The 72,089-nt window shown below is 44.2% G+C and overlaps 1 protein-coding gene across 3 annotated transcripts; it reads left to right on the forward strand.

Moving 5' to 3' along the window:
• Window positions 1-18,203: 18,203 nt before the first annotated feature.
• Window positions 18,204-44,702, forward strand: LOC132389584 (zinc finger protein 664-like). Of its 3 annotated transcripts, none has more exons than XR_009510599.1 (4): window positions 18,204-18,254; window positions 19,190-19,246; window positions 21,877-22,045; window positions 44,571-44,702. XR_009510599.1 is itself a non-coding variant. In XM_059962065.1 (4 exons), exon 4 carries the CDS (start codon window positions 33,413-33,415, stop codon window positions 33,878-33,880), a length of 468 nt encoding a protein of 155 aa, XP_059818048.1. In that variant the 5' UTR covers window positions 18,204-18,254; window positions 19,190-19,246; window positions 21,877-22,045; window positions 32,855-33,412; the 3' UTR covers window positions 33,881-34,319. The 3 variants fall into 3 exon arrangements, 2 of the variants coding, with proteins under 2 accessions (XP_059818048.1, XP_059818049.1); XM_059962065.1 differs by lacking the exon at window positions 44,571-44,702 and adding an exon at window positions 32,855-34,319; XM_059962066.1 differs by lacking the exons at window positions 19,190-19,246; window positions 44,571-44,702 and adding an exon at window positions 32,855-34,319.
• The last annotated feature ends 27,387 nt before the right edge of the window (window positions 44,703-72,089 follow it).

A 72,089-nucleotide genomic window follows, 5' to 3' on the forward strand; every position in this document is an offset into this window, starting at 1 on the left:
TAAATATCGCATGTTGACTGCCCAGTGGTAAAATGGCTTTGTCAAACCACCTTCTTTCTTAGACTTCTGTAAGTATATTTTACTTAATCTATGATTTTTGTTCTGCCACACATCCAAGGATATTTTGAAATAAATAATATCAAAAAAAGATTTAGGAATAACAATTGGTAGTGCCTGAAATAAATATAAATATTTAGGTAAAACTGTCATCTTAATAGCATTGATTCGATTAACCAATGAGAAAGACAATGTTGACCATCTACTAACAAGTTGCTTGATTTGGTCAATTAAAGGTGAAAAGTTAAGTTTAAATAAGCTTTTATGTTTCTTGGTGATTTTAATACCAAATAAGTAAAGATATCTGTAACTACTTTAAATGGTAGATTGTTATATATTAGAACTTGCATATTTAATAGGAATAATTCACTTATTAAAATTCACTTTATAGACAGAAAAGCTAAAATAACAGGAATAAATCTCTCAGGATCAGAGATGTATAATAACAAATCATCAACATATAGTGATAGCTTATATGTCCCTTTCCCATGGGTAATATCAATAACTGTTGCACTTCTCTTCCTGACGAACTTAACGTATTCCACACAAGTTTCGAACAGAATAGGAGCGTCCCGCCCCCTCTGGATGAACCAGATCTGGTGGCTTCAAGATTCATCGTCACCGGGGAAGACGTTAGAAGAACCTTCATGAAAATAAATCCAAGGAAGGCGATGGGCCGAATGGCGTCCCGGGACGGGTTCTCCGGGCCTGTGCAAGCGAGCTCGCTGGAGTGTTTTCTGACATCTTCAACTTCCCCTGCTTCAGTCCAAGTTTCCCTCGTGTTTGAAGAATGCAACGGTAATCCCGCTGCCGAAGAAAAGCAAGGTAGCATGCCTAATTGACTAACGACCTGTGGCTCTAGCATCAATTGCTATGAAGTGCTTCCCGCGATTGGTTAAGTTACACATCAACCATAACCGAACTGTCAACATGGACACTTTGCAATTCGCCTACCGGACCAACAGGACAACGGCAGATGCCATTTCTCTGGCACGGTATTCCTGGAGAATAAAGACGCAAATGTAAGGCTCATTTTCATTGACTAAACCTCTGCCTTTAATACCATCATTCCAAATAAACTGATTCTTAGACTCCGGAACCTGTGTCTTAGCAATCAGATCTGCAGCTGTATCCACAACTTCCTCACGGACAGGACCCAGGCTGTAAAATTAGGGGACAAGGTCTCCTCTACAATAAATGTGAGCACCAGTGCCCCACAAGGCTGTGTACTCAGCCCCCTGCTGTACTCACTGTACACCCAGGATTGTATCGCCATGTTTCCATCAAACTCAATATACAGGTTTTCCGGTGACTCCACAATTGTAGGCCGTGTCTTGGGTAATGATGATTCTGAGTACCGAAAAGAAATTAAGAACCTGGTGGCATGGTGCGAAGACAATAATCTATTCCTCAACGTCAGCAAGACGAAAGAATTGATTGTTGACCAGAAGGTGTAGCGGACCGCAAGACCCCATCTACATCGGTGGTGCGCAGGTGGAACAAATCGAAAGCTTTAAGTTCCTCGGGGTGAATATCACAAATTACGTGACTTGGTCTAACCAGGCAAAGTCCACTGCCAAGAAGGCCCGTCAGCACCTTTACTTCCTGAGAAAGCTGAAGAAATTTGGCCTGTCCCCTAAAATCCTCACCATTTTTATAGGTGCACAGTAGAAAATATTCTTCTAGGGTGATTCACAACCTGGTACGGAGATTGTGCAGTCCAAGACCGGAAGAAGCCGCAGAAGATCGTGAACATAGCCCAGCACATCACACAAACCAATCTGCCATCCTTGGACTTACTTTACACCACACTCTGTCGGAGCAGTGCTACCAGGATAATCAAGGACACGACCCACCCAGCCAACACGCTTTTTATCCATCTTCCCTCCGGGAGAAGGTTCTGCAGCATGAAGATTCGTACGGTCAGATTTGGGAACAGCTTCTTTCTAACTGTGATAAGACTGCTGAAGAGATCCTGACACGGATCTGGGCCCGACCTTCCAAATATCCGGACCTGACTTGCACTACCTTACGTTCCCTTTTCTATTTTGTAATTATGACATATAATTTAATTTTTTATTATATTTAATTCGATTTGTCCTTCAGGGAGCGCAAATCGCAGAATCAAATATCGTTGTGATAATTGTACGCTCTACTATCAATTATTTGGTGACAATAAAGTGAAGTAAAGTAAAGTACCAAAAATGTTGAATGAGTAGAAATGGCTAGGGGTTCTAAAGCAATATCAAATAGTAGAGGACTAAAAGAAAAGTCTTGACTCGTGCCACGAAACATCTGAAAAATGGGAGATATTTGTTTGTCGGTAAGAACCGAAGACAAAGGTTTATTATATATTAATTTAATCCATGATATACATGTCGGGCTGAAGTTAAAATTCTGCGGAGTATGGAATAAATATTGCCATTCAACTCTGTCAAACGCTTTTTAAGCATCTAAGGAAATGACGCATTCTGGGTTTCTAGATGTAGGAGTCTGAGTTATATTAATTAATTTTCTAAAAGTTGAATAACGATTTTTAATAAATCCCATTTGGTCCTCAGATATACTTTGAGGTAATATGTTTTCCAATCTACTGGCCAAATGTTTGGTAAAAATCTTGGAATCCATATTCAACAAGGATATTGGCCGATATGATGCACATTCAGTAGGGTCTATTTTTTTTAAAGAAGTAAAGACATGGAGGCGTCATAAAAAGATTGCGGTGGTTTACCTGCAGTTAACGCATCCTTAAAAATCCATTATGAAAGAATCATCGGAAAATTCTGATTGATATAGAGAGTTATAAATCTTGAAATGCTTTATTTATCTCTTTATAATCAATCGTCAAAGTGCCATCTCGTTAACGAATCTTAATGATCTGCCGTTTAACTGAAAGAGTTTTCAATTGATTAGCCAATAATTTATCAGATATTTCCCCATGATTACAAATTGAGTCCTAGATTTAACTAACTGATTTTCAGTCGAAGAGGATGTCAGCAAACTGTGCTCCATTTGAAGTTCAACTCTCTTTTTACAGAGTTCTTTACTAGGGGTCACAGAGTAAGTCTTATTAATTTCTTTAATTTTATCAACCAACATATGTATTTCAGTGTTAATTCGTTTTCTGACTCCAGCAGAGTATGAAATAATTTGTCAAAGGATAAAAGCTTTAAAAGTATTCCATAATATTCCCCTAGAAGTTTGTTCTGTAAAGTTTGTTGAAAAAAAAACAAATCAATTTGTTGTTTAATAAAGTTTAGAAAGTCTCATCACTGATGTGGAGTTGAACCTCCATGATTTAACAATTGAGGATGAATCCGTTGTCTTAATAGATTGCTTCAAAGGTGTATGATCAGAGATAGTAATAGAGTCGTAGTTACAATCAATAACGTCCGCAAGGAAACGATGATCAATAAAGAAATAGTCAATTCCGGAGTAATTATTATAAACATGCGAAAACATTGAATTTTTTTATCCTTGGGATGTAGAAATTGCCAAATTTCAGAGATTCCAGAAATAACCATAAAGGAGTGGATGAGAGAGGCCGATTTATTCGGAAGAACATGAATGGACATAGATCTGTCCATCGAGGGATTAAACATTTTAAAAATTTGGGACAGTCAATATTCGAAGCATAAACATTAACTAAAACAATTTTTTGGATGAAAAGTAAATCAGTAAGGAGCAAAAATCTACCTTGTGGATCTGAAATTGTTTCATAACGTTTAAAAGAGGTTGAGAAATCTATAAAAATAAAAACGCCTCTTACTTTAGCTTGAGAATTCGAAAGATACTGTTGTCACTTCAAAAACCTAAATAATGCTGACAATCCTCCTTCCTCACATGAATATCTTGTGCAAAGATAATATTAGCATTCATTCCGTGGAATACTTCAAATACTTTATCCGTTTAATCGGATGATTTTAAACCATTTGTTTTCCAAGAAACAAAGTTAATAATCTTATCCATGTTGCTCATATATATCGTAGTAAATGCACAAGTTTAAGCAGAAAATAAACTCATTAATGTGGAAGAGGGGAGCAGGTTCAAAGAGGAACCGAAGTTACGATACGTCTGCCATTTTGGTAGTATCAAGTTAGCCCATGAAGGTAAAATAAAGCGAAAAGCAAAAGCAAAATAGAACCCACTCCCCCACCCACGAAAACACAAATAAAGGCCAGAGAGAGGCGAGCAGGCAAACTAACACTAATTTTCCTCACATCTCACAGAAAAAAAAGATATAAAAAAGACATAAACCACCCATATTCAAAAAAGGTAAAGGGTTAGTATAACAGTAATAAGACGATAAAATTAATATTACTAAAAAAAATAAACGATTAAGAAAGATAGAAGGGAAAAAAAAACTAAACCGTTGAATCCTAAAACAGGATAGCTTTTTACTAATATTTCGAAAGAAGACCAGCAATCTTGTTCAGACACAACTGAACGGATGTGAAGTGTTCAAGAACTGAGGTCTTATGGGAAGAAGAAACGACATCTTGGAAAAAGAAATTAAAAAAGACTAAATACTTCAGCACACAAGGGAGAAGCGTATTCAAACTTAAATAACATTTAATTAGCAGCTTTGAACATCAAAAGAATAATAGTCAATATTTATTTTTAATTCTTTGTTGTTACTTTGTTCTCCTTTTTTTTATTTGCACAATTTGTTGTCTTTTCCACATTGGTTGTTTGTCCGACTGTATTGGTAAACAATTTTCCATTGATTGTATGTTATTTCTTTGTATTTACTGTGATAGGTCTGAAAAAAAATCTCAGAGCTGTTTCGGTGACGTGTACTTTGATAATAAATTTACTTTGAAATTTGAACTTGGTAGGTTTTAGACAGAACTAATTTTCCCACAGACGACGGACTGTCCGTGTGTCGGGGTGCCCTTCTGGGGGAAGCTGCACAAACACTGGCGTTCAGAGTCCTATTGCTTGTGACAGCTTAAACAGATTTGGACAAAAATTGAGTTTGGCTCATGGGTAAATTTGAGATGACATTTACAAATTAAATAAAGAATCGGTGTCACTGAATTGTTGCGAATATTGTCAATATTGTCACGGGATTCACCAGAATATAAATGAATTGAAAATATTAGCATGAAAATTGTTATGAGGTTCATCCAGTTCAGTGTCCTGTGTCTGTTGGGTCAAATATCTGACATGTGCACCCTTAAAAAGGACCAGAATTTCGACGTGGGGTTTCGATGGTTGTGTACCTCAAAGGCCCAAAGAACTATGTTGGATTGTGTTAGGCCTCAACGCTTTGGGTGAAGACACTATAGCTTGATAGGGTAGAGACTTTCTGGATGTGAAGTTCGAAGAAGCTCAATTAGAAGAAGCTGAGCTGTTGGCATCAGGAAATAAAACTTTACTCAGAGAGATGTGACGAAACAACCATTTCCTTTTATTTTTGAGAAGTAAAGTAGATAAGGAGGCCACGTGGTTAATTTCGGAAGTTAACCCCATCCGGTACATGGGATTTATCTACGTTCAGACCTTTGACATTCCACGCACTTCATGCTAGTGTCTTGCACAATTAACATTAATGCAAAATACTTGTTCAGGTGCTCCGTCGTTTCCACATTAGGATCTCTCCAGCACATTTTTACAGCGGTCCAATACTCCCTCTCTCGCTTCGACCTAGCACCTTATGTCTCTCAAGAAACATTTAGTATCCTCTTTTATATTATTGGCTAGCTTACCTTCCTATTCCATTTTGAGGATTTTAATGGCTTTTTTGTTTTTCCAATTAGTTTTTAAAACCTTGCTGATCCCCTAAAATCTAGCAATTCTTGTTGCACTATATAGCCAGTGTTTGGGTGTATGTTGGCTCTAACTTCTCTTCTTGGCCAATTTGCCTTTAGAATAGTTCTTCCTGTTTGCGATTTATAAATGTTGTGCCTTCAGAAATGCTTCCAGAAATTCCAGCCATTGCTGCTCTGCCATCGTCCCTTCCAGTGTTCTTTTCCAATCAGTACTCGCCAACTCCTTTCTCATGACTCCAAGTCCTTTTTCTCTGCTGTAATACTGATACAACTGCGTTTAGCGTCTTCTCCGAGTAAATTATTTTATATTATGATTACTTCCGGTATGGAGTCTTTTACCTTAAGCTTTCCAGACAATTCGCCAATTACTGCAACCAGTACTTATTGCACTTGCAGTTCCATAGTTCTATCCGCAATTATTTCATTCCATTTATTTTTTTACCAACAGAGTAACGCCTCCTGTCTGCTTCCCTGCCTGACCTTTCAACATATTGTGTATTCATGGACCTTAAGCTCCGAGCTACAATCTTCATTCAGCTATGATTCAGTAATGTCAACACGATTAAACATGCCAATCTGTAACTGTGCTACAGTGCAGGTTTATCTACCTGATTCCCTATGCTGTGTGAATTAAAATATTATAACTTCAGTCCTCTGTTCAACATTTTCGATTTTGTCCACCTTTTACTTCGTGACTCATAGTGTTGTCTGATATATTTCCTGTCGTTAGCCTTTCCTTGCCAGGTGCCTCAATATACATTAGCTCTATTTGTAAACGAACTGCCTCATATTGAGCACTAACTCTCTTGTTCCCACTGCCCTGCCAAAAATATTCTCGAACAGCTTCAGCGAAGCCGCGAACATTGATATTCAGGTGTAATCCGCCCCTTATGTAACCCGCCACACGTTCTCCAGAGGAGATTTCGATGATCTCTAAAACTGAATCCTTGCCTGCTCCCTACAACAACTCATCAGCCACACACTTACCTGGCAATTCTTCCTGTTCTCACCATCACTGGCACATGCCAGAGCCAGCAAAGCAGCGATTACTACCCGGGTGGTCGCGATTCTGAGCTATCTACGGAGCTCCCTAAAATCTATTCGTTGTCTCATTAGATCAGCCGGCAGCATTCATCAACAGGGACCCTTGCCATCCAGGCCATGCTCTCTTCTCTCTGCAGCCATCGGACAGGAGGCATCAGAGCCTTCAGCAGCGTACCACCGGGTTCAGGAACAGTTATGACCCGTCGACCATCCCAGGCTGCTGAAACAGAGAAGCTAACTTCTCTCACCCCAACACTGTACAGATCTCACAAACTAGAGACTCGCTTTCAAGAACTCGATACTCAAGTTGTCAATATTTATTTTTTAAATCTTTTTATCAGTTTTCAAACAAACATAAGAAGAAAAACATTGAGTGCAGAGAGTTTGAGAGTACATAATAGTTAGGGTAGAATACAGATACGAACAGTTAATAATTCAAATATAATAACCATCCAAAGTCATAGTATGTTACAAAAAAATAGCAAAATAGACAAAACCCGCCCAAAAATAATTTTAAAAACTAAATTAACTGGCATGTGATATTTACTGCTATTTATAGTCTTATTTTGGTAGTTAGAACCTTTACGTTTCATGAGGCCACTTTATAAGGTAAGCCTGTATACTTGCTCTTTAATATAAACATCTAATCAGCCAATCATATGGTGGCAACGCAATGTATAGAAAGAGGCAGACATGGTCAAGCAATTCAGTTGTTGTTCAGAGCAAACATCAGAAATGGGGAACAAACGTGAGCTAAGTGGCTTTGGCGACAGTTGACAGTTCACGCCAGACGGATTGTTTAGAGTATTTCAGAAACTGATGATTTAATGTTTTTTTTACGCACGACAGTCTGTAGAGTTTACAGAGAAGGGTGGGATACAAATCATCCTGTTCTGTGGGTGAAAATGACTTGTAAGTAGAGAGGACAGAGGAACGTGGAGACTACTTGGTGAAAGGTGTGCACAGTTCTGGTCTTCCATTGCAGGAAAGATGTCGAGAGGTTGCAGCGTGTGCAGATATACTAGAATGCTGCCCGTATTAGAGAGCATTGTCTTCTACGAGAGGTTGAACACATTTAGTTTATTTTCACTGGGGTGACGGGATGAGGTTTAGAAAATTATGAAAGGCATGGACGTTCAGTATGGTTCCCAGGGTTGAAATGTCTGACACCAGAGGACGCGCATTTACAGTGAGAGGTTATCATTCCAAAGGAGATGAGAAAGGCATGTTCGTGTTTGTGTGCCTGGTATACGCTGCCTGGAATTGTGGTATGTGTAGATACGTTAGAGACCTTTGAAATATGATTAGACAGGTATAATCAGCATAAAGGAAGGATATCTCCATTGTGCAGGCGGAAGGTATTTATTTAATTGGCCATTTATTGACAGATTGATTTGATACGGTACATTGTAGGCCGAGTGGTCTATGTTCTATGTTCTGAGAGATTAAAATATGAATGTAGCAAAGCCTCCACTGCCGGTCATCACTGCAACCGACTGTCCACTGTGTCTGTAGTCAGGGGATATCGCTCGGACGGCTGGCCGTGAAGAACTCCCTCAGACATTTATATTTGAGGTGAGGTTGGGCGTTTGGGACTGGGTCTTCAATTCTGGCCTCTGCTCGACAAAGTCCAGATGGAGCGAGGCGAAGAGGGAGCGCCTGAAGACCTGGCAGAATTCACGGACAGCAAAGACATAGAGAAGGGGGTTGAGGGCGCTGTTGAAGGAGGCCAGGGCGACAGTGAATAATGACCAGTCCTGGGAAATCGGTGTGGTGAAAGTCGATAGGAGGTCGCACACAGCGTTGGGGATCCAACAGATCATAAAGACCACGACCACGGTGATGATGAGGCGGACAGGTTTCTTCGATTTGGCGAACCTGTTCCCTTGCAGTCTCCAACCTATCAGGAAGTAGCAGATGATCATAATTAGAAAGGGGAGGCCGAAGGTGAAAACAAATCAAACTGGCTCCAAGACGGTCGATTCCTTCTTCAAATCCCGAAGCAGGAGGACAGGCAGGCACATGACGAAGGCTAGGATCCGGACTCCGAAGGAGGACGCACGAATCCACGTGAGGCTCAGATGTTGCAGGAACCACGTGGGCCGAGTAATAGCCAGGCAGCGGCAGCTGCTGATCAGACATAACAGACTCGTGCTGGCGGATGCGTCGAGGAAAATCAAGATTCCAATAAACTTACAGGAAAACTAGGCGTTGGCCATGCGGAAGGGAAGGGTCAGGCAATCGATCAGGTCAGTCAGAGCCAGAGTCAGGAAACACTCCATGTGGACATTACTCTTCATCTTGAAGCCAATCACCCAGATGACTGTGCCGTTACCCGAGACCACAAGTAGGAATGTGAGGGCGAAGATGACCATTGACGTGATGGAAGGTGCTCCCCACTGCATGTTTCCAACTGCCGTGAAATTTCCAGCGAGCGTCAAATTGCAGACTTCCTCGGATAAGAACATTGTGTGATCTGGTGGGGAAGATATTGTGGAAGTGAGAATGATACAGAATGGAGGGGCGGCGAATTCAGGAGGCAAGCCGAGAGCGAAGAGGGTACGAGAGGAAGTGGAGTAGAGATGGGGCGTAACACGGTACAGAAACCTAACACAACGCAACGGCAGTGAAGGCGGCGGAAGTCTGCTGAGAGACCAGAGTCGTCTCTCATTCCAAGCCACTGGACCCTGACCGTCACGTCCCCGATCTGTTAAGGACCATCTGATGTATGACCATGCATTAGCTTCCCCAAATTAGACAGTCACGCGCGGCCGATCTCCATTAAGGGAATAAACCCTAATACTGCCGTTATGTGAATCCTGGATCGGCCTCTTCAACCAGCCGAGGACCCACGGATGACAATCCCTTAGAAGAACATTCTACTGGACTCGATTGATCAAACTACTGCGAGCACTAATTCTAGCTCCCGTGAAATTGCGGGATTCCTGCGGGTACTTCGCTTTCCTCCCACATTCCAAAAACGCTCTGTCTCTTATGTTAATTGACCTGCGTAAACTTTTCTGTGGTTTGGCTCGGGTTACCTAGGTGCGTGGATGGGCAGTGCGGATCGTTGGGTACTTTAGTAACTTGATGTATGGCATTATCGCCAAAAGATAAACTTATTTTAGTGATATATACGAGTGACTATACAGCTGATTCTGATATGGGTCTTTGTTGTGCACTGAGACAGGTAAAGGGGCTGAGAGAAGGGAATCATGATTGGGAAAAGGGGAATGGAGATGGGAGGAAGCGGGAAGCACCATTCTGCAATAATGAATAAACTAATTGTTTGGAATCAAATGACCTTCCCTGGTGTCTCAGGTCCGCGCATATTTGCATCAGCGCCAGCATCCGCTCCCAACACCCACCCTGGCACTCCTTCTCTGGTACCTGTCCCACATCCCTCCCGTGGCGCTTCACCTTCGCCATTCCCAGCATCCCTTGCTGCCGCGCGACGCTTTCCGGTCTATGCTGATAAATACAGTACAGTGGAAAGGTCGAAGCCACCGTCTCTACCGAAATGGGCCCAGGACGTTTGCAAAGTCCTGCAAGAACGCAGAAGAATCCAGCACAGGAATACTCCACAATTTTGTACCGAAACAATCAAATCGGTCATCACATGCCTGCGTAACTTATGGCGTCTGCTGACACAATGTCAATTTCCCTCACATTCATGTTCCCATCCAAGAGGCTCTCAAAAGCCTCAATGTATCTGCCTCCACCACCACTCTTTCAGCGCATTCCAGGCACCCAACGCTCTCTGTGAAAAAAGGCGGATAAGAAGTTCAATGAAAAAATAACTGATTTTAAATTATTTGAGGATATAGACATTTATACTACATTCCCCAGGTGCCTCCAGACAGTGCGCAAGCGTACTTCACGACATTCGAAGCAGCTGCTCCCGTCGTGTTTTTGTCTGCCGATTGTTTTCCCGGCGTGTGGATCCGCCTTTGTCCCACCCTGCGCGCAGCTTTTTTATGTCCTCCCCCGCCCCGAGGCAGGCGGTCGAGGTTAGAAACGCAAACGGTTGTCGCCGTCGGTCATCCTCTTCTCCCGCCATCATATTTGGGTTGGAAGGGCGGGCGCGGTCTTTGAGGGAAGGGGCGGTGGGTTTGGGTGGGAGCGGTGACGGTAGATATCGTTGGTCAGAAGGGTGCTCTTCGGACTTGCCACGGAGGAGAGAAGGTACAGACTGGCGGAAGAAGAAATTACTTTCTAGAGGGAGCTCGGTTGGATTGTGGCGTCAGATGTTCGTGGACCCACGTCTTTGCCCTGTGCTCCCCCTAGAACAGACGGCAGAGATCGCCTCTGCGTGAAATTGTCACGTGACTTGCTGAGTGTGGATCTTTATGCTACTGTACCGCCTCTCCCGGAGGAACTCAGTGGGTCGGGCAGGATCTGTGGAGGGAAATGGACCGTCAACATTTCGGACCGAGACCCTCCCTCTGGACTGAGAGTGGACGGGAAATAGTCAGAGAAACGAGGTGAGGGGTGGGGATGGGGCAAGAGCTGGGGAGTGAGAGGTGGATCCAGGTGAGGGGGAGGTGGGAAGGTGGAGATAGTGACGAGGGTGGGAGGTGAGGGGTTGGGGCAACACGGGGCTGCAGAAGATGGAAATTAATTCAGTAGAAGGTTAACAAAGTGGTTAGAGAGTATTTGTTATAGAGAGTGCAAGGAAATGGAAGCTGCCAACTTGTTGATGGTTAGAGGGGCTGAATGGCCACAGAACGAAAAGATCGGAGAGAGGGAATAGAGCTGCGAGGTAATCTCAATACACAGAGGCAGTGAGTACCTGGAATGAGCTGTTCAGTGTTTGCATCGTTGGTTATCTACCTCGGGTTCAGTGTCCTCACCGTGTTTGGAAATTCCCACTCACTGTCGTCTGTCTGTGAACAGCTGGAAACTAAACAAACACTCAAGATGCTGGAGACCTGAAATCACATCAAAAATTGTTTGAAGCCATTCAAGCACAGGGTGTTGGCGCTGAAACATTAACTTTTCTACGAGTCTGTGGTGGCCAGTGTTGTTGAGTGCTGGGGCAGCAGGCTGAGGGTAGCAGACACCAACAGAATCAACAAATTCATTCGTAAGGCCAGTGATGTTGTGGGGGTGGAACTGGACTCTCTGACGGTGGAGTCTGAAAAGAGGGTGCTGTCCAAGTTGCATGCCATCTTGGACAATGTCTCCCATCCACTCCATAATGTACTGGTTAGGCACAGGAGTACATTCAGTCAGAGACTCATTCCACCGAGATGTAACACTGAGCATCATAGGAAGTCATTCCTACCTGTGGCCATCAAACTGTACAACTCCTCCCTCGGAGTGTCAGACACCCTGAGTCAATAGGCTGGTCCTGGACTTATTTCCACATGGCATGATTAACATTATTATTTAATTATTCATGGTTTTCTATTGCTAAATTTCTTCACTATTCTTGATCGGCACGGCTGTAACGAAAAGTTTCCCTCGGGATCAGTAAAGTATGTCTGTCTGTCTGCCTGTCTTTGTTCCTCTCCACAGATATTCTTCATCTATTGAGTGTTTCTTGATTTTGCAGATTTTTAGGACATTTCGTTCGAATGATTTAAGTCTCCTGGGAAATTGGCTTGTACAGGACGCACAATGTATTTCATTCTCTTGCAGCACAGAAACACGGCTTTCGGCCCCGTCTAGTCTGTGCAATTCTCTGCATGAACCAATCCACGTGCACCCAGACTCTAGATGTCAATACTTTCCCCATCCATGTACCCAGACAAACTTCACTTAAATGCTGCAATTGAACCCGCATCCACGTTTGCATCACCTTTTGACTGAAGTAAAAATCACAACGAACAGGGTTGTTGGAACAGATCTGTTCAGAACAGTCCTGGGTACCGGCTTCCAGACAGAATACGCTTCTCACTCTGCCAGCACCCTCTGCCTCTGTGGTCAGGTCATCTCAGTATCCACAAAGCCAAGTTCCCCTGGATATCTGCTTCCTGCCACCCTGACCCGGCCTAATCTGGGGAACATTTTCAAAATTCTCACTAAAATCCATTTGGCGCTTCTGCATGAATTTCTAGCCGGTACAGCCATTCACTGTGATCATGGTTGATCATACTCAATAAGTACCCCGTTCCTACCCTCTCCTCATATCCCTTGACCACGCTATCTATAAGCTAATATAATATACAATTTCAATAAATACTCCCGAGTACCTTAAGTTCTGTGAACAGTGAAAAGATAAGAGCAGAATATATGAAAAAGACCGAAAAAATGAAGTTCCATTGGGGCAAAGAAATTGAAATTCCGTGAAATTGAAACTCTAGTTGTGTGTGTGTGTGTGTGTGTGTGTGTGTGTGTGTGTGTGTGTGTGTGTGTGTGTGTGTGTGTGTGTCTGTGTGTGTGTGTGTGAGAGTGTCTGTGTGTGTGTTTGTGTGTGTGTGTGTGTCTGTGAGTGTTTGTCTGTGAATGTGTCTCTGTGTGTTTCTTCTGTCTGTGTGTCTGTCTGTGTGTGTGAGAGAGAGTGCGTGTGTGTGTGTGAGTGTGTGTGTGTTTGTGTGTGTGTGTGTGTGAGTGTGTGTGTGTGTGTGTGTGTGTGTTTGTGTGTGTGAGTGTGTGTCTCTGTGTGTGGGTCTCTGTGAATGTGTTTGTGTGTGTGTGTGTGTGTGTATTTTGTGTGGGAGAAATGAACAGAAACTTAAATGGAAGATAGAAAAATAGATAGCTAGACAGAAGCACAGATAGACAGAGATATTTCCCCATCACAGGAAAATTCATTACTGCAACATGAGAGAATTAAAGAGATTGGCGTGGGCAGAAACACCAGAATGGACTTTGTAGACCTCACTACACACATCGATGCTGTGAAACTCCATGGACAAGGTGGAGCGAACTGCCCGCTTGCATGAGCAGAATATGTTGGTTACAGAGGGGCAGTGTGTGGTAGGCAGTGCAAGAGGAACTCTATCACTATTAGGGCAGCCAGAAGATCAGGTGAGCGTGGCTGGCCTGTATCCATTTTAAATGGACGCTACAAACAAACATATCACTGCCTCCCATACCCATCACTCCGCAGGGAACGCTCCCTCCGTGATTCCTCTTTTCATCTGTCCCTCACTGCTGATCTTCCACCCGGCACTTTTCCCTGCAAGTGGACAAAGTACTCCACCTGCCCACTCAGCTCTCCTCAGGGGCCCAGTCATTTCTCCCAGGTGAGGCATCACTTCAGCTGCCAAACTGCTGTGGAAGTCTGTTGTGTTTCCTGTCATCCCCACTCCCCTGGTTTCACACCATACCCTTTCATGCCCTCTGACTGAAGTAATTTCTCCTCACCTCAGTTCTAATCAGACGCCTTTCAATTCTGAATGTTTCTATGAACTCCAGGGAATCCAGCCCAAGAGCTGCTGGACGTTCCTCATACGGATTACCTTTCATTCCTGGAATCATTCTCATGAATCTTCTCTGAAACCTCTCCGACATCAGTATATCCTTTCTAAAATAAGCCCAAACTGCACACAATACTCAAAGTGTGGTCCCCCGACAGCCTCACCATCGTGTCCCTGCTCTTGTATTCTGTACCTCTAAATATGAATGCCAACATTGCATTTGCCTTCTTCACCACCGACTCAACCTGGAAGTTAACATTTCGGGTATCCTGCATAAGGACTCCCAAGACCACTTGCAACTCTGCATTTTGAATTCTCTCCCCATCTAAATAATAGTCTGCCCGTTTATTTCTTCCACCGAAGTGCATGGTCATACACTTTCCAACTTGATACTTCATTTGCCACCTCTTTGCCCATTCCCATAAACTATCTAAGTCTCTCTGTCGGGTCTCTGTTTCCTCAACACTACCCGCTCCTCCACCTATCTTTGTATCATTGGCAAACTTAGCCACAAATCCATTAATACCATTGTCCGTATCATTGACATACATCGTAAAAAGCAGCGGTCCGGACACCGACCCCTGTGGAGCTCATAACTGGCAGCCAGCCAGAATAGAACCCATGCTAGTAACTTCCCTGTAATTCCATGGCCTATTATCGTGCTAAGCAGCATCATGTGTGGCACCTTGTCAAAGGACTTCTGAAGATCCAAGTACACTATATCTACTGCATCTCCTTTGTGTGCCCTGCTGATAATTTCCTCAAAGATTCACAGTGGCTTTCTCAGGCAGGATTTTCCTTTCAGGAATCCATGCTGGCTTTGGCATCTCTTGTCATGTGTCTCAGGTACTCCGTAATCTCATCCCTAACAATCGATTCCAACAACTTCCCAAACTACTGATGCCAGGCTAACACGTCTATAGTTTCCTTTCTGCTGCCGCCCACCATTCTTAAATAGCGGGGTAACATTTCCAATTTTCCAGTCACCTGGTGCAATGCCACAAATCTAACAATTCTTGAAAGATAATGCCTCTGCAATCTCTCCGGCTGCTCCCTTCAGACTACAAGGAAACATTCCATAAGGTCCATGAGATTTATCCAACCTCAGACCATTGAGCTTCCTGAGCACCTTCTCAGTCATAATTTTCACTGCACAAACTTCACTTCCGTGACACTCTTGAACGTCCGATATACTGCAGACGTCTTCCACTCATTCAGTTCCACTGCCCTCTCTGCATCTCTCATTACAATATCTCCAGCATTAATTTTCATTGGTTCTATACCTACACTTGTCTCTAATTTACACTTTATATTCTTAACAAAAAAGCTTTTAATAACTTCTTTGATATTAGTTGCCAGCTTCCTCCCATAATTCCTCTTTTCCTTTTCATCTGTGCCTGCGAGGATATTCGACCCCTTTGGGTTCAGAAAAACCTGTCCTTTTCGTACTGGTCGTACCTCCCTCGGAAGAGGCCCCAGTGATCCAGGAGTTTGAAGCCCTGCCCCCTAGACAAGTCTCTCAGCCACACATTAATACGCCTGACAATGATATTCTTTCATCGCTAGCAGGAGCACAGGCACCAATTCTGAGATTATTACCCCAGATGTCCACAGGGGTCTGGTTAGCAACGTTTCTTTTTCTGTTCTATGTCAATGCACCGGATAACAGTATTGATGGCCCTGTGGTCAAATTTACGGATAAAGTCGGATATTGAAAGGACAGGATAGAGCTCGTGGAGGGCTATAGTGTCCGGTTACCACAATGCCATACATACAACTTAAATATACAAACCATAGGCTTGTTCCGTGGATTGAGATTCTAAATTGGAGAATGGTGCTTTATTCACAAAATCCTCATCGCCCACAGTGACTGTGCGCTGATCCCAGCAATGGAACCCGTCACTGCAGCCCCACAGTGCACTATGTACTGATTGCAAAGCTACGAAATTGCATGTGAATAGCCTCCCCTTCCCCAACTCCAGTCTTTCTGCGTCACCGGCAGACTGGGGCATCTCACATCTCGCTGCCTCCGCCAGGACATTAAGCTGTGAATGACTGTGGTCAGGGACTGATCTCTGGGGTACTCCAAGCGCTACCTCCTTCCAGTCTGAAAACGACCCACTCATCCAGCTGCAGTTTATTGATCTCCAACGAAAAAGCCTAATCACCTACTGCTGAGGATCAAGAGCATTGCTGACTCTGAGTTTACCACCGACAGATGCCAGGAGGGACACGATAATCAGAAAGTCTCTCGTCGCGTCCGTGTAAATAAAATGTGGTCTTAGTGGGTGTCTGGCGCATGCTCAGAATGCGAAGGAGATAGACAAACTGAGCAAAGTCACAGACTGATGAAGGGAAGGAATGATCCATTTTGATGCAGAGAGGGAAGCAGAGAGTTTGATATTCTGCCTGATGCCGGAACTGTAGCCAGTTAGAAGATGAAATCTTGTTCCTCCAAATTGTTTTGTGCTGCAGACGTGGTGTGAAAACTTTTAACAGTGTAGATATGTCAAAAGATCTGTTTGTGGTAATCACAAACACAACAGAACGATAGCTCCGCTGTTTCTGTCAGTTCACCAGCGTTTGAATGCCACTGATCCTTGAATGTAGAGGCCGAGATGCTGGAGAAGACAGCGTCCCACTCGCTGCCAGGAGAGACCGAACACGTGTCCATGTCTGTGATCTGATTGGATACAATGCCATGACTCTGACAGCAGTGTGACTTCATTCACTGGCTCTCGTTTTGGAAGGGATTCAGTCAGCCATCGCAGATACACCAACAGCTTCGCACTCGGAAGCGGCCGTTCACCTGTTCCGTGTGTGTGAAGAGACTCATTCAGTTAACCCACCTTGTGATGCTCCGGTGACTTTACAATAAGTAGAGGCCACATTTCTGTCCGGAGTGAGCAAAGTGTTTCACTCGATCATCCCAGCTGCTGCAGCACCAGCAACTTAACGTCAGTGTGGAAGTTCAAATCAGCTCCGTGTTAAATATTCAACCACTACGGTGACTGAAGGCCGCTGCAGGTTCATGAGGGACTGTTACTGTCAGATTCTGCAGTTCTTGTGGCTACTCATCGCACCCAGGACTGAACCCTGGTCACTGGGCATTGGAGGAGTCTGTTCTGCTGATGTTAGCCTTAAACTAGACTGATGTTTATTACTGTGGATCCGTGAAAGATAAATCAGTTCTGTATCAAAACCCCTGTCTCTACCACACTCACAAATCACTAATTTCAAAGGACTGTGACAGACAGCTGGGTTGTTGCAATGCGCCTCTAAAGCCTGACAGCAGACTAGCGAGTGAATCTTCGGTGGAGCAAAGTCAGAATCCAAAGAGTTGCCAGCACCAATCTGGGCTCTAGGTCTCCGGAAAGAGATGGGGTCTGGAGGTTACAAGGAAGAGGAGGAAGAGGAACCAGACCAGCAGGGTGTGGCTATCAATGAAAGATGAGTAACATTTGGAAACTGGTCAATTGAAAACCAAAATGGTTAATGTCTACAAAACATTGCAGGTAATCAGCACATCAGGCAGTAAATGTGGAGAGGAATAAATGGACAGCATTTAGGCCAAGACCTTTCAGCATGTCTGGACTGTGTACTCCTCTGCTTAGTTGCTGCCTGAACTGCTGAGCTCCTTCAGCATTGTGTGTGTGTGCGTCGCTGTTTTCCAGCAACTGCAGAATCTCTTCTGTTTCATATCTGCATTTGTAAGACGATTGTACTTTGTCATTAAATAAACGAAATGCCTGTTGATATTTAGTGTATCGTTTATAGGAACCGCTTTCTGGGTAAAAAAAAACTGCTGATTTTTCTACACACAAAACAAACTCAGGTATGGGCATGAAACCGGTGCTTGCAGAAACTTTTCATGGCTCCGTAAATACCCATAAAGCCCCGCGTTTAAAATTTCGCTGTCGCTTGAAGCACCGATCAAATGCGCAGGCGTCAAGCTTGTCTTGGATAACTCCGCATGCGCGCAGTACACAAAATGTCGAGAGGACCGGCAGAGGTAAGAGCGGGTGCTGGGTGGGCTTTAATTGAGTGACAATTTCTGTGAACACTGAACACAGTGACTCACAAACTCGGCACAGGCCAGGTCTTTTTCCTCTCTCTCAGCCCCACGAACCGTACTCGGGCCCCGGGGAGCTTCCGGCTGATCAGGGAATGGGAGCAAATAGATCTCACAGACAGAGCCGAGCTCCAGAAAACTAAATGCAGGGATCAGAAACTCGGAGAAAGGGAACAAAATCTTTCTATCAGCTGTTGAGACAGTCACCTTTGTTCTACCTCCAACCGCAGCTGCCACCAATCCAGGCAACACACACAAAATGCCGGAGGAACTCAGTATTAGTACTCTTTTCTATCGATGCTGCCTGGCCTGCTGAGTTCCTCCAGCATTTTGTGTGTGTTGCTTGTTCTGCCTGCTCTTGTTCTGGCGTTTTCTACCGGTGAGGACATGCTTTGATCCATTCTGTCTGGGTACGTACTGATATCAAACACCTTTGCCCTGGGCAGCAAGTAGCTTTCACATCACAAATGTGCCAGACTCCAGTGAGACAGACGACTGCCCTTCCCTTCATATTCTTTGGCATTGCCATCACCGAGTTCACCACTGACAGCCACCTGGAGTGGGGTGGGGGTTCAGGGGAAATATTTATGTACGATACACAATACCTGTGTGTATTGTGGCGACGCAATAGTTGCTGGATAATTTGCAAGTGGGGAGTGATATTTGGAAATCTGACTTTTTAAAGTATCATTTAGCAGGAAAATCACATACAGTGACATGCAAAAGTTTGGTCATCGCTGGTCAAAATTTCTGTTGTTGTGAATAACAATATAGTGAATAAAAGATGACCTGAGTTCCAAAAGGCATAAAGTTAAAGATGACACATTTTTTTAATATTTTAAGCTCAATTACTTTTTCTTTTCCATCTTTTACAGTTTCAAAATAACAAAAAAGGAAAAGGGTCTGAAGCAAAAGTTTGGGCACCTTGCATGGTCAGTACTTAGTAACAACCCTTTGGCAAGTATCACAGCTTGTAAATGCTTTCTGTAGCCAGCTAAGAACCTTTCATTTCTTGTTTGGGGAGTGTTGCCCATTCTTCCTTGCAAAAGGCTTCTGGTTCTGTGAGATTCTTGAGCCGTCTTGCATGCACTGCTCTTCTGAGGTCTATCCATAGTTTTTCGATGATGTTTAGATCGGGGGAATGTGAGAGCCATGGCAAAACCTTCAGCTTGCCACCTATTGAGGTAGTCCATTGTGAATTTTGAGGTGTGTTTAGGATCATCATCCTTTTGTTGAAACCATCCCGTTTTCACCTTTAGCTTTTTTTACAGATGATGTGATGTTTATTTCCAGAATTTGTGGTATTTATTTGAATTAATTCTTTCCTCTACCAGTGAAATGTTTCCTGTGCCACTGGCTGCAACACAAGCCCAAAGCATGGCTGATCCATCCCCGTGCTTAACAGTTGAAGAGGTGTTCTTTTCATGAAATTCTGCACCCTCTTTTCTCCAAACACACCTTTGCTCATTGCAGCCAAAAAGATCTATTTTAACTTCAGTCCACAGGACTTGTTTCCAAAATGCATCAGGCTTGTTTAGATGTTCCTTTGCAAACTTCTGATGCTGAATTTTGTGGTGAAGATGGAGGAAAGGTTTTCTTCTGATGACTCTTCCATGAAGGTCATATTTGTGCTGGTATTGCTGCACAGTAGAACAGTGCACTACCACGCCAGACCGTAATCTTCGTTAAGGTTTTTTGCAGTCAAATGGGGGTTTTGATTTGCCTTTCTAGCAATCCTACGAGCAGTTCTGTGGTAAAGATGTCTTGGACGACTTCCGCCATTCCTGTTAACTGCCATTTCTTAATTATGTTACGAACTGAGGAAGCGGCTACATGAAAATGCTTTGCTATCTTCTTATAGCCTCCTCCTGCTTTGTGGCCATCAATTATTTTAATTTTCAGAGTGCTAGGCAGCTCCTTAGAGGAGCCCATGGCTGCTGATTGCTGGGAGAAGGTTTGAGGTGTCAGGGTATTTATAAAGCTTTGAAATTTTCATCACCTGGACTTTCCTGACAAAGATTATGAACAAGCCATAGCACTAACAATCTCATAAAGGTCTGAGACCTTGGTAAAAGTTATCTGAGAGCTTAAATCTCTTAGGGTCCCCAAACTTTTGCATGCTGTTCCTTTATTTTTTTTTTCACTCTAAAATTACACAAAACAAAAATGTTGCTTAAAATGTTGAATAGGGTGTTTCATCTTTAACTTTGACTTTTGGAGATCAGTTCATCTTCTACTCACTTCACTATTCACAGTTCTTGATCCAGGTAAAATGGACCTGGGGATCGAGCTGCTTGGGCTTATGAGTTGTTGAGTGAGTATTTCTGGTCTGGGATCAGCAGTTTGTTTCTGGAGTTCCTTTGGAAGCAATGACTGCTAATCTGAGGAGAGGATGATTTCCCATTCCATCCCTCACAGGGAGAGGCGATGAGTAAATGGGCAGTTCCGTGTTTACAACAGTAGAAATAGACCCTTGAGTTTGGTGTTGAACTATGTTTGGAAATCACCCCCCCCCCCCCCCCCCCACTGTCACCTGTCTGTCACTCGGCAGAAATCAAGCAGAATCTCAAGTTGCTGGAGATCTGCACTAAAAACTGTAAATGTTTGAAGTCATTCTGATGAAATATATTAACCTGAATTGTAAAGTTTGTTCCTCTCAACACAGCTATTCCTTACCTGCTGAGTGTTTCTGGTAATTCCAGTTTCTGTTTATTACATTCACCCTGGAATGGTTTATATTTCCTGAAATGGACCTGTTTTAACCTGGAAATGGAAATGGGTCATTCTGTGATAGTAGAGCAGTAAAGAAAGCTCAACTTTTCTCTGTAAATTATCCTGGTACCTGTTTGTGTTCAGTACCGTTGTTGCTGACAAGATTTACAAGAATAATCTCAGGAAAGATTGGCTTTATGTGTGAGGAGCATTTGGTGGTTCCGGACCTGTGCTCAATGGAGTTCAGAGGGACGGTGGAGGTGGTGGGGGAGATGTATGGTTAAGTAAACCTACCGAATGCTGACAAACCTGGATACAGTGGACATGGAGAGGATGTTTCCATTAGACGGAGAGTCTGCGATCTAACAGCACAGTCTCAGAATAAAGATGCTTCCCTTTAAAACTGAGATGAGGAAAAAAAAAGTGGCCAAAAGATGTCTGATCTGTGGAATTTGCTGCCGCAGAGGTTGGTTGAGGCTGCCATTTGGGTATATTTATGACAGAGATTAACATATTGATGATTGCTAAGTAGCTTCCGGGTTGGAGGAGGAAGGCAGGAATATGGTGTTGGAATAAAAATCAGCCATGGTTGAGTGGTGGGGCAGACCAGATGGATTGAATCACCTAATTCTGTTCCTGTGTCTTATGTCTTACCATGACTGAATGATGGCTCCTTCTTATCCCATATCGTTTTGTGACATGTGAGGGACAACAAATGCTTGTTCACTGAGATAATTGTATTTGCCTTCAACATTTAAATTTCAGTCAGTTTTGTTCTTAGTAACATTAAGCAGAAATGTGTGGTTCTCCTTTTTAATATTAATGTGCTTCTTTATGTTTCATGTTAAAGTTAGACCTGCGGTGAGAGATTTATTGGAAGAAAAACCCCAACTGGAAGGAAACCACGACTGTAGACGAGGGAACAGCAACAAAGTGAACCTGCCCGAGGATTGAGAGCATCAACTGGAGAGAACCCATCTGACTCGGAGATTCCAGTGAGTCAGGCAGGAGAAAGTTTGGTGAGTCTCGCTTACTCAAACACTGGTCCTTTAGACATTACATACCTGTAAAATGAAGGTAGGGAATAGTTGGAGTGAGACTGAATGTGCCCAGAAGAACCAGTTATGCCTCTGTCAGACCAAGTTGCAATCACTCCAGGTCTGGTAATGTGCTTGCAGCAGCCCAGCCCTTTAAAAGCTATCCCATTCTGTCAAAGTCACTCAGAGACCGTATAAGCACAAACTCTTTATTCCAAGCACCCGGGGCTTACTCAGTTAGTCACTCAAACAGGAAGAGTCTATGACTGTTCCCGCCCAATCCACTAACTGACTAACAATTCCCCTTACACCACAGATATATCTGTTCAGATAACCACCACATAAGACAGGCTGGAGCCAAAGTTATTTACTACATGACAGCCCCTAAGGACAAACTACAAAATAGTCATAATGCCTTAGAACAGACTGAAGCTGTCCTATCTCTACACGTGAGTCCACAAGGAGATGAGCTTCCTGGAACTCGAGCTAGCTTCTTTCAAGAAGAAATATGGCTCAGCTTGGCTTAGCACATCTGGTGCTCATCAGCAGTTTATTTCAGAAAAACAGGCTGCTATTGGTTAACCAAGTGTTAACCATTTTGCATACTTTATCACTCCCTCCTTTTGATCATTAAATGATCAACAAAGCAGTAGTTATTTACAGAGAGAGCAACTGAGTACAGCATTGACATCAGTGAGTAAAAACAGTGTTCAACAGTAATTATACCAATGATATGCACAACTATAATGCAATATCATGCCCCACATATTAACAAACAGGCCGTCAAAGACCACCATTTCGAACCTTCAGTGAACCCGTGGTTCCTGGTTCCTGCCCTACTTTCTTGATGCTGTCAATATCCTTGGCAGTGTGCTCGGAAAGGGAGTAATGTTAGTAGACTCATTAGGGATATAGGTTCAGCATTCTGTGTCAATATTAGCACAGGTTCCCCCTTTCTCAGCTAGGATAAAATTTAAAGCCATATAATTCTGTAGGATTGTTTACCAGATTGCAATCATTTCAGTGGATATTTCTGTTACTTGGGCCTATGTTTCTGTCAGGGCCCCTGCAGTATTGTGGCCAGTCCTCAAGTGCTATAGCCAAATTGATTATCTTTGGTGAATTCCTGGCTACCCCATAGGAGAGAAAAGTGATCATCCAGAATCGCTCAGTTGTTCCTCTCTGCTGCCGGGCACCTGTGAGTATGGCCAGGATGCATGTTTCCCAGTCTAGGAAGTTGCATTTGGTGGGAGCCTGAGATACCATCCGTCAAAACACTGACAGCCACAGTCATCTCTGATAATACCACATTTCCTCACCTCACTTTCCCGGGTGTTGTTTGAGAAAGCCCAGGCTGAGAGTTCCTCACTCTGGTTGAGCGGGATTACTGACATTGGAATCATAGTTTTACTATGCTGCGGAATTTCAGCACAATCCCAGCAGGCCCCTAGATCTACCTGTTTGGCATCGGTGTGACCGAGAGACACAAAGGTGTTAACATGAGGGCTCCCGGATGCTGGGGTGAGCCCTGTCAAAGACACAAGCATGAACACCACTATCAGAAAATACATTTTCCTTTAGTCTGAGCAAGTCCTTCTACTCAGTTCCTTCAGTAACACGTTTGTCGTCTGTTCAATGTATCCAACGAAATTGCCCCTTCAGCTTTGCAGCCGTGGGAGTGGTCAGTAACACCTGATATGCTCCTCTCCACCGAGATCTGAGTTTCCCACAATCCCAGTTCTTGATCAGGACAATATTCCCCGGTTCTGTGGTGGGATAATCACTCCTCTGTGCGGAGGAGTGAAAATCCTCTTCCTTGTAAACCTGTTGTACTTGTGTATGTAATGCTTGGAGAATATTGGTTATTTCCCATCTCTTCCCCAAGGGTATGAATTTTGAATTTTGCTGGTAGAATTTCTGGGAGCAATGGACACAAGGTGGTCCCCAGGGTGTCCTCATGGACCGTCCCTACATCACTTCAGCTGGTGATGACCCTGTTTTCCCCCGTCGGGTAACCTTCATGTGGAATAGGGCTTACGGTAGGTCCTTCAACCAAGTGAGGTCAGTCTCCACCGTTACTTTGGCCAATTTAATCTTCAGAGTGCCATTGGCTCTTTCCACAATGGCAGCAACCCGTGGGTGGTGTACGGTAGAATTATTGCCTGATAGCTGGTTTGTTACATACCTCTTTGTTCACTTTCACCACAAAGTGTGGGCCATTGTCAGAGCTCAGCATCTCTGGCAGGCTGTACCTGGGAATTATTTCCTGTAATAATACCTTCACAATAGTCATAACAGTATTATTTGTAGTAGGAATAGCTTCAATCCATCTACTAAACACATGTATAATAACTAAGCAGTATCTATTGCAATGTACTCTATGCAATTGAATAAAATCAACTTGCAGACACGATAAAGGTCCACCTGTCAAGGGAGTCATACCCGGTGTGCTGGTTACACGTTACCAACCATTCCCTCCTTTCCCAGGTGTGTACACTTCTGTATATAATCAACCAATATTGGTAAGAACTGTGCAGGAACACAAACCTGTCCCACTGGCGTGATCCAAAATCCTTGTTCGGGGTCTTTCTGGCACCCCATCTGGGACCACAGCTTGCACTCCTCCTCAGAGGCGTCCCCCTGAAAAATACGTACCTCCCACATGTCTGGCAAACCCGTTCTGCTTGAGTCACGGAGGATTGCTTGACGGGAACCTGAGAGGACTACAACTATTGAGGATTGTGCAGCAATTTTCGCTGTGTAATCTGCTAAAGGATTGCGTTTAGTGACCCAGTCTGACTGGCGGGTGTGGGCCGCACATTTAATAATAGTCAAATCTCGAGGTAGCTGTAGAGCGGTGAGTAAGTTGTTTACAAAGGTAACATTACTAATGGGGTAGCCAGAGGAAGTCAGGAATCCCCATGTTCCCGAAGTCATGTACAATTCCAAATGCATAACGGGAGTCTGTGTGAACGTTCACACTTTAGTCTGTTGCTAGGATACAGGCAGGAGTCCGAGCAAACAGCTCAGCCTTCTGGGTGGAGTCAGCTGCTTCAAAAGAAGCCTGCTCAGTTATTTCACTGTCCGTCACTATCGCATAGTCAAAATATTGTTTCCCGGCTGGATCCACAAAAGAGCTTCCATCCTCACAAAACGTTGCCTCAGGGTAGAGGGCGTATTGAGGTATGGATGGGAGAATCTATCACCGTGATCCAGACGGGGCAGTTGGTGCGGCCAACTTCATGGCCTGAGGTTGCCCAGAGACGGGGTAAAATGTCTAGGGTTCGGTCAATATTAATAGAGTGTCTTACCAGATATCCCGTCTTCACCTCAGACTCCTTCCAGTATTGGAGTTGTCCCACGACCAAGTTTTGCCAGTCTCCCTCGTTGCTGGAGGCTTGTTACATCAAAATGTAGGCAAGGAACCCTAGGGTCTTTGGTTTGAACCCAAGGCAAACCCTAAAGGTGGCGTGGGGAACAACCAGTCCTGTGTGTCACCAAAGGAAATCTGGAACTTCGGCCAGAAATACACTGCCCTCATTTCCTTTAACCTCCCCAATCACCGTGACTGGGAAATTCTGTCCCTCGAGGGGAGCATAACACTGGCTTTGCTCAGTTGAGCACCCCGGAGGGTCACAGCACAGAGTCACATGAGAGCCAGCCGGGGGCAGAAGGGGTTCAAACACATTGGAATCCAGATTAAGTGCCACCACTGGGAGTTCAGAAACTGGGGAAGCTGTTCGATAGTCCCAGGGTGATACCCTTGTCCATGCATAGAATCTCAACTTCCAATGGACAGAGCAAGTCTCTCTCTGCAAAACTACACCCCCGACTGGTGGTGACTGTAACTGAAACCTCACACTGGTTCCCCGGGAATTCCAACTGCAGTGGCTGGGTAAGTGGATACGTACAATCCATTCATTCAAACCCAAACAGAGTGATTGTCGCGTCTGATAGCTGAAATCCCTTTTCTGATACTATTTCCTGATTGAGAGTGGTTGTGGTTGCCCCCATATCAATCTTAAACGGAACAGGAATTCCAGCAACTTGCAATATTACATTGGGCTCTTCCTGAGGGGTGGTACTCATGGTAGGAAGCATCTTTGATTGTCAATTTCTAAACAGGTTGTTGTCCCCACCTGTCCCTTGGTAGGTGTTTGTTCCCATTTCTTATCCCCAGATACAGCACACAATGTCAGGTCCCAATAATATGTCAAAGCTCACCGCATTCGATTTCGATCATTGTCAGGCCAATCCATATTATTTGTTTTAATCACGTTGGCTATCTCAGTTTGTAAGCATTGGAGCAGTAAGGTGTTAAACTGGGGAACAGATTCCCATCATTAAAGACTCGGTCTCCTGCGAAAGTGCCGTAGCAGGCCACAAATCACTCCCAATAGTCTATTCCCGATTCCCCAGGCTTAGGTTTGCATTCAAGAACTTCAGTGATGTTTACAGGTTGCTAGAGAGCCCTTTCCAAGGCTTGAATAATCCAGTCTGTCTGTTCATTCTCATTATGGTTTCCTGCCTGTAACTCCTGATAGGTTTGTATCTCAATTCTGCCTTCCATTTCCGCCCCTCATCAGCTGAAAGAGTCACCCATCAGAGTCCGAATAAATCTTGCAGAGTCACATTAAACATTTGGATAGTACTGCGGACACACTGAGCAAACTCTGCTGGTTTTTCTTTTCTACCTGGGACCTGCTTCATGATCATTATCATTTCTTGCGGCTTCCAGGGTGCATACACAGGAATCACTGAGGACAGTCCCTCCTCCAGCTGGTGGACTGGGCAGCATTCGGGTGGGCAATTGCCTTCAGAACCATAGAACATTACAGCACAGAAACAGGCCTTTTAGCCCTTCTTGGCAGTGCCGAACCATTTTAGTCACACTGACCTGCACCTGGGCCATATCCCTCCGTACCCCTCTCATCCATGTACCTGTCCAAGTTTCTCTTAAATGTCAAAAGTGAGCCCACATTCACCACTTCATCTGGCAGCTCATTCCACACTCGCCCCACTCCCTGCCTGTAGAAGACCCCCATTGATGTTCCCTTTAAACTTTTTCCCCCTTCACCCTTAATCCATGACCTCTAGTTTTTTTTTCCCGCCTGGCCTCAGTGGAAAAAGCCTGCCAGCATTCACTCTATCTATACCCATCATAATTTTATACACTTCTATCAAATCACCCCTAATTCCAGTATGCTCCAGGGAATAAACTCCTAACCTATTCAACCTTTCACAATAACTTGGTTTCTCAAGTCCCGGAAACATCCTTGCAAACCTTCTGTGCACTATTTCAATCTTATTAATACACCTCCTGTAATTAGGTGACCAAAACTGCACTGAATACTCCAAATTCTGTCTCACCAATGTCTTATACAACCTCACCATTACATTCCAACTCTTATACTCAATACTTTGATTTATAAAGGCCAATGTACCAAAAGCTCTCTTTACAGCTTGTGACGCCACTTTTAGGGAATTATGTATCAAATAACAAATAACAATGGACCCAGCACTGATCCCTGTGGCACACCACTAGTCACAGACCTCCACTCAGAGTAGCAATCCTCCACTACCACTCTCTGGCTTCTTCCATTGAGCCAATGTCTTTGTGGAGCCATTAACTCTGGGGTTCTATTGGATCCTTCCCTCCCCGTCTCGGAATAGTTATCGGTATTCCCTTTCTGAATCTCAGGGTATAGGGACCTCCCCCTTCCCTGCCGCCACTGTTTTACCCGAGCAGCCACCGTATCTGAGTACTGGGAGGATTGGGGTTCGGGAGCACCGGGTGCACTCGGCTCCTGGTAGGGTGTTGGGGCGGGGTGTACGGTGGGTGCCCACACCTCAGTCACTGTCATCAAACAGGGTAAGTATGCCAGACATGGGTTCAGGATCTCTTGTTTCCCTATCAGTTCGAACTTCAGACTGACATTCCTGCCATTCTGTCCTATCTAGGCTGGGCTCGCTTTGCTTATGTTGTTTTCCCTGCTCTTGTTTTCTGCGTCTATCCACCCATTCACGCTCTGCTTTTAGCGTCTCCAAACCTTTGGCGTTCCTCCTGCTGTACGTACCTCTACCCTTTGTCACATGCATTATTCCTCCAACTTGCTAATAATGTACCATTCACCTCTGCATCTGCCTTATCCTTCCATTCCCTTTCCAACAATTTCCACTTCTTTCCACTGTTCTTATTCCATATCAAATTTACTGCTTGTTCTCATGAGGTAATATCCCAGGTTCCCCCCCAGTGGCCAGATTTTGTTCCCCAATTTCTTATTCAATGGTGCAATCTTTTTCCTTGTCTGGAAAACTCTCACACATTGTGTAGGGCTGCTCCTGGCCCACTCGTATCAATCGACTGCAACTGACCCATGTTCTCTAAGTAATTTACCCGGCACAAAGCCTCCTGCTTAAGTAACAAACAGATAAATTTACCCGGCTGGCACCTCCTGTCCACTTAATAAATTTACCCGGCTGGCACTTCATGCTCATTTAATAAATTTACCCGGCTGGCACTTCATGCTCATTTAATTAATTTACCCGGCTGGCACTTCATGCTCATTTAATTAATTTACCTGGCACGTCTGCCTCCTGCCCACTTAGTAATATTTAGCCTCCCTTAGAAGCATCTCCCAACAGATTCTTTCCCAATCCCTTCAAGGTATGTGATCACCTTGGGCGAGGGTCCGTACCAGGAACTAATGGAGAGCGACGAAAGGTAAAATACCTATTAGCTGCCCGGTCGATCTCCACATTCCCCAGAGTGGTCCAGCCACTTACTCAGCCTCTCTGCTTGGCACTCCCTATATTCGGATCCTGTTCATGATGCCAAATGTTAAAGTTGAATCTGAATAAAACTTGGGAGACTAGGTTCTTATCGTCACCATGGTTTATTGCGCATTCTCCTGCAAGAGTTTGAGACGCACGTCGAAGGGAAGGCACGTAAGCACTGCCACCATCTGGCAAGTGGACTGACTTAGTCAGGTTACAGCCGTGTATTTATACATGAACCCAGACATTTATACATAGTAAGCCCTAAACATTACTTTTGCAAGATGTTATTTGAACTGGTATGCCCACCAGGTCTGTTGGCGCAAAACTTAATTACGTAGATAAGAGAGTTCGCTAAATGAAGGTTTTAATTACAGATGGATATACTGTCCAGACCTTATCAGTTATTCCCTTTGCAAGGCCCTGACTTAATTACAGACAGATGTTCATTCCTGTCCTTTTCAGCCAGTCCTCCTTCCTTGACTCAAACGAGGGTACAATGTATAATGTTATCAGCTAACGTGGATACAATGCATAATATTATCAGCTCTCAGTGAGTCTCTCTGCATGCCACAGAGAACTGGTAATGAGCCTGTCTTAGCAAACCACTAAACACAGAGTTTACTTCAGTTCAAAAATTCCTATTCAGTCCCTAATATTCTTTTAGCCAGAGGTTACATAGGTTCAATTTTTTTTAATATATATATATCCTTAATTCCTCAGGAGGGTTCACGGGAAATATTTATGTCCATTTTAGAAACTGGTGTTCCCTGTGTGTATTGTGGTGATGCAAAAGTTGCTGGAGAATTTACAAGAGGGAAGAAGTGGAGTGATATTTGGAACTCCGACTTTTTAAACTGTAATTTAGCAAACAATCCACTTATGGACAATATGCAAGAGCTTTGGTGAGAAAACGCTTCATTACCCATTACAGGCCTGCTATAGAGTGTGAGAGAGCAGATGAACTCAGTCGAACCTGTTACGTATCCCGTTACTGGATAACTTACCAGCAAAGATAGAGAGGTCCGTTGAAGTCTGATGTCACTATTTTCAAACGTTTTTATTTATAAAGCGGCACAAAATTAAGGTTAATACAAACATTCAGATAATGCACGTCATCAATACTCAATCTAAAGCGTGGGTGTAGTAATAATCATCATTAAAAAGTAATCTAGACTGTTGTCTAGGGGATAATATATTGTCTGTTGCAAATATAAAAGTCACTCAGAAGTCTGCAGACTTTAGCCTTTCGGGGTTTCACATGTTTTAGAGGGATCGGTGGAAAACGAAAAAAAACTTGCCCGGGTCTTTATGAAGTCACTCCGTAAAATCAGGGGAACGTGGTTTCCCCGTTGTTAGTTCAAAGTCCTTCTCGGTATTATCAGCCGCCCGCTCTCCAGGCAAAGGAGTTAGGAGCGCACATGGCGTTGAGTAACTTCCAGCTATTACGGGAGCCTTGAGCGAGGGTGTCCTTCTGGTGCGTCGCTGGGGTACTGCCTCCTGCAGTCCCCTTTTATCTTGACTTGCAGAGTTGTAGATGTCCATCAAAGTAGGGTGATGCAATCCCCACCCCCACATTGCCCGAGGGTGTCCATATCCATGGTAGCTGTCACGTAGCAGGGACATGCACGTCACACAGGTGCCTCTGAGAACAATGGCCAAAACCGTTGCATTGTCTCTCACTTCCTGGGTCCGAGACCCTAATTAATAGCAATCTTGCGATTCTCCGGAAGGAAGGGGCTGCTCCCGCCCCTTCGGCCCCTCAGAGCTGTGGTACATTCATAACAAACCCAGAGGAGATCAAAGTTCTTATTGACAGTGATTTGCTAGCTGTTAAAATGAATACCTCAGTACATAATAATGACGATGCACATTATGCAGGAACAGTTTGTGGTTGTGATAAATTGGGTCCCCAATATCCTTTGGGCCCCTTTTAAACACCTGTCACTGTAAATGCCCTGACTCATGGGAAGTTCACATCTACAGATGCACTGGGCTGTCTGCATCACTCTCTGCAGGTTCCTGAGATTGAAGGAAGTACAGTTCACATATCAGGCAGTGATGCAGTCAGTCAGGATGCTCTCAATTGTCTCCCTGTAGAAAGCACTTAGGATTTGGGGCCCATAACAAACTTCTTCAACCATCTGAGGTGTAAAAGGGGCTCCTGTGCGCTTTTCACAACACAGCCGGTATGAACAGACCATGTGAGATCCTTGTTGATGTTTGTACTCAGGAACTTAAAGCTGTTCACCCTCTCAACCCCAGATCCATTGATGTCAATAGGGGCTAGCCTTTTTCCATTCCTTCTGTAATCCACAATCAGCTCCTTTGATTTTGTGACAATCAGGGAAAGGTTGTTTTCTTGACACCAGTCAGATATTGTTCAGACCTCAGATAAGAGTCAGCAATCAAATGGTCAAGCATGGTATGAATGTGCTGAGCTGCATTTATCACAATTCAAGAAGCATCGTAGGAAAGCCAGATGAGCTGAGGACAGGGAATTATGATATTGTAGCCATTATTGGGACTTGGTTGCACCCAACAGTCTGAGGGATTTAGAGGAACAAATTTCCAGATTAGAGGAACAAATTTTGCTGTTTTCTGGCCAAGGAGTACTTGGTAAGTGGGAGGCCTTCAGAAGTGTAACTTTGAGGGTGTAGAGTTTGTACGTGCCTTACAAAATAAAAGTTGAAAGGTGACTGGGGCAGGAAACCTTGGTTTTCAAGAGGTATTGAGGCCCCGGATAATTTGTTCCTCTAAATGCCTCAGACTGTTGGGTGCTGCCAAGACTCATTAATGACTAAAATATCATGATTCCACGCACTGAACTCATCTGAATTTCCTAACTTGTCTTCAGTTGGTTTCTAAAAGCTTCCCAATAGTTTTTGCTCTTTCGTTTGCCCTTTGTTTTGCTTTTATGTTGGCTTTGGCTTCTCATTTCAGCCATGGTTGCGTCCTCCTGCCTTTCCAATGCTTTCACTTCTTTGGGATGTATCGATCACTCAGCTCCCAAATTGCTCCCAGACACTCCAGCCATTGCTGCTCCGTTGTCACTCCTACCTTTTGCCTTCCAAACAAGTTTGGCCAGCTTCTCTGTCACAGAAATGTGGAGAAGTTCAGTACGGAAACAGGCTATTTGGCCCATCTAGTCAATGCTGAAAAAACATTTAAGCTGTCAAATGCAACTATCTGCACCGGGACAATCACTCTCCATACCCCTACCATCCAGGCTCCCATCCAAACTTCTTTTAAATGCTGAAAACGAGCTCATATTCACCGATTGTGCTGACATCTCATTCCAGTCTCACACAACCATTTCAGTGAAGTCTATTTCCAAACGCTCCCATTAAATTTTTACCTTCACCACTTACATCACCGCACCCAACCTCAGTGGAAAATGCTGCTCACGTTTACCCTATCTGTACACAAATAATTTTGTATACTTTGAACAAAACCTGAAAGCAATGTATGGTTCCCTTGTTTATGTTCAGAGCATATTTCAGATTAAAAGATGATGAGGGGCATTGATTGCATGGATAGTCAGAGGCTATTTCCCAGGTTTAAAATGGCTAACATGAGGGGCATAGTTTTAAGGTGCTTGGAAATGGATGCTGCGGGGCTGTCAGGGGTAATTTTTTTTACACAGAGGGTGATGGGTGCGTGGAATGCACTGCCAGATGTTTGTGTGAGAGTGTTTCAGTTACTGTGGGGTCGGGTACCCATGCAGCTCAGTGGGAACAGGGAATAATATCAATGGAGAGAGTCAGACTGAGCCAGGTCACAGATTGGAGATGGCAGAAATGCCCCATTCTCGCTGAGACAGGAAAAGCATCAGAGAGTTTGCTGGTCATTCCAGATACCAGCTCTGTGCCCAGTTAGAAGATGACTTCTCTCTCCAACTTGGGTTGAACTTCACTGTAACAGTGTGATGCCAGATCACACCTTGACAAATCGGTGATCTCATCTGAAATGTTGTACTTCACCCATTGATGGATTTTGTAAATTTTTTTACAGGTTAAAAATGACAAGGAATTTGTCTACGGGAATCTCAAACAGATCACGTCAGGTTTGCTGTCTGTATCCAGATATTTAAGACGAGGAGCAAGGGATTCATTCAACCTTCCTTCCTGCTCAGACTGTGTGGAGGGATTCATTTGCTCATCTGGCCGATGGCACACCCGTTATTTTACACAAGAGAGAGTCCGTTCATATTCTCAGACTGTGGGAAGGGATTCACTCGGTCATCTCAACTGAAGGAACATCAGCGGGTTCACACTGGGCAAGGCCATTCATCTGTTCTGTGGGTGAGAAGGGATTCAGTCACTCTTCCCAGCTGTTCACACTGGGCAGAGGCTGGTCAACTGCTGAATTTGTGGGGAAGGATTCACTCGGTCATCTGATCTAATGGCTCATCAGCGAGTTCGCACTGGGGAGAGGCCATTCACCTGCTCGGACTGTGGGAAGGGATTCAAATACTCATCTAAACTGAAGGAACACCAGTGAGTTCACACTGGTTAGAAGCCGTTCACCTGCTCAGTCTGCGGGAAGAGATTCACTCGTTCATCCACCCTAATGGCACACCGGCGAGTTCACACCGGGGAGCGGCCGTTCATCTGCTCAGACTGTGGGAAGGGATTCACTTGCTCATCTAAACTGAAGGAACATCAGCGAGTTCACACTGGAGAGAAGCTGTTCAGCTGCTCGGACAGTGGGAAGGGATTCACTTGGTCATCGGACCTACTGGTACACCAGCGAGTTCACACTGGAGAGAGGCCGTTCACCTGCTCAGACTGCGGGAAGGGATTCACTTGCTCATCCCAACTGAAGGTACATCAGAGAGTTCACACTGGGGAGAGGCCGTTCACCTGCTCAGAGTGTGGGAAGAGATTCACTCGGTCATCTGAACTACTGGTACACCAGTCAGTTCACACTGGAGAGAGGCCGTTCACCTGCTCAGACTGCGGGAGGAGATTCACTCGGTCATCCCACCTACTAAGTCATCAGCGAGTTCACACGGGAGAGACTGTTCACCTGCTGTGAATGTGGGAAAGAATTCATATGGTCATCTTGACTACAGAGACACCAGCAAGTTCACACCAGTGGTAGAGGCTGTTCACCTGCTCAGACACTGGGAGGAGTTTCTCTCAGCCTTCTCAATCAAATGTGCATGATTGAGTTCAGGCTGGGTACAGGCCGTTCACCTGCTGTGAATGTGGGAAGGGATTCACTCAGTAACCTAACCTTGTGACACACTACTGGGTTCACACTGGGGAGAAAGTTTCAGTAAGCTTCATGCTGGAGATTTGTCCGTCACCATTGCTGAATGCAATTTCAAGAGTGACTATCGGTGCTGAACTCTGCAATTATTGCTGCTGCTCACCACATCCAGTTCTTCACACTGGTCACTGGGTGACTGGGAGGAGTTTCTTCTGGATATTCACCTTTAATGGGACTAGAGTTTACATTCTGGATCTGGGAAAAATAAATCAGTTCAATTTTAAACTCTGTCTCTGGTACTTAGTGAATGTGTAGCACACCTAGTGTACAGTAGAGAAGTTATAACAGTGTACAGTAGAGAGTCAACTCAGGCCAGCTGTGCCCTGCCAGTGATTCTATTCCATGACAGTTTGTTTCAATCCTCCCCTGTTGTTCATCTCTCGCTCTCCCTGTGGTAATGGGTTTCAAACAGTCACCACTCCGTGGGTGAAGATGTTCCCCTTGAATTCTCTGTAGACCGAAGAAGTCGAGTTGACTGCAGTTCTATCTGACAATTTCCTCATCCTTCAAATCTCTGGGCTGAGGAGGAATGATATTGGTAGTTAACCCCCTTATTCATGCCTCATTTCCACATTATGGGTTATTTTTCCTGCTTCTAAAGGGTTAAGGTAGAAACATTGAAAACTTACAGCACAATACAAGCCCTTTGATCCACAAAGTTGTGCCGAACATGTTCCTACCCAAGAAATTACTAGGGTTACCCATAGCCCTCTATTTTTCCAAGCTCCATGTACCTATCCAGGAGTCTCCTAAAAGACCCTATTGTATCCACCTCCACCACCGTTGCCAGCATGCACTATGCACTCACTGTGTTTAAAAAAAAAAATTACCCCTGACATCTCCTCTGTACATACTTCCAAGCATCTTAAACCTGTGCTATCTTGTGGCAGCCATTTCATGCCCTGGGAAAAAGCCTCTGATTATCTGCATGATCAATGCCTCTCATCATCTTATACACCTCCATTAGGTTACCTCTCATCCTCCGTCTCTCCAATGAGAAAAGGCCAAGTTCCCTCAACCTGTTTTCACAAGGCATGCTCCCCACTCCAGGCAACATCCTTGTAAATCTCCTCGGCACTTTCTATGGTTTCTACATCCTCCCTGTAGTGAGGCAACTAGAACTGAGCACAGTACTCGTGTGGTCTGACCAGGGTCCTATATAGCTGCAACATTACCTCTCGGCTCCTAAACTCAATCCCATGATTGATGAAGGCCAATACACTGTATGCCTTCTTAACCACAAAGTCAACCTGCACAGCTGCTTTGAGCTTCCCATGGACTCGGACCCCATGATCCTTCTGATCCTCCACACAGCCAAGAGTGTTACCATTAGTACTATATTCTGTCATCGTGTTTGACTTACCAAAATGAACCATCACACTTCACCACTCCGCCTGCCACTTCTCAGCCCAGTTTTGCATCCTATCAATGTCCCGGAGCCCTCCGTGCTATGCCCCCAACCTTTGTCATCAGCAAACTTACTACCTATCCCTCCACTTCACCATATAGATAATTTCTAAAAATCACCAAGAGTAAGGGTCTGAACAGATTCCTGAGTCACTCCACTGGTCAACGACCTCCTGGTTGTGTCCAACTGGGCATCAGCATTTCTGGATTTGGTATGGTGCAATGAACCAAATTACAGCACTTAAGGTAAAAGAACCCTGAGGGACAAGTGACCTTACTATAATGGAATTCACCCTGAAATTTGAGAAGCAGAAGCCAAAGTGAGATGTATCAGTATAACCGTGGAATAAGGACAATTGCAGAGGCATGAGAGAGGAACTGGCCAAATCTGATAGGGAAAAAACACTGGCAGGGAGGATGGCAAAGCATCTATAGCTGTAATTACGGGAAACAATTCGGAAGAGACAGGCTATATACATTCCAAAAAGGATGAGCTATTCGAACGACAACATCATACAACCACAGCGAATGAGAAGGCCATGCCAACTAAAAGCCAAAGGGAGAGCAGAAAACAGTGCAAAAATTGGTGGGAAGTTAGATTATTGAGAAGCTTTTTCGAAACAATCAAGAGGCAACTAAAAAACTAATTAAGAAAGAAAAGATGGAATATGAAGCTAACTAATTACATTAAAGATGGCACCAAATGTTTCTTCAGATTCATAAAGTGTTAAAGAGAGGCAAGAGTGGACATCAGGCCAGAGGAAAACGATGCCAGGGGAGGGTGGGGTGCGTAGGAATAGCGAACAAGGAGATAGCGGGTGAACTGAATAATTATTTCATATGTCTTCATTGTGGAAACAACCAGCAGGATGCTGGAAGTCCAGATGTCAGTGGTCAGATTGTGAGTGAAGTTGCCGTTACTCAAGAGAAGGATCCTGGGAAACAGAATGGTGTGAAGGTAAATAGATCACCTGGACCAGATGGTGTACATCCCAGAGTTCTGGAAGAGGTGGCTGAACAGATTGTGGAGGTATTAGTAATGATATTTTAAGAGTCTGTGCAGTCTCGTATGGTTGCAGAAGACTGCAAATTTGGAAATGCCACTCTGCTATTCAAGAAGGGAGAGAGAAGAATGGAAATTTTAGGACAGTTAGTTTGACCTCACAGGTTGTGGAGATATTGGAGTCGGTTGTTGCGGGTGTGTTTTTCAGGGCACTTGGAGGCACATGATAAAATCGGCCTGAAGAAAGTTTGCCTCAAAGGAAAATCTTGCCTGAAAAAGTGTGTTGAAATTCCTTCAATTCATTGGCGTGATAATAAGCAAGATAGACAAAGGAGAATCGGTTGATAATGTGCACCTGGACTTTCAGAAGACCTTTGACAACGTGTCAGTCATGAGGCTGGTTAACAAGTTATGAGCCCATGATATTACAGGAAAGGTAAAACAGCGGCTGATTGGCAGGACGCAAAGGACAGTAATAAAGGGGACGTTTTCTGGTTGGCTGCCGGTGACTAGTGATGCTCCACAGGACTTGGATGGCAGAATCGATAGCTCTATTGCAAAGTTTGCCGAATACATCAAGTTAGCTGGAGGGCCAGGTAGTTTTGAGGAAGCAGAGAGGCTATAAAAGGACCGACGATCAGAGGAATGGGTGTAAATGAAGCAGGTGGAATTCCGTGCAGGGAAGTGTGTAGCCTTGCATATTGAGAAGAAAATACCGTGTGTAACCCCCTGGGTCGCCTCAGGCTCGCTCAGCTCGTTCCCGTCAGGGGGGAGCAGCCTTCGGCCCCGCCAAACTGGGTAATCAGCTGGTGTGGATGCTGTGTGATGTCCCCGCCTCGCCCAAAACCAGATAGTACACCATATGCGATTAAATGAGTACAATTTATAAAGGTTACTATAACTAATTGATTAATAACGATACATAACTAATTGATTAATAACGATACAGTATATATGAAGAAAAAAAAGAACAGGCGCCAAACTTATCAAACTCCAAACCACTTCGTGCACAACCGTTGAAGCTCAATTACTGAAGTCTTCTGGCCACCATTCGATCCCCTCCGAACTCCTCGACTCGCAGCTCAGGACCATCCGAAGTGGTCAACCAAGCACATCTAGCTTCATCTCCTCTCCTCGGAGTAATTCCTGGCCTCGGACCCCGCTCGGGGCCCGTTCCTCGTCCAGCTTACAGCTTCGCGTCCTCTCTCTCTCACCCCTCGCGCGGATCTGCACAAAAGCCCGTCAACAATAGCTTACAGACTCAGAAGAAAAAAACAACATTAATCCCATTTGGTTTACAAAGGAGTACACTTCTCGTTATCAGTAAATTTTAACCCAAACAAGTTTCAGCACTCTCTCGCAACAAAGAAGCATTCCTGCTTTCAACAAAACAAAGAAGACATTTTGATTACAGACACAGTAACAAAGAAAAAAGAAGAAATCCCCGTTACACTCTCCCCCCGCCAAATAAAAGTCATGTCCTCATGACTATTAAATAACTCGCCACCTTTCCTGCCAGCACACTGTAACCCAAGCACAAGCAGTGACATCTCCTCCCCACACAGTAAACCTCACGCCCTGTTCCTCAGGCGCTACATAGGCCAACTATCTGGGAGTTCCCTAACCCTTCCGAGACCTCCCTACCCCCTCATCCAAACCCTTCAGGCTAGGACACAACTGGGGATACCTTGGGCCCTCTACCAACTCCTCTCTCACCCTCTCACTCATACCCCCCACTGCACACAGCTACCTTCCCCGCTACACTTGACTCAGTGGGAGAAGGGCCAAAGGTCTCTTCCTCAATCGAGGGAAAGTCAGCAAAAGGCAGCATGTACCACACATCCAGCACATCATCCATCGAATCTGTATTCTTCCTCATTTCTGCGATCGGTAGCTGCTGTTTGAACTTCTCCAAAAGGAAAAACGTGGCCTGCACTGCTCCTGCAATCTCTTCAGCCTCCTGCAATTGAGATATCAGCTTCCTCTCTGGCCCCTGCAACTCTCGCCACAGGCTCAGCAGTTCTGAGTCACGCATCCCGGCCATCTCAGTCTGGGACGCAGTTACTCCAACAGCTTTTTCCACCCCGACCTGAAAAGCAGCAGTGAAAGATTGGTCAGCCTCAGTTCAGTATTCACAGCACTTCTCTCCAGTTTTTTCTTCCTCGTGACTTCTTCCAGATCAGCTTTCAGGTTTTGCACTTCATTTGAACTGTCGATGGTCATCTTCAGGTTCCCTTCAAGCTTCCGCTTCCCTCTTCCGAGATTTGTCTGTAATTTCTTCACCTCAGCAAACTCCCCTCTCCAGGTTCTCAGTTTGCTGTTGCCTTCAGTCAGACAACTTTCTTCGTTCTCTCCAACTTGTAAGTCTTCCGAATGGTTCCAGATCACTTTCTCCAGTCTCTCCGACTTCATTTCAAACTTGATACCGTAGAGACAGTCACTCAGGAGCTGCGACCTTCGCCAGCCCTGGCACGTGTCCAGAAAACACTTTAACTCTGTAGTTCTCAGCCGCTCCTGACGTCCTCAGCCTCACATCATATTCTCCCGAAGCAAATCCAAATACCAAGAGATCATCCACATACACCAAAACTCCAAACGCCTCCACATCCCCGATGGTCTTCCACCTGCCCCGCAGGAAGTTTGCAAGGGCTCCAGATATGCCCTGTGGCATCTTTTCGGACTGGAAGACTCCTAGGGAATTTATAACGGCCGTCTTCTCTTTGTCGGCCCCACTCATCGGGATCTGGCAACATCCACTCCTCAGATCCAGCACCTTAAACCACTTCACACCACTCAGACTGGCCATCGCCTCTTCGGCCCTCAGGGCCATATTCTGGTCACTGTATATCCAGGTATCAATCTATGTTCTAAGCTCATCCACCCTTCTTACAAAGTTCCTAGCATTGTAAATAATTGCATTTACGAAATCTTCCACCTCTTAGTGTTTGTTTATCCCTATTGGTGCAAACAACTTTACTATCTTCTTTTACCTCCTCTACATCTTCGGTCTCAGCGCTCCCCTTCTCTATCACCTGCCTATCCCCTTTCACACACGGTCTACAAGCTTTCTCTATTTGTGAACTAACCTCCTCTCTCTGTGTCTCTTCAATTTGATTCCCACCCCACCCCCAACCATTCAAGTTTAAAGTCTCCGCAGCAGCCTTAGAAAATATCCCCGACAGGATATGGATCCACTTAGGATTCAAGTGCAACCCATCCTTTTTGTACAGGTCACACCTGGCCAAAAAGAGGTCCCAATGTTCTTGAAACTTGAAAAATCTTGGACGCGATTAGAATCATCCCGGCCCCTTGCACCAGGGATGCAAAGTACCATCCGTGTCCCCTGGCTGCGTTTACAGAGTCGCCTATCTGAATACCCCTAACTATCGAGTCCCCTATTAGTACTGTCTTCTTCTTCCTTTCCCTATTTTAAAGGACTACGAAGAGATAATTTCTACAAGTATTTTAAAAGACTACTAAGAGATAAGATCTACAAGTATTTGGATAGACAGGGACTTATTAGGAAAAGTCAACATGGCTCTATTCGTGGTAGGTCATGTTTAACAAATCTATTATTTTTTTTGTGGATTTTACCAGGAAAGTGGATGAAGGCAATGCCGTGGATGTTGTCTAAATGGACTTCAGTAAGGCCTTTGACAAGGTCTAGCATGGGAGGTTAGTTAGGTAGATTCAGTCGCTAGTATACATGTTGAGTTAGTAAATTGGATTAGATATTGGCTGAATGGGAGAAGCCAGAGAGTGGTAGTTGATGATTGCCTCACTGAGTGGAGGCCTGTGACTAGTGGTGTGCCACAGGGATCAGTGCTGAGTCCATTGTTATTTGTCATCTATATCAATGATCTCGATGATAATGTGGCAAATTGGATGATGATACAGAGATTGGAGGTGTAGTAGACAGAGAGGAAGGATTTTAAAGCTTGCAAAGGGAATTGGACCAGCTGGGAAAAAGGGCTGACAAATGGCAGATGGAGTTTAATGCAGCCAAGCGTGAGGTATTGCACTTTGGAAGGACAAACCAAGGTAGAACATACAAGGTAAATGGTAGGACACTGACGAGTGCAGTAGAACAGAGGGATCTGGGAATGCAGATACATACTTCACTAAAAGTGGCATCACAAGTAGATAGGGCTGTAAAGAGAGCTTTTGGTACAATGTCCTTTTTAAATCAAAGTATTGAGTATAAGAGTTGGAATGTAATGATGAGGTTGTATAAGATATTGGTGAGACCAAATTTGGAGTATTGTGTGCAGTTTTGGTCACCTAATTACAGGAAAGATATTAATAAGGTTGAAAGAGTGCAGAGAAGGTTTACAAAGCTGCTGCCGGGACGGGAGAAACTGAGTTACAGAGAAAGTTTGAATAGGTTAGGACTTTATTCCCTGGAGTGTAGAGGAATGAGGGGAGATTTGATAGAGGTATAGAAAAGTATGATGGGTATAGTTAGAGTGAATGCAAGCAGGCTTTTCCCATTGAGGCTCGTGGAGAAAAAGCACAGAGGACATGGGTTAAGGCTGAAGGGGGAAAAGTTTAAAGGGAACATGGGGGTTCTTCTTCACACAGAGTGGTAGGAGGGTGGAATGAGCTAACAGATGAAGTTGTAAATGCAGGCTCACTTTTAACATTTAAGAGAAAGTTCGAGAGGTACGTCGATGAGAGGGGTATGGAGGGATATGGTCCAGGTGCTGGTCAGTGGGACTAGGCAGACAAATAGTTCGGCTCAGCCAAGAAGGGCTGAAGGGCCTCTTCGTGTGTTGTGATGTTCTATGATTCCATGGAATCTTTTACGTGGCCATTTATAACTTCGTGAAACATGGATCAGACATCAGCTGGAGTTCTGTGTGCAGCCTTGGTCATCTGCTTCAAGGAAGGATGTTTTAACAGTTTAGAGGGGATTCATTGGCATGCGATCCATGTCAGGGTGATGACGGTCATGCAGAGTTGAGTGAAGAGACAACATGGGACATTTTATCGAGAGTGAGGACATATAGAAATGGGGTGAATAGGATGCAGGTAGGGGTATGAGGTGGAAGGGATCTGTGGGTCTTTGGGTCTCACTGCATCTGGGATGAGTCAGGCAGGGATACTCAGTACATAGAGCAGCACTTGCATCGCTGTGAAAAGAAAGTTTACACATCAGGGGCTGACGAAGAGTTTTGAATTGTAAAGCAGAGAAGGGACGTGGGAGACTGAAGGAAAGAGAATAAAGCCATTTGGAAAATAAAGCATGACTTTGGTGGAGAGGAAAATGTAGAAGGCAGGAGTTTGAGAGGGAGATGTGGAGAGTGAGAAATTAGCACGGTCTGAGTGAAGGAAGATGAAGTATGTTAACTTCACAGAGACAACACTGGAGGTTGGAATGGAACTGGCTCTTGAATGAGGGATAGAATGAAAGAATGGGACTGAGATGCAGTGTGAGAGAGAAAAATTAATTAGGGGTAATCTGAGATAAAGTGAATGGGAGGCATGAAGAGAGAGAGAAAAAAATGAGACCGAGATGGAGAGGGAAGGATAGAGTGAACGTTTGAGAGGGGAATGTGGGAGGGATAAAAAGAGAGTTGGAGGAAGAGAGAGGGAATGGGAGAGATGGAGGAAGGCTGACAGTGTGCAGGTATACTCTCCCCAAGAAATGGATAAAGCAGGAATCGGTACCCCTGAGGAGAGCAAGAAATGTGCTTACAAGAAGGGAGATGTCAGCGTTCTTTTTTTTACGCAGAGAGTTGTGTGAGTGTGTGGAATGTGCTGCCGGCAATGATGGTGGAGTCAGATACGTTAGGGTCTTTTAAGAGACTTATGGATAAGTAAATGGAGCTTAGAAAAAATAGAGGGCTATGGGTAAGCCGAGTAATTTCTAAGGGAGGGACATATTTGACACAGCTTTGTGAGCCGAAGGGCCTGTATTGTGCTATAGCTTCTCTTTGTTGAACAAAAAGGAGCCAGAATGTGTAAGGTTCTAGTTCCTCTCTCCACTTCCTGCTCCCCACAAAATTCCCATCAGTCAGGATATATGTTGCAAACTCCCCTTTGTCTATTAAGGGACTTGCACCACCCACCCAACTGATCTGTGCACACAGACTCCTACCCTAACTCAACCCATTGTTTCTGTCCAGCTCAGAGGCTACCAATGTTCAGTTCTCTACATTTATCTGGAATTATAGATGAAATAAAATGTTCTTGTGTTCAGCCAGTTCCATTTTAATGAGCACGCACAAGCAATAGCAATTCAAATCATCAGCTTCAGTACCAAATAATATTCAGAAATTACAAAGATCATTTTGTTATTCAGGCCTTCAAACCAATGTAGCCAGAGCTCCTGTCACCATCTGACACGTTATACAGTCTTTACACTCTGTTCTCCGAGGCCGTGCCCCTCTCTTGCTCTCTCAGTTTGTGTGTAGAGATCGACTTTACATGCTCAGTGTGAGAGGGATGGAGACCAAGAATGTGTCCGAAGGGCAGGAAGATGATGAGAGCATGTCAGAGGGAGAGATGGAGTAGAGGAGAGCCTCAGTGGGAGAGATGGAAAATGAGAGTGCGTCAGAGAGATGGAGAATGAAAGCATGTCAGTGGGAGAATGGGAGTTTGTCAGTGGGAGAGCTGGAGAGAGTTTATCAGAGAGAGAGATGGAGAATGAGAGTGTGTCAGACTGAGAGCTGGAGAAAAAGTGTGTCAAATGGAGCGATGAAGAATGGGACTGCATCAGACACAGATGTGTAAAGGTGTGGTGGTGAGTGGGTGGATATGTGCAGGGGTGTCGATGTGATTGGGTGGATGGGTGCAGGAGTGCTCTGTGGTGTGCGACTGTACATAGATTCCTGTGCAAGGGTGGACTGGTTTCTTTCCTCAGACATCCGTAGATACCAAGACATTCCTCATTATATCCACAGTCCATGACAATTTCACTGGTCAGCATTTTATCAAAAAAGCTATTCATTATTTCACACATAATTTCAGTTCAGTCAAACAGTTAACAGCAAAATTGGTGATCAATTAAAGCAATGACGCCCGGTATCAGCTAGTTTTCTAATTCTATTGTAATCCCAGATGTGTGTCTCACGTTGATCCAGTGCTGCAGTGAGGGGTGTTAATGTTTACAGGGACCAGACACTGTGGAAGGTGTGTGTCATCTCACACAGACACAGCCAAGTTAGTGAGGGTTGGCACTGTTTACATTGTCCATACACTGTGGAAGGTGTGTGACGTCTCACGCTGAGTCCAGTATTGAGAGGTGTTGATGTGTATAGGGACCATTCTCTATGGAAGGTGTGTGACGTCTCACACTGACCCGGTCCTATAGTGAGGGGTGTTGGTGTTTACAGAGATCTATGCAATGTGGAATGTGTGTGACGTCTCACACTGACCCTGTCCTTTAGTGAGGGGTGTTGGTGGTTACAGAGATCTATGCAATGTGGAATGTGTGTGATGTCTCACACTGACCCTGTCCTGTAGTGAGGGGTGTTGGTGTTTACAGGGATCTATGCAATGTGGAAGGTGTGTGATGTATCACACTGACCCTGTCCTGTAGTGAAGGGTGTTGGTGTTTACAGGGATCTATGCAATGTGGAATGTGTGTGATGTATCACACTGACCCTGTCCCGTAGTGAGGGGTGTTGGTGTTTACAGGGATCTATGCAATGTGGAAGGTGTGTGACATATCACACTGACCCACTCTTGTAAGGAGGGGTTTCGGTGTTTACATGGATCATGCCCAGGATGTTCTGTGATTAAAATCATTAGGGTGATCTACTCCTCCTGGAAGCATCCGGGTCTGTGTGGTCACATTCAGTTCTCGACTTCTGCTCTAACTACTCAATGGGACTGCACTTCACAATGTGGCCAGCTGAAAACTTGCAGGCTACAGCACGCTGGGTAATCAGCAGAATATAGCAACATCTTTAGGCTCAGCTAGGATTAACATGCTGTGGCTTAAGGCAGGCTAAAGAAAGGAAGTGCATGCAATGCATCAAGGAGCGGCAACGGCAGAGGTCGCATTCATTGATGGGTCGCTTCCTCATTTCTCTGCAGGCTCTGACGTGACCTGCACAAGCTCGATCTGAGGATCTGGATCCCCGAACTTCTCCTGGAGCTGCAACCCAGAGAGAGAGAAAGATAAGTGACTGCTGAGGTGTGAGTCGAACGGGGCGAGTTGTGAGGGCAAGCAGGGATATTAGAGGCAGCGATGGGACAGAGAGTGCAGCAGCTAATTGCAAAGAAGGATGGGAGGAGAAAAATTGAGAGAGAGAGAGAGAGAGAGAGAGAGAGAGAGAGAGAGAAATGAGAGATGGGGAGGAAATGGAATAAAGAGAGTGGTAAGTAGCACGAGGATTAGGAGGATATTGGTTCCCATGTTCCTCCCCTACCTCACTCCACCCCATCCCGTTCAGATTTCTCTCTCACCTTGCGTCGAGTGGCTTCCCGCACTTCTTCTTCACTCATGTCTCCGCTCACTGCCACCCGCACCTCAATCCACTCGTCCTCTTGATCTGAACAAAACAGCCCATTGTCAACATGGTATCACTATGAGGATGTGTTCCCTCATCTCTCTACCTTTGATTGTGCAATCTCTTCTTCCCCCATCACTACTCTTTAACACCTTGATCCTCCATGCCCCCCCCCAATCTCATCGAATATGTAATATATATTGATCTTACTGAAGACAGGGGCAGCGGGAGTTTCAGAAAGAGGCCGAGAGATGGGGAGGGTGAAGCCGTGGCCACAGAGTTGGAGAGCAAGGGAAAGAGCAAGAGCAGTTCGTGATCAGAAGCAGTGAATGAGGGAAATTCAAACTGAATGGGGTGAAAGATGGTAGCGAAAGAGAATGTGAGTGAGAAAAGGGACTGAACTGTGAATAAAAGATGGATGAAAAAGAATTTAACTATTCTTGGGCTTCCGGCCGGGTACAGGCATCAATTCTAACCATTGCTTCAATGATATACTATGCCATCTTCATCCTGGATGAATCCTGGCCATATCTAGTCCGGTGGTATTTATACCTCATGGTGATTCTGTCCTGAGTGATTTGTCCTCATCTGATCAGGTTTCTATTGTCCCACATCATTTAGTATTGAATTCCAGATCCTACATTGAGCAGAACCTTCATCATGATTAAAATTATTTTCCTCTAGTTTTACTTCAATGGCTTCCTTCACCATGCAGTCCCAAAAGCCACTGGTGTGGCACTGTAGTTTTGTGCCATTGAAGTCAATCCTACAGCCTATGTGAATGCAGAGTTCACCTATGCCAATTTCTCTGGGTAACCCTGTAACTCCTCCTGTGTTCCTTGATGCCAGTTTCCAGTGTGCATCCCATCTGGCCGACATAAGTTGCTCTACATTCACTGGGAATAGTGTAAACGCCAGCCAACTTGAGTACCAGCTCATCTTTGACCCGCATGAAACGTATAAAATTCTAAAGGCATTGGACAGGCCAGATGCAGGAAGATTGTTCCCGATGTTGGGGAAGTCCAGAATGAGGGGTCACAGTTTAAGGATAAAGGGGAAGTTTTTTTAGGACCGAGGTGAGGAAAAGCTTCTTCACACAGAGAGAGGTGAATCTGTGGAATTCTCTGCCACAGGAAACAGTTGCTATATTTAAGAGGGAGTTAGATATGGCCATTGTGGCTAAAGGGATCAGGAGGTATGGAGATAAAGCAGGTACAGGGTTCTGAATTAGATGATCAGCCATGATCCATTTGGCCCTTCGCACCTGCACCTGTTTTCTATGTTTCTATAAACAGTAACTTCAGCTTTCCTACAGGATTGTGGATGGTATTAATCTGATATTCCTTCAGGATCCTGGCAATCCTTCCCGAAATATAGTGAAGACAGGCAGTAGTGAAGACACCTTCTCACTGTTAGGTTTCTTGGTTTTTCTGTGAATCCTTTGAAGGGCCTGGTTGATTTTCTTCATTTTGTAGACATTCTTGTAGGAACGCCACACATAATTGTCTTATTTCCTCGGAGAGACCCTCTAGTTGCAAAATAGCTTTTTGCAAAATTAATCAAAGTAGAAAGTACTTGGGAGGTGTGATGGCAATTGTTATTGTGGAGTTCCAAGTCCATTTGAGTGGGTTTCTGATAGATGCCATGTCTGAGGCTACCGTCCAATTCCCAGGGATAGGAGGCAACCATCCATCTCCATCATAAATTCAATGTTTAGACATTCCAATGGCTGTGGAATTGTTGGAATGCCTGCTGTCCATGAGGCTACACTTTGAAGATCAATATCCCCAGAGTGGGAGAGGTAGAGGCATGGAGTGTGAAACCTCCCAATTGCCTTGATTGGATGATTTTATGGGCATGTGAAATTATGTCAGCAACATTTCAGTGGTACACCATAATTACTGCAGAATTTAGAGTTCTGGTATTGGGCGTAATGTGTTAATGAGGAATGACAACTTATCATCACATGGAGAACACACCCATGGAGTAACTCATCAAGGCAACAGGCCCTTTCACCCTACCAGTCAATGCTTACAAGCTATCAACTTGAACTAGTCTCATTTTCTTGTGTTTGGCCCACATCCCTCTAACCCTAACAATATACATATTCATACAAATGTCGTTTAAAAGTTCTTATTGTGCCTGCCTGAACTACATTCTCTGGCTACATGTCCACGATATGCATCATTCTCTGTGTGAAGAACTTGCACCTTAGATCCCCTTTACACCTTTCCCTGGAGTATTTACAACACTTAAAGGACATTGGAGCAGGACAATAAGAGATTCAAACAGAATTAGGCCATTTAGCCCATTGAGTGCACTCTGCTATCTCCTCATGGCTGATCCAATTTCAGCTCCAATCTCCCACCTTTTCCCCATATCCCTTCATGTCTGCCCAATCAGTATTCTATCAACCTCTGTCTTAAATATGTATAAAGACTTGGCCTCCACAACTGCCCGCGGCAAAGAGTTCCACAAATTCACCACTCACTGGCTAAGGAAATTCCTCCTCATGTCCATTTTAAAAGGAAGCCACTCTATTCGGAGGTTGCGTCCCCAGATCATGGACTCCACCATCGTAGGAATCAATCTCTCCATATCCACTCTATCAAGGCTTTCACCATATAGAAGGTTTAAATGAGGTCATCTAACATACTTTTGAATTCAAGTGAATAAGTTCCAGAGCCAAATGTGTTTCATATTCAAACGCATTTCGTATGAGAGGCCATTTAATCCTGGAATAATTTTTGTGTACCTCCTTTGAAGCCTCTCCAGTTTCTACACATCCTTTGAAAGATAAGGGGCTCAGCCGTGCTCCCAATATTCCAAGTGAACCCTCACCAGTCCTTCATAAAGCCTCAACAGTACTTCCTTGCTTCAATATTGTTTCATATCCTTCCTTGCTTTAATAACCAATTTGCCATTGTCTATCCTGCTTGTTATTTCTTCAACATATTCCAACAGATTTGGTAGGCAAGCTTTTCCCTTGAGGAACCCATGCTGACTATGGTTTATTTTATCAAGTGCCTTAAAATACCCTGAGACCTAATCCTTAATAATCAACTCCAACATCTTCTCAACCATTGAGGTCACACTAACAGGCCTATAGTTTTATTTCTACTGTCTCTCTCTTCTTGAAGTGGAGCGACATTTGCAATGTTGCAGTTTTCCAGAGCAATTACAAAATCAGGTGATTCTTGAAAAAAAAACACTGGAGGCCTCCATAGTCTCTTCAGCAACCACTTTCAGAACCCTGGTGTGTACACCATCTGGTCCAGGTGAATTATCTACCTTCAGCCCTCACAGTTTCTCAAGAACCTTCTCTTTAGTTACATTAATTTCACAGCCTTCACAAGGAACTTCCACCATACTGCCAGAGAATTCCATAGTCGACTGATGCAAAATACTTATTCAGTTGTTCACCATTTTGTTGTCCCACATTACTACCTCTCCGGCATAGTGTTCCAGTGGTCTGATACCCACACCACACTCAACTCCCTTTTACACTTTATGTATCTGAAGAAACATTTGGTATCCTCTTTGATATTATTGGCTAGCTTACTTTGTTTTTAAATCTTCACATTCTTAATGATCTTTTCAGTTGTCTTCTGTTGGTTTTTAAAAGCTTCCCAATCCTCTAACTTCCCAATAATTTGTGCTCTATTCTATGCCCTCTCTGTGGCATTTGCATTAGCTTTGTATTCTCTTGTTAGCCATGTGTGTGGTATTTTTTTTTAGAATATTTCTTCCTGTTTGGGAAGTTTATGTCCTGTTGCTTGAAAATTGCTTCCAGAAATTCCAGCCATTGCTGCTCTGCCATCATTCTTACCAGTGCCTTTGTCCAATCAATTCTGCAAACCCTCCTCAAAAGCCTCTGTAATTCTGTTTACACCACAGCAATAATGATATATTTGACTTCATCTTCTCCTCAGATTTCATGGTGAATTCAATTACCTTATTAGATTAGATTAGATAAAACTTTAATGTCATTGTGCAGAGTACAGGTACAAAACCAAAGAAATGCAATGAGCATCTTACCAGAGGTGCAAAAGATTAGTATTATTTACCCAGAAGGGTTTTTTTTTACCTTAAGATAGCCAATCAATTCCAGTTCTTTGCACAACACCCATCTAGAATAGCTGATGCCCAAGTACGCTCAAACATGAACTGCTCTAAAAAGTCATCTTGTAAGCACTCTAAAAATCCCTCCTCCTGTAACAAAGCATCAAATGCATTTTTTCCTAATCTACCTGCATATTGAAAACCCCCATGGCTATTGAAACATTGCACTTTTGACATGCATTTCTAAATCCCATTGTAACTTGTAGACCACATCCTTATTACTGCTTGGGGGGGGGGGGGTTCTTCTTACCCCTGCAGTTCCACAATGATTCGGCACTTTCCAATCTTATGTCACCTCTTTCTAATGATTTGATTAAACTTCCTGCCTGTTTCTTCAATGCAATGTGTATGTTTGGGCATTAAACTCTTTGTTAAACTCTTCTTTCAGCCAAGATTCTGGGATGCCTAGAACTACAAATGTGCTACAAGTTCATCAACCTTATTCCATATATTGTGCATATTCAAATAAAACATCTTCAGTCCTGTATTCACCCTTTTCAATTTCGGCCACATTTTGTGTTGCAACTCATCCCGTTGACTGCAATTTTGCCTTATCAACAGGCTCTCCTCACCACACATTGCCTCTGTTTGTAAACCAACAAACTCATGTTCAGAATTATTAACTGCCTTTCCTACAATATCTCTTGCATTGAAATGCTCACAAATCAGGACTCTAGTCATACCATGCTCAAACTTTTGCCTGAGGTCTGAGGTCAAATTTGATCTGCGATCTTACCAACATCTGACTCCATAGCCTCACCAAAATCTGTTCTGTCACTCTGGTTCCCATCCACCATCAACTCCAGTTTAAACTCCACATACAGTAATAATAAACCTTTCTGCTAGAGTAATAGTCACCCTCCAGTTCAGGTGCAAGCCATCCCCTTCTGTGTACATCCCACCTTTGCTGGAAGAGAGCCCAATGATCGAAAAATCTTATGATCTCTCTTCCATACCACCCTCTTAGTCACATATTAAATGTATAATCATTTCAGTTTTGAACTCTTTAGTACATGGCGTGGGTACAGCCCTGAGATCACAACACTGGAGGTCCTACCCTTTAATATAGCACGTAATTCCCAGGACTCCCTATGCATAACCTCACTGTGGACCACGAATTCTGGCTGTTCTGCTTCACACTTCAGAATGCTGAGGGCTCAATCCGTGATATTGACTCTGGTGCCCAGGAGGCCTCATACCACCTGGGAAACTCGTTCTCACCCACAGAAGCTCCTGCCCAATCCTTATTACCACTGCATGCCTCTTCTCTTCCCTATCCTTCTCAGTGGCAGAGACGTGAATGCCAGACTCATTGTGACTTTCCTCTGTTAGATATTCTCTCTCCAGAATGAGACAAAGTGGTACAACTGTCGTTGAGGGTGATGGTCAAAGCGGTACTCTGTACTGGCTGCTTAATAACTGGCCCTTCCTGAATGGCACCAAGTTTCCTGTGTCCTACACCTTGAGAGTAAGTACCTCTCTATACATCATATCTATCACACCCTCAGCCTCCCAAACGATCCAGAGTTCATCCAGTTCCAGCTCCAACTACATAACCTGGATTGGAAAAAGCTGCAGCTGGATGCACTTCCTGCTGTCCGGGAATCTAGAGGACTCCCTGTCTTCCCACATCCCACAAGAGTCGCATTCTGCTATCCTGTCTGGCATCTCCACTGCCCTAGCCGAGGAATTCTAAAGGTAAAATGAAAAAGAAAAGCTTAAGCTTGAAGCTTTTCATTCATTTGCTTTCTCTTTTTAACGTTTTCCTTCACTGAAACCTCGAAGAGCTGAAGCCTCAAGATCACCACTAGGACTCTGCTCACCCAGATGAGGACCACTGTGTTTGCCCTTGCCTTCCTTTAATTTGCACTTTTTAATCAAACCGGAATGCCGATTGGTCACTGGTCAAAGCTATTTTTCATTGCAGTAACCCGTTGATGCTTTCTGTAATTGGGCAATGTATCTGATTTAAATCCTCTCCTCTTAAAACTTGTGACATCCAGATTGGCCACTGGTCAAGCTCTTTTCATGTATGGGAAAAGTTTGGAGGAGTATGGACAGACACATTTGGATCTAACTCAGTCAGACACCATTATCAGCATGGCCTGTTTCCATGTTGTTTAACTCCTCAACTGTATAGGCACCAGACCGTGATTACAGCACAAACACCAGGAGTAGGACAAGTCACACGTCTCCCCCAACCACATTACACACTGACAACATAGCACAGAGCCTTCACTCAGACTATCTTCTGCACAGGAGGTCCATCCCGCCTGAAAAGATGTCAATTTCCCTAGTCACTCAAATCCTGGACTTTCAAGAAACCTCCCGTACTCTATCTCTCAGCATACACAGCATTCCAGACATCAGGGTATCACATCGTCTCCCCAAGTCACAAACATCAGACTACTCTCTCGCTTCCTAATTAACATTGAGTGTGTGTCTTCACTCATGTACCACCTCCTTGATGAGGGCATGTGATAGGTGACGTTCTCTTTAATGCTGCTATTCAGACTCCACACCACTTCCTTGTCACCTGTTTCTTACCCTCGGTTCCACACTTTCCCTCTCTTTGGCCTTTTGACCCTCACCCCTGATGAATTGGGGGGGAGATGGAGCGGGAGTAAGGGGTGCAGGGGGGGGGGGTATGGGGTGCAGATGGGGTATGTGGGGCAGAGGGGGGGATGTGCGACAGAGGAGGGGATATGGGGGCAGAGAGTGTTAGTTCATTTTAAAACTTAACCCGAAGAAGTTAGAGCAAATGTTAGAACAAATGTAGGCTAGATATTAGTTAAGTTGGTGGAATGCTCCTCCTTTAAGATCAGGTATTTCATGGTACATAATGACAAAACCTGTAGAAAGTGCACATTCTTCTCCTGATTGACAAGACTAATGAACTGCAGTTGGGGCTGAATGTACTTCGGATCATTCTAGAGGCTAAAATACTCATAGATGAAACTTCTCCAGAGGTGTTCACACCCAGAGTAGAGACCCTAGATAGTAGATGAGTGACCACCAGGGGAGTAAGCAGATCGTGCAGGGTTCCCCTGTGGCCATTCCCCTCAGCAGCAAGTATATCAGTTTGGTTTCTGCTTGTGAGATGACCTATCACAGCACAATGGCAGTAGACAGGTCAAAGGAAATAGAGGGGGTGGTGTAGACGGGTTGGGGTAGAGGTGTTGGTGTAGAGCTGTCTCGATACCCTATTCTCCAACAAAAATGCTGAACCTCTCTAAAATCAGAGGCATTTTTGTGTCCATTCGCATTAGTCAGCCCGTCATGGAACATTCTTCAGTTGCTCCATCACTGCTCTTCTATTGATGCCTACATCACCCCACAAACACTCCATCACACTCAACCCTTTGAGGCTCATTCTCCCCTTACTCCCCCCTCAACGCTAATCACTTACTGTCTCACACACCCCTCTCTCCCTCCCTCCATGAGCCAACTCCCTCAGTCACTCGATCAGTCAGTCATCATTCTCCCCTTAATAAATCCCATGTACTCCCAGATTCTGGTCTGGGATGATTGCAGAGAGGAAATTTGAATAACCTAAATCCCCAAAATTGATACCTGAGCTTCGGTCTGGGTCCATGATCGTTGACAAATCATTGCCTGGATCAGATGTTGTACCATCGGGTTGCGGAGTTGGTAAAGATGTTGCATCTGTAACGAACAGGGGTACATTGTGGGAACAGAGGAACAGACAATTGACCACCCAGTAGGAATGAAATTAAATGGAAGGAAACAAGGTGGAAATACTAGACAGACAGTACAGTTCACCTGTGGCAACACCCTCCAGAAAAAAACATTTTTTTGATACTGTTGTGACAACTGATCTCTCAGGAGAAAACAGCAGCAGCAGAAATTTCTGTGATTCAGGCTCAACAGGAATGGTTTACTGGACAAATGTGGGTATCACAAGATGCCACAATTGTGACATCTTTATGGCCTTGTCATATGGCATCATCATTATGTGCCGTGTTGTATGATGTGGGTAGTCACGGTTCTGGGCAATGTCTTTCCAAGACGGGTGACTCCAGCTATTACCAATGCGCCTTAGAGATTGACTGTGTGCTGTCAAGTGTGCAAAACCAGGAGTTGTGATATAGAAACATAGAAAACCTACAGCACGATACAGGCCCTTTCACAAAGTAGTGCAGAAAATTTCTCTACATTAGAACTTACTAGGGTTACCCATAGCCCTCCATATTTCGAAGCTCCAGGAATGGATCCAAAAGACTCTTAAAAAGCTCGATCGTATCTGCCTCCACCACCATTGCTGGCAGCAACATTCCATGCACTCAGCACTCTCTGAGTATAAAACGTACCTCCGACATCTCCGACTCTCAAGCACCTTAAACCTGTGCCCTCTTGTGGCAGCCCTGGGAAAACACCTCTGACTATCAATGCATCTCATCATCTTGTACACCTCTATCAGGTCACCTCTTATCCTCCGTCGCTCCAAGGTGAAAAGGTCGAGTTCACTCAACCTGCTTTCATAAGGTATGCTCCACAATCTAGGAAACATCCTTGGAAATCTCATCTGCAGACTCTCTCTGAGTTCCACAACCGTCTTGCAGTGAGGCAACCAGAACTGAGCACAGTACTCCAAGTGGGGTCTGAACAGGGTCCTATATAGCTGCAACGTTATCTCTCGGCTCCTAAATTCAATTGCACGATTGACGAAGGTCAATACACCATACGCCTTCTTAACCACAGAGTCAACCTGCGCAGCTGCTTTGAGAGTCCTATGGATCCCTCTCATCCTCCACACTACCAAGAGTCATACCATCAATACTATGTTCTGCCTACCAAAATGAACCACCTCACACTAAGCTGGGTTGAACACCATCTACCACATCTCAGCCCAGTTCTGCATCCAATCAATGTCCCTCTGCAACCTCTCACAGCCGTCTACACTATCCTCAACACCTCCAACCTTTCTATCATCAGAAAACTTTCTAACCCATCCCTCCACTTCTTTGTCCAGGTCACTTATAAAAATCACGAACCGGAAGAGATCACTGACCTCAATCCAGAATCCGACCAGTCTAAAACCACACTGCCATCTGTGGGCAAGCCAGTTCATGATCCACAAAGCAATGTCCCCTTGAATACCATGCACCCTCACATACTCAATAAGCACCTTATCAAATGTCTGGCTCAAATCCGTATGCACTACACCTACTGCTGTTTCTTCATCAATATATTTAGTCACGTCCTCAGGGTATTCAATCAGGCATGTAAGGCACAACCTGCTCATGCTGATTATTACTAATCATATTACACATCTCCATATGTTCATAAATCCTGCCTCTCAGCATCTGCTCCATCAACTTACCAACCACTGAAGAAAAACTCACTGGTCAATAATTTCCCGGGCTAGCTCTATTCCCTTTCTTGGACAAAGGAACAACATCCGCATCCCTCCAACCCTCTGGAGCCTCTCGCATCCCCATTGTTGATGCAAAGATTATTGCCAGAGACTAAGCAATCTCCTCCCTCATCCGGTCCTGGCGACTTTATCCAACTTGATGCATTCCAAAAGCTCCAGCACATCCACTTTCTTAAAATCTATATGGTCAAGCATTTCAGTCCTCTGCAAGTCATCATGACAATCAACAAGATCCTTATCCATAGTGAATACTGAAGTATTCATTAAGTACCTCTGCTATTTCCTCCTGTTCCATTCACACTTTCCCCACTGTCACACGTGATAGGTCCTATTCTTTCACGTCTTATCCTCTGGCTCTTGTAGACTGCCTTGGGGTTTTCCTTAATCCTGCCCGCAGAGGCCTTCTCATTCCCCTTCTGGCTCTCCTAATTTCCTTCTTTAGCTCATATACCTTTTGGCATAAACATTGAATTCTTCAACTTCTGGTAATACCCTCCCTGACCTTTTCCCCATGCCAGTTTCATCCTCCTCCAGCTGCCTATCACCTCTCTCATGATACCGCCTTCTTCTACTCACAGTGCTTTCCCCTTACATTCCTTCTTCATCTTTCCTGCCAATCCCCTCCCTGCTTCCCCTCCACTACCCCTTGGTCTTTCATCTGATTGGTTTTTCAACTGGCACCAAGTTCTCCTTCCCAACCTCCTCAACCTTCCTTAGAGGGCCCTTGCCCCCTTTCTCTTCAGCCCTGGTGAAGGGGTCTCAGCCCGAAATACTGACTGCTCATTTCCACGGATGCCGCCTGACCTGCTGAGTTCCTCCTGTGTTTTATATGTGTTGCTTTGACTACAGCTTCTTCAGAATATGTTGTGTTTCCTTCTTAAGCTCCTTCCTGTTAGCCTTATAATCTTCTAGAACTCCAACAGGATCTAGTTCTCTGAATCTTTTATAAGCTTTTCTATTCTTCTGGACGAAATTTATTGCAACCTTTGCACACCATGGTTCCTGTACCCGAACATAACTTCCCTGTGTCATTAGAATGTAATTAAGCAGAACTCCACACAATATTCCCTGAGCATTTGCCACATTCTTCCGTACCTTTCCCTGTGATCATCTGTTCCCAGTTTAAGGTTCCAAGTTCCAGACGGAGAGCCTCAAAATTCCCCTTACTCCAATTGAAGGATTTTCTAACTTGTCTTTCCTATCATCAGTATCTCCAAAATGCTCTTCCACCGTGAGATCTGACAAATGACCAGGTTCATTTCCCAATACCAAATCAAGTACAGTCTCTTCTCGTGTAGGCTTATCTACTTATTCTATCAAGAAAAGTTCCTGAACACACCGAACAAACTACACCCCATCTAATCCCCTTGCTCTTAGGAGATGCCAATCGATATTTGGGAAATTAAAATTTCCCATCATTACCACACTGTTGTTATTACACCTTCCCAGGATCAGTTTCCCTATCTGCTTCTTGACATTCCTGTTAATATTGGGCAGCCTATAAAAACAAAAACTCAGTAGAGTTATTGACCCCTTCCTGTTCCTAGCCTCAACCCACACAGACTCCATAAACAAACCCATCATGACGTCCACGTTTTCTGCAGCTCTGACATTATCTCTCATAACAGTGCCATGCCGCACCTGTTTTGCCTCCCTGTCCTTCCTGATACATTTAAAACCTGACACTTCAAGTAAACATTCCTCTCCCTGGGCCATCCAAGCCTCTGTCCATAGGACACTCAAAGGTTGACAGAGCAGTTATGAAGATGTATAGTGTCAAGGCAGTCATCAACTGTGGGACTGAGTTCAAGAGCGCTGAGCAAAGTTACAGCTATATTAATTTCATTTCACACATTAATTTCATTCATTCATTTTCATTAATCCATTCATTCATCTTGGTCAGACCCCAACTGGAGTGAATGGTTGAGATCTGGTCACCTATCTACTGGAAGGATACGGATACAATAGAGTGAGTGCAGAAGAGATTTACAAGGATGTTGCCGGAATTGGAAGGTGAACATTATGAAAATAGTTTGAGGGCAATTAGCCTTTTCTCAATGGAGCGACGGAGGATGAGATATGTCCTAATCGAGGTATAGAGACGATGAGAGGCCTTGATCGTCTGGATAGCCAGAGGCTGAAGAGGCTAAAACAAGGGGCCAGAGTGTAAAGGCGCTTTAAAGTAGGTACCGAGGAGATGTGAGGTGTGTGTTTTTCACACAGTAGTGGTGGGTACATGAAATGCACTGCCTGCAGCAGAGGTAGAAGTGACTAGAATTAGCTATTTTAAGAGCTTCTTCGACAGGTAGATGGAGCTTAGAAAAATAGAGGGTTATGCGCCAGGGAAATTCTAGTCAGTTTGTAGAGTGGGTTACATGGTCGGCTGAACATTGTCCACTGAAGGGACTGTAATGTCCTGTAGATTTCTATGTTCTGATACTGAGTAGCAACTGCTGTCACTATGAACCTTCCACAATCTGTATCAGCACATCTACACCACAAGATTATGTGCTTAGCTCCTTGCTCCCATGAGAGGTCCTCTCAGCTGCTTGATTCCCATCACAATCACCCCCTCCTTTTTCAAAAGTTGGATAGAAACCTCGTTAACAATTACCTCCATTCGCGCCCTTTGCGTTCATCGGTCACTCAGTAACAATTCTTTTAGATGCAAAATCCAGGAATACACGGACCTGACCCAGTATTCTACAGTCAGTGAATTACCCAGGGCATCTTTGCATGCATTTCACTTCATGTTTATCTCAACGCTAAACTTTCTGTTCATCCTCTTTACCCATGTATAAACATCTACTGCTCATGGCAAGCCTACATATTTGTCTCCCCATTAGTTAGACTCATGATACAACACACTTTAGTTGCTCCATCACTCCTCTTCCATCAATACTTCCATCCACCGCAAACACTCCATCACACTCTTCCATTCGGTGTCTCATTCTCCCCTTACTCCTCCCTCACTCATGGTGCCCTCCCTCATCCCTCATCCCTTACTCTCTCACACACTAACCTCCCCAACCCACACTACTCCTTCCATCCCACATCTCCCTCAGTCAGGTGATCACGCCATCACCATTCTCCCCTCAGTCAATCCCTGCACTCTCTGATTCTGGTTTGGATAATTTCAGAGAGGAGTCTGTATAAACTTAAATCCCCACAACTGATACCTGAGCTTGTATCTCGGTCCGTGATCGTGGACAAATCATCGCCTGGCTCAGGAGTTGTCCCCTTGGGTTGCGGAGTTGGTATAGATGTTGAATCTGTAATAAACAGGGTAAATGGTGGGAACTGAGGAACAGACAATTGACCACCCAGTTGGGATGAAATAAAACTGAACTGAAAAACGGTGGGTTAGAGTTAAGTTACACTACAGTTAAGCTACTCTTTGATCAAGGGCGAAATGCAGGCTAGTGGAGGAAAGGAGAGTCTTGCACTTCATGTTGTAGAGATCGCCACCCCGTCACTCAGGTAATAGGAAGATTAATATGTAGCAGCACAAGGAGGAGATTCAGTAACCATCAAAAGGCACTAGACAATGGTGTGATTACACGTTAATATCAGGATCCAGATGACCTGAAACTCATCAAGGGAAATAATGATGCCTCCACTTCGTGATTTTTATAAATGATCTGGAAGAAGAAGTTTAAAGATGGGTTTGTAAGTTTTCTGATGACACAAAAGGTGGGGGTGTTGTGGTGAGCTGGAGAACTGTCAGGTTACAACGGGACATCGATAGGGGGCAGAACTAAGCTGAGATGTGGCAGATGGTCTTCCAATCCGTTAAGTGTGAAGTCATTGATTTTGGCAAGTTAAATTTGAAGTCAGAATATAATATCAAATGCACACTTGGCGGTGTGGAGGATCTGAGAAATAGTGGGATCCATCCCACAGCACAGTCTAAGCTGCTGCACAGATTGACACAGCAGTTATGAAGAAGTATGGTGTACAGGCAGTCATCAACTTTGGGATTGAGTTCAAGAGCCGCGAGCAAATGTTACAGCTGTATTAATTTCATTCATTCTTTTTCCTTCATTCAATCACTCAATCATTCACCTTGGACAGACCCCAACTGGAGTGAATGGTTGAGATCTGGTCATCTATCTACTGAAGGATATGGATACAATAGAGTGAGTGCAGATGAGATTTACAAAGATGTTGCCTGGATTGGAAGGTGAACCATATGAAAATAGGTTGAGGGCACTTGGCCTTTGTCATTGGAGCTTCGGAGGATGAGAGATGACCTGACAGAAGTGGAGAGAGGATGTGAGGCATTGATCGTGTAGATAGCCAGAGGCTTCTGTCCAGCGTTGAAGAGGCTAAAACAAGGGGTCAGATTGTAAAGTTGCTTTAAGTATTGAGGAGATATCAAATGTGTGATTTTCACACAGAGAATGGTGGGTACATGAAATGCACTGTCTGCAGCAGAGGTAGAAGTGACTAATGTTAGGTACTTTAAGAGTCTCTTCGACAGGTAGATGGAGCTTCGAAAAATAGAGGGCAATGCGCCAGGGAAATTCTAGTCAATTTCTAGGGTAGGTTACGTGACGGGCAGAACGTTGTCTGCCGAAGGGCCTATACCTTGTAGCAACTGCAGTCACTATGCAAACCTTCACAACCATACCTTCCTTCTCAATGACAAATGGAAAACACTTCTTTCAGCGATGCACCTTAAAAAGGAAACCTGCATTCTGTTGTAACTCCAGGATCACGCAAGAACAGAGAACTGATATGTAATCGTCAGCCACAAGGCCACAGAATCTAGTTAATTACTGCTGTCTCACCTTCCCTTAAATCTGAGTTCCTCAACCATATGAATAATTGCCTCTCTCCACTTTAGACATCCCTAACGATCCAGCCTCCATCAACCTGGGTAGCAACAATATCCAGAGATTTAAATATAAGGACTTCTTCTTCTGACAAGAGAGCATCGTTCATGACGGTGGACTCACAGAAACCATCCAGACCCAATGGGGAACCTGGCCGTGTACCTAAAACCCTGACCATCAAAAGGAACCAGAGGATGTTGTGATTCCACCTTTGTATCAGGGTCTAGGTGATCTGAAACTCATCAGGACGAATAATGATGCCTCTACTTCATGATTTTTGTAAATGATTTGTATGAAGAAGTCGAAAGTAATTTTGCTGATGACACAAAGATTGGGTTGTTGTGGTTAGCTGGAGGATTGTCAGAGGTTACAACGGGACATCGATAGGAGGGAGAACTAAGCTGAGTTGTAGCAGATGGTTTTCTACCCAGTTAAGTGTGAAGTCATTCACTTGGGTAAGTCAAATGTGAGGTCAGAATACAATATTAACTTCAAGACTCGTGGCTGAATGCAGGAACTGGGACATCTTGGGAGCATGGACAGACCCACCTGATCGGACTAAGTCCTTCTCTAACTTCCTAAAAGCTTCCTGCTTCTACACCCTCTTCAATCTTCTGCAAGTTTTGCAAAGCCCTCAATTTGTCAACCAAATAATTTACAAATAATGTAAAATAATCAGTCTCAACACCGACCCCTGTAGAACACTGGTAGTTGCCAGAAACCAACCAGAAAAGGCTCCGTTTATGCCCACACTTTGCCCCCTGCTATGCAGCCACTGCTTTGTCCATGCAAGATTTTTTCCTGAAATACCAAGCGGTTATAGCCTTTAAGCAGCCTCACATGTGGCATCTTGACAAAGACCTTCTGAAAATCTGAGGACATAAGTACAACCGATTCTCCACTGCCTACCCTGTACTTTTTTATTTCTTCAATAAATTCTAACAGATAAATAGGCAAGATTTCCTTGAGTAAATCATGGTGGCTCAGTTTATTTTATCACATGCCTCCAGGTACCTTCAAACATCATCCTTAACAAACAACTCCAACACCTTCCCAACCACTAATGTCAGACTAAATGGCCTACTGTCAACTGCCTTCTGTCTCTGTCAATTTTTGAAGGATGCAGAGACTTTTGCAATTTTCAAGTCTTCCTTAATCATTCCGGAATATAGTGATTCTTGAAAAATCTTTAGTAATGCCTCCACTATCTTTTCAGTCTCCTCTTTCAGAATTCTGGCGTCGACAACATCTGAATGAGGTGACTTATCTACCTTCAGACCATTCATTCTTCCAAAGAACATCATCTCTCGTTATGGTAACACATCCAGTCAGAGTCCCACTACAGTGACCTGTGAGAGGCTCCATTTCGACCACCCCTACCACTGAAATGATGCTTAAGGATTTGTGGACCAAATCATGCCGTACCTTATTGTCACAAAAAGACCTGCCTTCCATCATACCATAAATGCCATTAGACTCCACCATATACAGTTATACAGCAGTCACCCATTCACCAGTCACTGCATCTCACATACGACTTCTATTGTCAGTCCTTTCAGTTGCCATAGCCCCATCAAAATCACCTCGTCCTTTGTAAAAATGTGTCTGGAAACCTGTTTAACTCCATTCCCACCCTTAGCCTGTTCGTCAGCCACTCACAAACAATTCTCTCAGATGCAACATCCAAGGATACTCGGATCTAACACCGTACTCTACAGTCGCTAAATTATCCACAGAATCTGTACATTCATTTCACTTCACGTTTACGTCAACACACTAACTTCTGTTCATTCCGCTCAATGAAACAAAATGATTCACTGCTTATGACAAGCCTACGTAATATGTCTACATTCCCATTAGTCATACCCTTCGGTGTAACACTCTTTAGTTGCTCCATCACTTCTCTTCCGTCAATGTACTATCATCCACAAACACTCCGTCACACTTGACCCCTCAGTGTCTCATTCTCCCCTTACTCCTCCCTCACCCCTTACTCACTCACACACCATCGTGTCCAACCCACACCACTCCCTCCATCCCTCCATAACCCATCCATATATCACCATTCTCCCCTCAGTGAATCCCATGCACTCCCTGATTCTGGTTTGGATGATTTCAGAGAGGAGTCTCGATGAAACTGAATCCCTACAGCTGATACCTGAACTTGTACCTGGTTCCATGATTGTGGACAAATGATCGCTTGGCTCAGGAGTTGCCCCCTTGGTTTGCGGAGTTGGTACAGATGCTGGATCTGTAATAAATGGGGATAGACGGTCGGAATGGAAGAACAGTTAATTGAGCACCCAGTTGGGATGAAATAAAACTGAAGAGAACAACCGACATTGAAAACAGAACTGCTGGTGCTGGGAATCAGAAACCGAAGCAGAAAATACAGGAATGATCTGTCAGTTAGTCGACAATTTGGGAAGAGGAACTGAGACCACCTTTAATTTTGTGTCCAGCAGTCAACAGAAATTGACACAAAACTGATAAACTGTAAAATATCAGAGCGTCCTCATTCTCCAAGTCATTACTCGAGTCATTACAAATTATTCACCATCCTCACTTCATAGTTTCCACATACCTCCATGTCACTACCATACCTTGATGATGACACATTAATCCTAACATCAGGAAAGGCAGAAATATTAACCAGACGGCACAGTTCACCTCTGGCTGCACCCTCAAGTGCAAATTATTTTGATAATGTTGAGACAGCTGATCACTCAAACAAAAAACAGCCACAGCAGAAATTTCTGTGTTTCTGGCTCAACAGCATGGTGGACAGGTCAATTGTGACCATCGTTATTATGTGCCCTGATTTATGACATCATCATTTAGTGACATGGTGTATAATGTGGCCAATCACGGTCTCAATGATCATGACTGTTCTTGACATATTTTTCTATAGAAATTTTTCATTATTGCTTTTTTTCTGGGCAATGACTTTACAAGATGTTTGACTCCAGCAATTGTCAATACGCTTTAGAAATTGTCTGCCTGGTTTTTACGGTGCTTAAACAGGATTAGTGGCATGTACCACTTGCTCACATGGCCATTGACCACCTCCTCCCACACACTCACATGACCCGGGATGAGGGTTAAGCAGTTACTACACTTTGATCTATTCATCCCCATTACCCATGTATAAACATCTACTACTCATGGCAAGCTTACATATTTGGCTTGCATCCCATTTGTCAGACCTGCAATGCAATACACTTTAGTTGCTCCATGATTCCTCTTCCATCAATACTTCCATCCACCGCAAACACTCCATCACACTCTTCCATTCAGTGTCTCATTCTCCCCTTACTCCTCCCTCACTCATGGTGCCCCCCCTCATCCCTCATCCCTTACTCTCTCACACACTAACCTCCCCAACCCACACTACTCCTTCCATCCCACATCTCCCTCAGTCAGGTGATCACGCCATCACCATTCTCCCCTCAGTCAATCCCTGCACTCTCTGATTCTGGTTTGGATAATTTCAGAGAGGAGTCTGTATAAACTTAAATCCCCACAGCTGATACCTGAGCTTGTATCTCGGTCCGTGATCGTGGACAAATCATCGCCTGGCTCAGGAGTTGTCCCCTTGGGTTGCAGAGTTGGTATAGATGTTGAATCTGTAATAAACAGGGATAAATGGTGGGAACTGAGGAACAGACAATTGACCACCCAGTTGGGATGAAATAAAACTGAACTGAAAAACGGTGGGTTAGAGTTAAGTTACACTACAGTTAAGCTACTCTTTGATCAAGGGCGAAATGCAGGCTAGTGTAGGAAAGGAGAGTCTTGCACTTCATGTTGTAGAGATCGCCACTCCGTAATAGGAAGATTAATATGTAGCAGCACAAGGAGGAGATTCAGTAACCATCAAAAGGCACTAGACAATGGTGTGATTACACGTTAATATCAGGATCCAGATGACCTGAAACTCATCAAGGGAAATAATGATGCCTCCACTTCGTGATTTTTATAAATGATCTGGAAAAAGAAGTTGAAAGATGGGTTTGTAAGTTTTCTGATGACACAGAAGGTGGGGGTGTTGTGGTGAGCTGGAGAACTGTCAGGTTACAACGGGACATCGATAGGAGGCAGAACTAAGCTGAGATGAGGCAGATGGTCTTCCAATCAGTTAAGTGTGAAGTCATTGATTTTGGCAAGTTAAATTTGAAGTCAGAATATAATATCAAATGCACACTTGGCAGTGTGGAGGATCTGAGAAATAGTGGGATCCAACCCACAGCACAGTCTAAGCTGCTGCACAGATTGACAGAGCAGTTATGAGGATGTATGGTGTACAGGCAGTCATCAACTTTGGGATTGAGTTCAAGAGCCGCGAGCAAATGTTACAGCTGTATTAATTTCATTCATTCTTTTTCCTTCATTCAATCACTCAATCATTCACCTTGGACAGATCCCAACTGGAGTGAATGGTTGAGATCTGGTCACCTATCTACTGAAGGATATGGATACAATAGAGTGAGTGCAGATGAGATTTACAAAGATGTTGCCTGGATTGGAAGGTGAACCTTATGAAAGTAGGGAGGGCACTTGGCCTTTGTCATTGGAGCGACGGAGGATGAGAGATGACCTGACAGAAGTGGAGAGAGGATGAGAGGCATTGATCGTGTAGATAGCCAGAGGCTTCTGTCCAGCGTTGAAGAGGCTAAAACAAGGGGTCAGATTGTAAAGTTGCTTTAAGTATTGAGGAGATATCAAATGTGTGATTTTCACACAGAGAATGGTGGGTACATGAAATGCACTGTCTGCAGCAGAGGTAGAAGTGACTAGCATTAGGTACTTTAAGAGTCTCTTTGACAGGTAGATGGAGCTTCGAAAAATAGAGGGCAATGCGCCAGGGAAATTCTAGTCAATTTCTAGGGTAGGTTACGTGACGGGCAGAACGTTGTCTGCCGAAGGGCCTATACCTTGTAGCAACTGCAGTCACTATGCAAACCTTCACAACCATACCTTCCCTCTCAATGACAAATGGAAAACACTTCTTTCAGCGATGCACCTTAAAAAGGAAACCTGCATTCTGTTGTAACTCCAGGATCACGCAAGAACAGAGAACTGATATGTAATCGTCAGCCACAAGGCCACAGAATCTAGTTAATTACTGCTGTCTCACCTTCCCTTAAATCTGAGTTCCTCAACCATATGAATAATTGCCTCTCTCCACTTTAGACATCCCTAACGATCCAGCCTCCATCAACCTGGGTAGCAACAATATCCAGAGATTTAAATATAAGGACTTCTTCTTCTGACAAGAGAGCATCGTTCATGACGGTGGACTCACAGAAAACATCCAGACCCAACGGGGAACCTGGCCGTGTACCTAAAACCCTGACCATCAAAAGGAACCAGAGGATGGTGTGATTCCACCTTTGTATCAGGGTCTAGGTGATCTGAAACTCATCAGGAGGAATAATGATGCCTCTACTTCATGATTTTTGTAAATGATTTGGATGAAGAAGTCGAAAGTAATTTTGCTGATGACACAAAGATTGGGTTGTTGTGGTTAGCTGGAGGATTGTCAGAGGTTACAACGGGACATCGATAGGAGGCAGAACTAAGCTGAGATGTGGCAGATGGTCTTCTACCCAGTTAAGTGTGAAGTCATTCATTTGGGTAAGTCAAATGTGAGGTCAGAATACAATATTAACTTCAAGACTCGTGGCTGAATGCAGGAACTGGGACATCTTGGGAGCATGGACAGACCGACCTGATTGGACTAAGTCCTTCTCTAACTTCCTAAAAGCTTCCTGCTTCTACACCCTCTTCAATCTTCTGCAAGCTTTGCAAAGCCCTCAATTTGTCAACCAAATAATTTACAAATAATGTAAAATAATCAGTCTCAACACCGACCCCTGTAGAACACTGCTGGTTGCCAGAAACCAACCAGAAAATGCTCTGTTTATGCCCACACTTTGCCCCCTGCTATGCATCCACTGCTTTGTCCATGCAAGATTTTTTCCTGAAATACCAAGCGGTTATCGCCTTTAAGCAGCCTCACATGTGGCACCTTGACAAAGACCTTCTGAAAATCTGAGGACATAAGTACAACCGATTCTCCACTGCCTACCCTGTACTTTTTTATTTCTTCAATAAATTCTAACAGATAAATAGGCAAGACTTCCTTGAGTAAATCATGGTGGCTCAGTTTATTTTATCACATGCCTCCAGGTACCTTCAAACATCATCCTTAACAAACAACTCCAACACCTTCCCAACCACTAATGTCAGACTAAATGGCCTACTGTCAACTGCCTTCTGTCTCTGTCCATTTTTGAAGGATGCAGAGACTTTTGCAATTTTCAAGTCTTCCTTAATCATTCCGGAATATAGTGATTCTTGAAAAATCTTTAGTACTGCCTCCACTATCTTTTCAGTCTCCTCTTTCAGAATTCTGGCGTCAACAACATCTGAATGAGGTGACTTATCTACCTTCAGACCATTCATTCTTCCAAAGAACATCGTCTCTCGTTATGGTAACACATCCAGTCAGAGTCCCACTACAGTGACCTGGGAGAGGCTCCATTTCGACCACCCCTACCACTGAAATGATGCTTAAGGATTTGTGGACCAATTCATGCCGTACCTTATTGTCACAAAAAGACCTGCCTTCCATCATACCATAAATGCCATTAGACTCCACCATATACAGTTATACAGCAGTCACCCTTTCACCAGTCACTGCATCTCACATGCGACTTCTATTGTCAGTCCTTTCAGTTGCCATAGCCCCATCAAAATCACCTCGTCCTTTGTAAAAATGTGTCTGGAAACCTGTTTAACTCCATTCCCACCCTTAGCCTGTTCGTCAGCCACTCACAAACAATTCTCTCAGATGCAACATCCAAGGATACTCGGATCTAACACCATACTCTACAGTCGCTAAATTATCCACAGAATCTGTACATTCATTTCACTTCACGTTTACGTCAACGCACTAACTTCTGTTCATTCCGCTCAATGAAACAAAATGATTCACTGCTTATGACAAGCCTACGTAATATGTCTACATTCCCATTAGTCATACCCTTCGGTGTAACACTCTTTAGTTGCTCCATCACTTCTCTTCCGTCAATGTGCCATCACCCCACTATCACTCCGTCACACTTGTCCCCTCAGTGTCTCATGTTCCTTTACTACTCCCTCACACCTCAGTCTCTCCCACACCATTCTATCCATCCCACAACCCTCTCTCCCTCCCTCCATAATCTGTCTCACCCAGTCTCTCAATCACTCCATCAATATTCTACCCTTAGTCAATCCCATGCGCTGCTTGATTCTGGTCTTGGGTGATTTCAGAGCGGAATTTCTGTAAACCTAAATCCCCACAAATGATACCTAAGCATGTATCTGGGTTAGTGATCAAGGAGAAATCATCACTTGTCTCAGGTGCTGTCCCCTCGTGCTGCAGATTTGGTACAGATGCTGGTTCTGTAATAAAAAGGGTTACATGGAGGGGACAGAGGAAAAAACAATTGACCACCCAGTTGGGATGAAATAACACTGAAGAGAACACTACTGCAGATGCTGTAAATTTAAATCTGAAATAGAAAACAGGAATACTCGGTCGATCAGTCAAAATCTGTGAGAAGAGGAGCTGACTCAACATTTCATTTGGAAGCCATCTGTCAACAGTGATTGACACAAAAATGATAATGTCTCTAATATCATTGTGCCCTCATTTCCCAAGCACAGCCCACTCACTGACTCATTACAAGACACTCAACATCTTCAGTTCCTACTTTCCACAATCCTCCGTGTCACTACTATACCTTTAGAATGGACAGCGTTCATCTCAACAATATTAATGGTAAGGCTCTTGCCAGTCTGGAGGATCTGAGAGATCTTGGGATTTTGGCCAGATCCACCTGATTGCTTAAGTCCTGTAGCCATTCTACTTCCTCAAAGCTTGCTGCCTCGACAAGTGTCTGCAAACTTTGCAACAAAGGCATCAATTCCATCATTCAAATAATTGACAAATAATATAAAAAGAATTGGTCATAACACAGACATCTGTGGAACACTGCTAGTTACCAGCAGCCATCCGGAAAAGTCTTCCTTTATTTCCATACTTTGCTCCCTGCCCTGCAGCCACTGTTTCATCCACGCTAGAATTCTTCCTGAAATACCACGGGCTTCTAGATTTTAAGCAGCCTCGTGTGTAGCACCTTGTCAAAGACCCTCTGTAAATCTGAGTGCATAATGTCAACCGATTCTCCACTGCATACCCTGCATGGTATTTCTTCAACGAATTCCAACGGCTTTGTTAGGTAAGATCTACTCAGGGAAATCATGCTGACTATCATGGGTCTCCAAATACCCTGAGAGCTCATCCTGAAGAATCAAATCCAACACCTTCTCAACAACTAAGGTCAGACTAACTGGCCTACAGTTACCTTCCTTCTGCCTCCCTTCTGAAGAATGGAGTAACATTTGCAATTTTCCAGTCTGCTCTAACCGTTCCAAGATGCAGTGATTCTTGATTCTGGTGAGCACACCATCTGTACGATGTGACTCATCTAACTTCAGACCATTCCTTCTTTCAAAGAACCTCCTCTAGTTATGGCAACTTAGTCCAGTCAGAGCACCACCACAGAGACTTGGGGGATGCTCCTTTTCTACAACCCCTACCACTGACAAGTGTGTTTGTGGATGGTTAAGGAATTGTGGACAAATTCATGTGATACCATCTTTTTCCAAAAGGAGCCTGAATCTCTTTTAAATCAGGGACAAACAGTGAGTGTCGGAGTGGAATTATTGACCTGGCTTGTGAAGGGATGAAACTGCAGGAATCACCAACCCTGCCTTCTGTCATACCATAGATCGCTATCACAGCCCACCACATAGGATTATAGAGTACTCACCCAATCATCAGTCACTGCACCCCACATGCTACTCCCATGATCAGTCCTCTCAGCTGCATTACCCCATTAAAATCACCTCCTCATTTTTCAAATGTCAGCTGGAAGCTTTGAAGAATTCCCAACATTTTGTCTGTTCATCTGTCACTCCAGAACAATTCTCTCCAAGGGACACTCTGGCCTGACCCTGTACTCTACAGTCACTGAATTTTCTACTGAATCTGTACATTCATTTTACTTCATATTTATATCAACCCATGACCTTCTGTTCATCCCGCTCACCCATATATCAACATTCACTGCTCATGGCAAGTCTTCATATTTGTGTCCATTCCCAATAGTCATGCAACACTCCATCAGTCCTCTTCCATAAATGCCTCCATCGCCCCACAAACACTCCGACGCACTTGTTGCTTCAGTGTCTCATTCTCCCCTTACTCCTACCACAGCCCTCACTCCATTCCTCCATAACCCATCTCCCTCTGTCACTTGATCATTCATTCACCATTCATCAGTCATCAACCATGGAACTGAGTTCAAAAGCCATGAGGTAATGCTACAGCTATATAAAGCCTTGGACAGACCGTATCTGATCGTTCTATGTCCTTTTTTATGTTCTCTACTTCCTCAAAGCTTCCTGCCTCTAAACACATCTCCATTTATTTGCAAACTTTGCCACAAATCAATTCAGTCATCAACAATAATTGACAAATAATAGAAAAAGAATCAGTCTCAACACAGAACCCCGTGCAACACTGCTATTTCAAGCAGCCAATGAGAACAGTTTCCCTTTATTCCCAAAACTTTGCCTGCTGCCATGGAACCACTGCTTCATCCATGCTAGAATCTTCCCTGAAATATCATCCTCACGTGCGGCACCTTGTCAAAGATCTTCTGAAAATCAGTCTACATACCGTCACCAATTCTGCACTGCCTACACTGTTTGTTATTTCTTCAACAAGATCGAATAGAGTTGTCAGACATGATTTTCGCGATGAAATCATGCTGACTACAGCCTATTATATCATGTGCCTCCAAGTACTCTGAGACCTCATCCTTAGCGATCAACTTCAAAACCTTCCCAACCACTAAGGTCAGACAAACTGGCCGACGGTAACCTTCCTTCTGCCTCCTTCTCTTTTTGAGGATTGGATTGACATTTGCAATTTTCCAGTCTTCTGTAAACATTCCAGGATGTAGTGATTCTCAAAAGATCTTTACCCTTGCCTCCATACTCTCTTCAGTCTCCGTTTTCAGAACTCTGGGGTGTACACCATCTGAACGAGGTGCCTCATCTACCTTCAGACCATTCATTCTTCTAAAGTACCTTCTCTCTAGTTATGGTAACTTAGTCCAGTCAGAGCAACACCACAGAGACTTGGGGGAAGCTCCATTTCTACAACCCTAACATTGATTCTTTTGTTTGTTGATGATTACAGAATTGTGGACAAATTCCTGCTATAGCCTATTGTTTCAAACAAAAAACCAGAATCTCTTAAATCAGGGACACACACTGAGTGCAGGAGACTAAGTATTGAGCTAGTTTGTGATGGTATGAAACAACAAGAATAACAAAGGCCCACTATCCATCGTACAATAAATGCCCATTAGAATTTTGGTTTATATGGCACTCATTGCATCCCACATCCTACTTCCATCAGCATTCCCCTCAACTACATTAACCCCATCAAAATCGCTTCCTCATTTTTCAAAAGTTGGCTGGAAATATCTTTGACAATTACCTCTATTCCCGCACTTTGCACATTCATCAGTCACTCCAGAACAATTTTCTCCGATGCAACATCCAGGGATACTCAGATCTGACCCTGTACTCTACAGTTACTGAATTATTCAAAGAATCTGTACATTCATTTTTTGTCATCTATGTCTCAACCCATGACCTCCTATTCATCCCACTAACCCATATATCAATATCCACTGCTCATGGCAACTCTACATATTTGTGGCTATTCCCATTAGTCAGGCCCATCATGCAACACTTATTATTGCATCTATATAGGACGCTGATTTGATATATTATAAATTTGATGATACAATTGACTCTAAGTTCCCAAGTTGAAATTATACTCTTTAGTTGCTCCATCACTCCTCTTCCATCAATGCCTACACCACCCCACAAACATTCCATCACACTAGAAAACTCGGTGTCTCATTCTCCCCTTGCTCCACCCTCACCCATGGTGTCCTCCCTAACCCCTCAACCCTTCCACACTATTCTGGCCCTCCCACACCCCTCTCTCCATCCCTCAATAACCTATCTCCCCCGGTTACTCGATCACTGCGTCACCATTCTCCTTTCAGTCATTCACATGCACTCTCCGATTGGGTCATTGATGATTTCAGAGGAGTTTGTAAAGCTGTAAACTGAGCTTGGATCTGGGTCTGTGATCATGGACAAATTATCGCTTGGCTCATGAGTTGTCCCATTGGCATGCGAAGTTGCTGCAGATGCTGGATCTGTAATATACATGGGTACATGTTGCGAGCAGTGGGAAACACAATTGACCACCCAGTTGAGAGAAATTAAACTGAAGAAAACAGCTGACAATAAAAACAGAACTGCATGTGCTGGGAATCTAAAACTGAAGCAGAAAATACTCTGTCAGTCAGGCAACGTCTGTGGGAAGGAGAACTGACTCAACTGATCATTTTGGAGGCCATCTGTCAGCAGTGATTGACATCAGACTGATAAAACTCTCCAAAATCAATGAGACCTCATTCTGCAAGCACTGCCCACTCCATGACTCATAACAAGACACTCACCGTTTTCAGTTCATACATTCCAAATACCTCCATGTCACTACGATACCCTTCGGATTAATCCCAACACCAGGAAAGGCAGAAATATTAAGCAGATAATACAGTTCAACTGTGGCTACCCCCTCGAGAACAAATTGCTTTGACACTGTTGAGGCAGCTGATCAGTCAAGAAGAAATGGCAGCAGCATAAATTTCTGTGCTTCAGGCTCAACAGGAATGGAGGACTGGTCAATTGTGACCATCATCTTTATGTGTCCTGTCATATGACATCATCATTATGTGCCATGTTTTATGATGTGGCCAATCATGGCCCTAGGAAATGTCTTTCCAAGATGGGCGGATCAGCCATTGTCAATATCCTTTCGAGATTGACTGGCGGGCGTCAACGGTGCACAACCAGGACATGTGATATGCACCAGTTGCTCATGGGACCATCGAACACCTTCTGACGCACCTTCATGTGTGCCATGCACAAGGGTTAAGTAGATGGTATACTTTGCTCAAGGGTGAAATGCAATTAACTGGAGGGAAAGAAGAGTCCTATTCCTCATTTGGTAGAGGTCTCCACCCCACCACTCAGCTGATAGGTAACTTAATGCGTAGCAGGACAAATAGGAGTTTCAGTGACCATGAAAAGGAATCAGAGGATGGTGTGATTTCCCCCAGAGCCCCAGGGTCTAGATGCGCAGAGATGAATCAAGGGGAATAGTAACCCCTCTTCATTGTGATTTTTATAAATGACCTGGATGATGAAGTAGAATGGTCGGTTAGTGAGTTTGCGAATCAGACAAAGCTTGGGGCTGTTGTGCATAATCTGGAAGCTTGTGAGAGATTACAGCGGGACATTGATAGGATGCAAAACTGGGCTGTGAAGTTGCAGATGGAGTTCAACCCAGGTAAGTGTGAGGTGGTTCACTTTGGTAGATCAAATTTGAAGACAGTGTATTATATTAATGGTAAGACTCTTGGCAGTGTAAAAGAACTCAGAGGTCTTGGTATCCATGACCATTGAACACTAAAAGCTGCAGCATTGGTTGAGTGTTGTTGACAAGGTGTATGCATTCATCAACTGTGGGATTGAG

The sequence above is a fragment of the Hypanus sabinus genome, unplaced genomic scaffold (genome assembly GCF_030144855.1).
Source record: "Hypanus sabinus isolate sHypSab1 unplaced genomic scaffold, sHypSab1.hap1 scaffold_606, whole genome shotgun sequence".
Taxonomy (NCBI): domain Eukaryota; kingdom Metazoa; phylum Chordata; class Chondrichthyes; order Myliobatiformes; family Dasyatidae; genus Hypanus; species Hypanus sabinus.

Coding starts and splice junctions, on each gene's coding strand:
- LOC132389584 (XM_059962065.1), top strand. CDS start 33,413: ATGGCACACCGGCGAGTTCACACCGGGGAGCGGCCGTTCATCTGCTCA.